This window comes from Ipomoea triloba, chromosome 10, assembly GCF_003576645.1.
Source record: "Ipomoea triloba cultivar NCNSP0323 chromosome 10, ASM357664v1".
In the NCBI taxonomy this organism is placed as follows: domain Eukaryota; kingdom Viridiplantae; phylum Streptophyta; class Magnoliopsida; order Solanales; family Convolvulaceae; genus Ipomoea; species Ipomoea triloba.
Genome location: NC_044925.1, coordinates 22,333,405 through 22,399,014, shown reverse-complemented (window position 1 = coordinate 22,399,014; position 65,610 = coordinate 22,333,405). Strand labels below are relative to the sequence as shown.

The 65,610-nt window shown below is 34.7% G+C and overlaps 6 protein-coding genes across 7 annotated transcripts in view; 2 read left to right on the top strand and 4 right to left on the bottom strand.

Annotated features, from left to right (window-relative positions):
* Positions 1-6,209: 6,209 nt before the first annotated feature.
* Positions 6,210-9,668, bottom strand: LOC116031365 (50S ribosomal protein HLP, mitochondrial-like). Of its 2 annotated transcripts, none has more exons than XM_031273542.1 (4): positions 9,430-9,668; positions 7,926-8,003; positions 7,603-7,694; positions 6,210-6,848 (listed from the first exon to the last, which is right to left on the bottom strand). In XM_031273542.1, the coding sequence occupies exons 2-4, from the start codon at positions 7,954-7,956 to the stop codon at positions 6,474-6,476; spliced, it is 498 nt and encodes a 165-aa protein (XP_031129402.1). In that variant the 5' UTR covers positions 7,957-8,003; positions 9,430-9,668; the 3' UTR covers positions 6,210-6,473. The 2 variants fall into 2 exon arrangements, with proteins under 2 accessions (XP_031129402.1, XP_031129403.1); XM_031273543.1 differs by having other exon boundaries at positions 7,603-7,691.
* A 6,791-nt stretch (positions 9,669-16,459) lies between these two features.
* Positions 16,460-17,179, bottom strand: LOC116033315 (high mobility group B protein 13-like). The gene is made up of 2 exons (XM_031276067.1): positions 16,775-17,179; positions 16,460-16,672 (listed from the first exon to the last, which is right to left on the bottom strand). The coding sequence occupies exons 1-2, from the start codon at positions 17,177-17,179 to the stop codon at positions 16,460-16,462; spliced, it is 618 nt and encodes a 205-aa protein (XP_031131927.1).
* Positions 17,180-20,740: 3,561 nt separating this feature from the next.
* Positions 20,741-22,067, bottom strand: LOC116033314. Its single transcript, XM_031276066.1, has 2 exons — positions 21,858-22,067; positions 20,741-21,142 (listed from the first exon to the last, which is right to left on the bottom strand). Exon 2 carries the CDS (start codon positions 21,125-21,127, stop codon positions 20,741-20,743), a length of 387 nt encoding a protein of 128 aa, XP_031131926.1. The 5' UTR covers positions 21,128-21,142; positions 21,858-22,067.
* A 12,147-nt stretch (positions 22,068-34,214) lies between these two features.
* Positions 34,215-38,580, bottom strand: LOC116033588 (mitochondrial adenine nucleotide transporter ADNT1-like). Its single transcript, XM_031276338.1, has 8 exons — positions 38,237-38,580; positions 37,818-37,866; positions 37,562-37,725; positions 36,952-36,989; positions 35,825-35,937; positions 35,581-35,694; positions 35,070-35,414; positions 34,215-34,613 (listed from the first exon to the last, which is right to left on the bottom strand). The coding sequence occupies exons 1-8, from the start codon at positions 38,401-38,403 to the stop codon at positions 34,530-34,532; spliced, it is 1,074 nt and encodes a 357-aa protein (XP_031132198.1). The 5' UTR covers positions 38,404-38,580; the 3' UTR covers positions 34,215-34,529.
* A 12,435-nt stretch (positions 38,581-51,015) lies between these two features.
* LOC116033066 lies at positions 51,016-51,567 on the top strand. The gene has a single exon (XM_031275821.1). It carries the CDS (start codon positions 51,072-51,074, stop codon positions 51,426-51,428), a length of 357 nt encoding a protein of 118 aa, XP_031131681.1. The 5' UTR covers positions 51,016-51,071; the 3' UTR covers positions 51,429-51,567.
* Positions 51,568-65,459: 13,892 nt separating this feature from the next.
* LOC116032407 overlaps positions 65,460-65,610 on the top strand; it is a 3,967-nt gene continuing 3,816 nt past the window's right edge. Inside the window, exon 1 of the mRNA XM_031274939.1 lies at positions 65,460-65,610. This exon is cut by the window's right edge and continues 248 nt beyond it. The gene's annotated coding sequence lies outside the window, so the exon portion shown is untranslated.

Genomic DNA, 65,610 nt, shown 5'->3' with positions numbered 1-65,610 from the left:
AAAAAAAAAAAAAAAAAAAAAAGAAAAAGAAAAAAAAGTCATATATTTACTAGCTAGGTAACCTTAAATGAATTGAACCAAATGTTAAAAAAAAAAAAAGAAAAAAAAAAGGTCATATACCTTAACCAAATGTCTTTTACAGATTAGATGTCAACAGTTGACTCCACTTAGGCTAGAACTCACTCCCATTATCCATGTGGGAGTGTTAACCAGGACACCAGGTGCTACTAAACCACAAGATCTTTGGCAATAATTGACTTTTAGTCTTCTTTATATTAGAACATTCTCATTTGGTTTTAGTTTTACTGCGGTAGGATCATTTTTTGTCCTTCGTCAACAAAATCGTTGAAATGGCATTAAATACAAGAACATTTATAATATATCATTTTTTTATAGACCATGTATAATTTCATAGATTCTTTCTACATTTGTATAGATGTGGTAAGGATCTATAATTAAAAAAATCTCATATCACAAATATATATTTATAAAATTTTATTCACTTTTAAAAACACTTTTATTCTAAAAAATTTATAAAAGTCATTAAAATTCTTAATAACTCTTACAAAATTTCACTAACTTATATTAATGCTTATTGCTTTTAATTTTCTTACAGGAACATTTATAATATATCATATATTTTTTATAGATCATAAATTTATGTGACAAATTGGTTACAGATCGAATGACGGATTTTAATTTTTAAAAATAAAATAATTTATAATACAATGTTTCAAGTATCAAAAATCAAAATCACAAATTTTCAAGCATCTAATTTTTATTTTTTCTTAATGTTCTAATTGCACATATTTTACTTGTTTGATAGTTGGATTGCATATTTTTAAGTTCAATGACTTAATTACACAAAAGCGATAAGTTCAGTGACATATTTGACACTTTTTCCTATAGATTATTATTTTATTAATCACAAGATCGATGGTTCTATTCATTTTAAGCATACTTGTTATTGTTATATTTTTGAATTTATCTAAGATATTAGAATCCATAAAAAACAGCATTTTCAAAAAATTAAAACTACCTGGACAATATATGGACGAAAAAATGAACCAGAATCTATGCTAGCAAGTACGAAATTGCAACCCTCCAAGCATCAAAATATTGGGGGCAAAAAGTCTTTTATTTTCCACATTGTACCCCGGGCAGGGCGGATGAAAGAAAGTTTATCACAAAATTAAAACACAATTTAACATGAAGATCGTGCAATGGAGGTGCAACATATGCACAGCCTGCATCTTTGGAAGCTAAACTTATAGATTCTTCATCATCAACTTTAGATATTTCTGACATAGCCCTATTGGTATCGCCAAGCAACACGTGAAATAGTGACATTGAGCGGTCTCAGAATCACCCAAACAAAATATTATGATGGATTTGATGAGCGATTAGTTCATAAAACGTCAGACTTCGTAATTCGTATGATTATGCTAACATGATCATCTATTTAAAACACTGTTAGATTTTAATAAAATATTATCTTTTAAAAGATAATATAGAATTTTAAGATTTTAAAAATATCTTATGTTTGATTTGGTGGGTAGAATATAATAATAACTTGTTTGGTTAAATGTTAAAAGTAAAAGTGAGGGATAATCTAATTCATCCATTTAAGAAAAATGTGACAACTATTGAGGATTAGTAAACACTAATGAAAAAAAGAAGAAGGGGGAATTACTATTGTGTATTAAAAAAAAAAGTGTATTCAATCACGACTTATAAAATGATTCATTTTAAGGCCGGCAGTTGGTTTACAAGATATGAAATTATATATTTCATTATGATTATTTTAATACTATCTTTTGAAAGATAATGTCGAATTTTAATATTTTAAAATTATCTTATGTGTGTTTATTTTGGAGGGTAGAATATAATATTAGCTTGTTCGTTAAATCAATTCCATCATGGTTTACATTTATAATGATGGATTTGATGGGTAATTGGTTCATTAAACGTCAAGATAATCTTATTAGGATTATTTTAATATAATTTTAATATAATTATATATTTAAAGGTTATCTTTTCAAAGATAACATCGAATTGTAAGATTTTAAAATTATATATCTTATGTATTTAGTTTGGTGGGTAGAATATAATAATTTGTTTGGCTAAATGTTATAAGTAGACTAATTCATCTATTTGCGAAGATCAACGATTGAGGACACGTAAACACTAATGAATAAAAAAAAGGTTATTACTTTAGTGAGTGTATTCAATTGTGACTTACTTTTAAAATGGTTAATTTTAAGGGCGATAGGTTCCTAAAACATGAGATTATCTTATTATGATTGTTCTAATATGATAATCTTTTTAAAGGTAACGACAGGTTTTATTTTTTTTTATTTTTTTTTGAGGAGTAACGACAGGTTTTTAAAAAATATTATCTTTTGAAAGATAACGTCAAATTTTAAGTTTTGAAATTATTTTATGTGTTTAGTTTGTAGGGTAACATAATATTAACTTGTTTGGTTAAATGTTATAATAAAAGTGATGATTAATCTAACTCATCCATTTCAGAAGATAAACTACAGTTGACGATTGTTAAAAAATAATGAAAGGTAAAGGCGGTGTTAACTTAGTGAGTGCATGTATTCAATCATGACTTAAAATGATGAATTTTAAAGGCTGTTGGTTTACAAAACTTGATATTGGTATCTTATTATGGTTATCTTTTTAAAGGTTACGTGAGCTTTTAATAAGTTTGGAGGATAGAAAATTAAGCAGATTAGAAGTGCCAAAGCTTTTGATATTGGCACTATCGTTCCTTGAAAACTGGAGGGTGGCGTGCGATTCAGAGAGAATAAATCATGCTGGTCGTGGTATTGAACAGAGATGGAAGAGGCCACAAGTTGGTAGGATTAAATTAAATACAGATATTACTATTGACGAAGCGAACAATATGTTGGGGCTAGGATGGGTCCTCCGTGATGATGAAGGCCGGTTCTTAGCCTGCAAAGGGGAGCGACGTCTGGGGAATTATGATGTAAAGGTGGCGGAAGCAATCTGTATTCGGGAGGCACTCAGCTGGTTAATTGGAACAGGTATGGGGGATGTTGATGTCGAAACTGATTCACAACTAGTTTATTTTGCTTTACGCTAGACTCTTTTATTTCTAGTTTTGGATTTATTATTGATGATATTAAAGAGGTAGCATTCATGATTAGTGATGTTGACTTCTATTTTGCTAAGCGATCTGCGAATCGGGCTGCCCATGTTGTTGCTAGGGAGGCCGTTTCTGAGTCAGGTTGCGGGGAATGGCTTGATTGTCCACCCCCTTTTCTTGTCGATTCTCTTCTCTGCTGATTTAATGAATTAATTTGTTCCCTTAAAAAAAAAAAAGTGCCAAAGCTTTTTGTTTACCCGTAGAAGATGATACCAAAATTGCAACCAGGGGCTGGACACAATCAGCTAAAACTCTACCTTTCTTGAGGATTACCATGGAGACTTAGCCATTTGTTCAAAAGTTGAGCTGCAGTTTTGAAGATGAGCCTCGAGATGTTCTTTCTCAAATTGGAGTGAGTTTACTTTTCTTCAGTTCTACAAGTCTAGTTTAAAGAGATGTTATTTCTTTATTCAGGCGTTTTCTTTTTTCATAATTTCATAATGTCGTTGCTATGTTGTACTCCTGAAATTGATTTGAAAACTTTTAAAGCTAATTAATTTATTCGCTCTTCAAGAAAACGAACCTCCATACTCAAGTACTTAAACCTTTTAATCTTTTATCTCATAGTTTAAGTTTAGTCTAAAAGGTGAAAAGATTGCAAGCTTGGATTTCATCAGCAATGCTAATTGTTCCTAAAATGATCCCAGCAGCCAGCTCATAGTTAATGGTCCCAAGAAGTCCATTATGTAGACATGATTTCTGTACACAACACAACTTGTAGTATTTGACACATTTCAAGTAGATTTCTAGATTTAAAAGACACCCATTTATTTTAATAGTAAAATTCTTCAAGTCAAATGTAAAAACTGCAATTTTCACCATATAATACATAATCTATTGAAAGACATTGCAGTAGAAATAAATATTTGAGATTGAATTAAAAAAACTATTGCACAATTGTTGCACATTTATTGCACGTATAAAGCACGATAGTCACTTATCTGAAATACACAATTAAAAACAAATTGGGCATATATACATAGGCCAAAAGCAAACCCACCATTCTTAGCTGCAAGTCTTGCAGCAGCATAAGAACCATTCTCTTCCATGCGAGCCACCCTCTTGTCCAACTCCATTTTCCAATTTTCAAATTCTCATTTTCTCGGTCCGTCAATATTTTCTGGTCCACGTTTAAGTCCATTAGTCAAGAAGACATCCTTAAAAACTCAACCACCTCTGAAGCCGACGAGCTTGCAGTGATACAACTCGAAAGCAAACGTCCCTGCTCCGCCATCCCTTTACTCGGTATCGACTTGGAACTCATCGGAACGTTCAAACGGAAACCTTACTAGGAAAAGGATCAAAAAAGGATGAGGGCCAAGTGAAAATTTTGAGGAAGAGGACATGAGGTAATCACATTATCTTTCACATCATTTTTTAGATAATATATATGAAATTACTAAGACAATTTTATAACTTGTTAAGGTAATTTTATAACTTGAAATTGAGCAAGCTAAGGTGATATAATATATTAGATTATTAGGGTTAATGACAAAAATATGACTCTTTTTCCAATGATAGACAAAAATAGAAACGTTTTAAAATTGTGGCAAAAATAAGAAAAGAGCATTTGGGACTTGCGTTTGAGGTCAGTTTCGCATGTCCTAGAAATGGTCGCCCTCGCCGGGAAGGCAACTAGAAACAACTGGTCGCCCTCGCCGGAAATGGCGACCGGCGACGACTCCTCGATTGCCGGAAATGGTCGCCTGTGCCGGAAATTGTTACCGAAAATCTTAAAAATGAGTTAATTGTTCTTTTTTTTTTTTTCCGATTTTAATGGCTTAATTGCTTTGTTTTTTCGAGTTCAATTATTTAAAGGTTATTTGAGTTCGATGACCTAATTACTTGTTCCCAAATAGTACGGTGACTTATTTGTAATTTATCTTGTTCCGAAATAGTACGGTGACTTATTTGTAGTTTATCCCTATAATATTTCGTCACTGTCATTTGTAGTTTATCCCTATAATATTTTATGTTTTCGTCACTGTCGCGGCGGTCGACCTGCCACTGCTTCATTTGCATGTCGTCGTCATTGCCTCTTTTTTTTTTGGTCTCTGAAACCTTTCTATACAACCACATAGACATATAACATACTGAAGGCATATATTTGTTGAAGTAAACTTTTGAATCAAACTTTACATTTTGATCTTGTTGACTTTTGGATAGTCAACGACTAACAAACACAACCTTAAAATAATACGTATATAGAAAAAATATTGAAAAACATATCTAAAAACATAATAAGTCTCAATCAGGGTTATATCCTTGATTTATGTCCCTCTTTTTGGATACTAATAAATGTGTACATTTTACTTTAAATGTTGTACACTTCAATGTTATTAGACAAAATTGTCCTTACTACATTCTTGTTATACAAAACTACCCTTACACCGTTATAACACCGTTACTTTTAACTCCATCATTATTACCATACACCTATATCTATCATATCTTTTTCCTATTCTTTAATTGTCATTTTATTAAAATTATTATATAATTAATTTAATGGTTGATTATATTTTAATTAAATTTCTATTAATGGTAAATCATATATGTGTGTATAAAATACATATATTATTTGTGTATATATAATTTGAATTATACATTGTAATTATTTGTATTTATTAATATTTTAATATTGGGCATAAGTTTTCGCGCGTATAAAATACTAGTAGAGTTAATAAATATGTTGTATTGTCCCATATTTTGGACTAGAAGCCTATAAGGTCCTAAAAGAATTTGGAAAAAAAAAAAAAAAAAACCCTTTCACCACTAAAGGTGCTCTTAATGGTCAGTGGCTACCAAACGACCTTTTAGTAAATTTCATAAATCGAGTAGTTTTAATTGGTCACACAAGTCTCAAGTCATTTACCCTTTAAAATAATATTTCCACAAAATAAGAATATTGTATAAAACACTTTGGTATTCAATATCTAAAGTGGTTCCTGGGGCTTAAAATTTATCTTACTTAAAGCTCGGAAACCTAATGTATAAAAAACAAAAACAAAATTTTTTTAAAAAAAAAAAAACAAAACAAAACAAAAGTAAAACCATGCAGTATTGCAGCAGTTACTCCGTACAATTTGTAAAGCTTGTTTGTGAAAAAGGCAACAATTTTGATTTGGAAACCGAAAATACCCAAACTGGTAACATGGGTAAAATAGTGTACCTATTCAACCCCAGACCCTAGCAAAAAGTAGACTAGCTTGTACTAAGACCTATTCCAAAGTAGCACAGCACAGCACAGGATATGAACATATCATCTCTGAGATGGCAGCCAGAGTATCTATGTACCTCAGGCAATGTGCTCTGCGAGGCTGAGAATCTTGATGTGCTTCTTTTTCCTAAGCTCGTGGGGAACGGGACCGAAAACTCTGGTACCGATTGGCTCTCCGTGCTTGTTGATAAGCACCACAGCGTTGTCGTCAAACTTCACTTCGCTCCCATCACAGCGGCCCCTTGGCATTGCAGCACGAACAACTACGCCGTAGTGAACCTCTCCTTTCTTCACTTTCCCACCTGGCTGCGCTTCCTTTACTGAGCAAACTATTGTATCCCCCAGCCTTGCTCCTTTCTTGCCCTTCAATGCTTGTATGCACATAACTCTTTTCGCACCCGAATTGTCTACCACTTTGAGGTTGGTCCTCATTTGTATAAAAGTTCTTAGTTGCTGAAAGGGGAAAAAGAATCATATAGCTTTACTCACAGCTTAAATAAAGGTGTGTAGTTGCCTTTTCTTGATGAAAAATAGGCAATCAAATTAATTTAACTATCTAATTTTAAACACTCGTCATTACATCCGTTAATAACAAACACTACAATGGTAATGCAGCTTCAAGTAAGCAAAAAATTCTTGATTAAAGAAAGTGAAGCAATAAGAACTCACTACTATCAGCAAGATGCATGAAACAAGTGTCATGATATGAAGACTCACTGTTATTAGTCTGATGGAAGTATGGAACAAATGATGTTCTAACTATTGACACATTTGCTTTTCAGAAGTTTGAAATTCTTATTAATATCATTAAAATGAAGATATATATAGGCATACAATTTATTATTGACTGATTTACTGTTATTTTGTGAGGTTGGTTGAGTAATTGTAACAGCTCAGTCCAGAGAGTCCATCTTGCAGTATCAGGGCAAACTATAAACTATTAAGGCAGCCGAGCATGTATCCTTTTTTTTTTCTTAATAATCTTTTTTGTTTCAGACATGAGATTCTTAAAGTATGTATTACTATGTAGTTCTAAATTTCTAACAATCATCCATTAAAAGATCAAATGCTTTAGCCTTTGGGATAGTGTATCATACTGACATTTGTAATAAATACATATACTAACAATGACTATTCAGAACCCAACAATCATGATATATCACAGATAAAGTTGGAAAAGATAAAAAGGACAATAGAGCAGAGGAACCTGTGTGAATAAATCATTGGATATAATCTTAGGTGATGCTCTCGTGAACAAGGCAGAGTTGTTACAAAGGCCACCCAATAAAGAACAACCTGCTAAGAAACCATAAGTAGTGCACATGCACAGTCAGCACAGAATTAGCAGGAAGTAAATAAAGCAGAAAAAGAGGTTATGTCTTGAAGGCCGTCAGTTTAGTTGGTAGAATCTACTTTAGATGAAAATATTATGAATCATACAGATCAACTTAAACAAGTTCTAAAGTTTTGTAACTAATTGCAAGCACACGGACTGGGGAACTGGTAGTCAAAAGCAGCAAGCTCTCTTACCACGGCGCAACCGAGAAGAAGATGCAGCCATCACTAGTTACAGATTCACACAACAAATTTATGAAGTCCTTATCTTTCCTGTCAACATAGATTCATTGATAATAACATCAGTCCACTAATACCAAATAAACACAGCAGAGCAGAAAAAGCAACTCTTCAAATGCAAAAGATTATTAATTCATGTCTATATATAACAAGTCCATCCTTCTATTAGCCCACCAAGATTTTAACTACTTGAACCAAGGAAATTTTGCACAGACCAACCCTCAGTTGATAGGAAACATTTTTGTTTTCACCCTCTCATTTCATCCCATTCAACACCAGATTTCTCCATGAATAAAGACAGCTAGGGAACATTATAAAATGAAACAAACCAAATGTTGCAAAGATTTGAGTCATGTTATGAGTCTCTGTCTTAGTATGCCTGTGACTCTCTTCCTATATATACATCTGTAACCTGCACAATTTTATATTAGGCACATTGTGTTTAAGGTTCAAAGGAATCATTGATAGGTTTGTAAAACTATGAACTACAAAGGTGAGTCCAAGTCAGAGAAGTGTTAATTATAAACTAGTTCGTGGAAGTCTACATTTTAGGAAAGTTTTGTTCTAGTGAGATGCTTTCAAAATAAAATTGACAAGTTTAGTGGGATGAGTGGGAATGTTAAGAGAAAATATCTATTCTCTGTACAAGTTGGAAACAGCAGAGCACCACAAGATCTTATAAGGTTTTAACCCTCCTAATTGTATTTTAATGCTTATAATTTCTTTTACTTTTAATAGTATTTAACTAGTGAGATGAGTGTACTCCCTTGCTTTACTCTTTTTTCAGTTTTCTAAGTAGAGAGTATTCAATTCAACAGATAAAAGTTTCAAACTCTGCTCTTATCAGTGCCTTTATGACTGAATTGGAGCCAGATACACCCGTAACCCAGGTAAATCAAATTTATATCACATTTAAGTCTCTTTGACTTGATATCTATCTTAACAAATGGTCACTTGAAACTTAATTACTTTGTTGTAGTGTGATTTTGATCGGCTACAATTATCAACTAATCCATATTTGGGGAGAAATGTGGAATTTTTGATTGAATGTGTGGATGACTTGTCAATGGAGTAACAGAAGGTTAGCCATTCCCATTCTTTCTTGGATCTATATTACACTTCAGTTTGAGACTACTATCTAGCTCAACAATCACTTAACAAGATAATGTGAATACAGCAATAATGACACCAAATTTCAGAATGGCAGAATGAATACGGTAACAACAACAGAGTTTCTCATAATTTCAGAATGGGAATACGACAACAACAATGGCAGAATGAATCCCCAAATTAGAGAGAAGAGAACCGTAGCAATCCATATTTTTTTGAGAAATCACCAGAAGCTGAAGCAATCCTAATTTTGACAAACAATATTTGATTTCAAGCTGAAGCAATCCTAATTTTGACAAACAATATTTGATTTCAAGCTGTAGCAATAAACAAACAATAGCCGGCGTACCTTTTAGCGAAGCAGTCGGCGGGCAGCGAGGAGGCAGCGACAAGCGGGCAGCGAAGCAGTCAGCGACGGCCGGCGAAGCTGGCAGCGGCGGTCGGCGGTCGGCGTCGGGGGCAGCGTAACGGGAGAGAACCGTAGATGGCAGTCAGCGTAATCGGCAGTCTGTCGGCTTAGGGTTAGGGTTATGAGTAATGATTTTTTTTTTCCAGCGAGGGATCAAAATCCGTCGCAAAGTTTTTTGAAAAAAATTACCGATCCCGTATTAAAAATAATAAAATATAAACGAGAGTTAGAAACCTAGCTACGGATAGGAGAATCCGTCGCTCCACGGATTCTACAATCTGTCGCTAGGTTATGTACTCAAAACATTTTGTGTATTCAACCTAGCGATTCTAAAATTTGTCACTAGGTTATGTACTCAAAACATTTCGTGTATTCATCATAGCGACGGATAGGAGAATCTGTCGCTAGATTATGTACTCAAAACATTTCGTGTTTTCATCCTAGCGACGGACAATATTATCCGTCGCTATCTAGCAACGGACAATAATGACCGTTGCTATAGTGTAAAAACAATTAGCTCACATACAAGACATAGCGACGGATTTGGTGATCCCTCGCTAGGCGACGGACAACCAAATCCGTCGTTATGATGTACATAAAAATAAATACGCATGAAAATCTAGCGACGGATGTTGATTTCCGTCGCTAATCTGTAGCAATTTAAAATAATGGAATCCGCCCGCAAAAATTCCGTCGCAAACTTGTCTCAAATTTTTGCGCGGAAGTTTACCGCTAATATTAGCCACGTATTTAACGACAAAACTTATCTCTCGCAAATTTTGTCGCTAATTTTCAATCAAACACCAAAAAATTAAATATATCGTTAATTAACAAGAGATCCATGGTGATAGAAGAATCCACCATGTAGTGTTTGCTGCAGTCGTTCGATTGAGCACTCTGTCCATTCAGAATGCGCTAGACCAGCATGGTTAGTTCACTCGCAGTTAGGACCTGGAGCTCCCGCCCGGTCGGTGTTGGATCGGTTGGGCAGTTGAGCCGATCGTTGCTCACCTAATTGACTAGGAGGGGAGCTGGGGAATGTACGAAGGCACGAAGCCTACAGGCGCAAACAAGAGGTTGTTGCAATCAACTTAGAGAGTAGCTGGGAATCACTAGCCAAACGGGCGCGATACTGCCTAGCATGGCTGACTTGGTAGAGGAAATCAAAGACCTGCGATAGAAACTAGAAGGAAGGGAAAAAATGATTGCTGACTACTAAGAATGCTAACTTGCTTGCCTTTCTCGTCTGAGATCTTAGACTTGCGATAGAAACTAGAAGGAAGGGAAGGGAAAAAATGACTGCTAAGAATGTTGACTTCCTCGCATTTCTCGTATGAGATCTTAGACTATAAGGCCCTATCGGATTTTAAACTGCCTGAGTACCCTATGTTTCAAAGCAAAGATGCAGGTGGTTGGGGTTGAATGCCCTATGTTTTATCGAGCTTTTTTCCCTACGTTTTCCGACTCTGCACAATGACAATTCTTATCCATGCTTTTGAAGTCAGTCACGAGTTTCGAAGCCTTGGCTGACCGCGTTTTGACGCACTTTGCTGGGAGTAGAGAGAGCATGTGCTCAGATTTGGCCTGGGTATGACAGAAGGAAGGAGAGTGTCTGTGCAACTACATCGTGCATTGGCAAAAAGACGAGTAGGCAATCGAGGGGTTGGACGACAAGATGGCCTTAACCTTATTTAAAGAATCCTTGCGTGTAGACAAGCAATATAGCAAGCTGCGAGAGAAAAACCCCAAGACTACTCAAGCTATCCAGTGGGCTAATCAGCTCGTCGACATTGAGGAGGTAGTCAAGCAAAAAAAAGGCAGCAGGAAGGGTCGTCGATTAGGAGATTCCGGCCAAACGATTCTTGCAGTAACTAGTTGGAGGCAATCGTCGCTACCTGGACATATATGATTGACTATAGGATCGACTAGGTGCGCCTGTGTACAAGTCAACCATGCAGCCTGTACACGAAATTCACGACTTGTTTCCTTTGCCATTACTGGTTAGACTAGGGGATAACTTGCAAGTTATATATCCAAACGCGCTACTGTCGGTATCACTACACGAGCACACACATAACAGAGGAGTGCGTTGCCATGAAGACTAAAATTGAGAATGCCTATCCAACATGGTCGGCCAATTCCCCCCAATCAATGGCGCCAACCAGGGTTGCTCTAGCACTCTGCTTACGACACCACGATTGGCTGGCAAGCCAATAAATAAGATGATCAAAACCGGAAGCATAAGCCGGTCATTAATATGATTCTGGGTGATCCGGAAGGTGGTTGCCCTTAATCTTGACCGCCTCAAGAGACGAGTGAGAATTGGGGTCGAGTTGACAAACGCAGTTAAGCAGTCGGTTATCCAAGTACTAAGGGAGTATAAGGAAGTCTTCACGTGGGGACGCGAAGATATGCCTGGGTAGATCATTACTCATCATTGGTTGCTCATGAAATGCGCTACTTGTTAAATGATCAGAGAATCTTTATTAAGAAGGAGGTGTTGACATTATTGGCAACTGGTCATATCCGCGAAATAAAATACCCCGGTTGGCTGGCCAACATGGTGTTGGTGGTCACCGGCTTGGCGAATGTGTGTGGACTACATCGACTTGAATAAAGCTTTCTCGAAAGACATGTTCCCACTGCCCGCCCTTATTGTAGCATAATTTGACAAACAAATACTCGGAGTATTCGTGGTTATCGATCCACAAGGAAGCAGGGTGTATCAAGCACTAATTACTAATCTATTCATGAGAAGCTAATCCTAGAGAAAATGATGGATAATTGATTTCGAAAGCATAACTAATTAAAAAGAACCTAATGCCAACCTAAAGTGAAATGCTTAATTTGAGTCAAACAAGTGTGTAAAATGCATACAAGATGGAATTATTCCATAACTCCAACAATACAAGAACAAGAACAAGCATCTTAAAATCTCTTAACCAAATGTTTTAGTCAAGTGTAATAGTTTCATATTAGAACCATTATCATAACTTTATCCCTCACATTTTTAGAACCATTATTCTAAAAGGTACTCCTTTATTTTTATATTATTATTAGACATATTAGCACACTATACTACTAAACTCATTTGTTCTTGATGACTCACATATCATTATTCTGAAAGGTACTCCTTTATTTTTATATTATTATTATACATATTAACCCATATATTACTAATCTCATTTGTTCTTGATGACTCACATTTGACAGTAGATCAGAGTATATATCAGAACAGTTAGTTGTGATTCTATTAACTGTTCAACTTGTTTTTTTGGGAGTAGTATTCCCAGTTAAGAGCATGTCCCAGCACTTAGATTTGCAGCTTGACCACTTGATCCAAAAGACTGGTGGGACTTAGGGCCCATTTGGTTCGCGGAAAATATTTGAAGGGAAGTGGAAGTGGAAGTGAAATTCCATGGAAAAGTAATTACCATGAAGATAAATTCTATTGTTTGGTTGGTGGAAAAGAAGTTACTGGAATATTGATTCCACTGTTTGATTGGATTTAGAATGGTAAGGAATAATATGCAAAAAGACCTATATGCCCTTATTATTATTTATATGTATGTATTAAGAGAGAAGTACAGGGTAAGTTTGTTTTACCATTTGGTTTTTTCTTCCCAACTGCAATGGAAAAAGAAATCCCACCCCTCACCTAAGATTTTGTTTTCCATGAAAATGAGGAATTACACTTCCTTTGGAAAATAACTTCCAAATTTCCAATAAACCAAACCCAAGAAAACTCCACTTCCCATGGTTTCTAGGAAAATGCTTTCCATTGAAAAAAAGTTCCAGCCAACCAAACATGCCCTTAGACTCAAGCATGTGTATAAGCATAGGTAGCCATCGGCCATGCATGGCCAACCGACATAGGGAGTAGAAGGGTAGCAATCGGCCATGCATGGCCAACCGACATAGGGAGTAGAAGGGTGTCGAGCGAACTAAGTAACCAGGTTCTTCGTCAGGGTGCTAGGTTTATGCCCACTATCACTCACCCCTTGGTGGGCGGTCGGGGTGGTGCGGAGATTGGGTGCCAAACCAGAGGCAGTAAGAGGAGATTTTCCAGAGATTTCCCTTTTCGACATTAAGAAAAAAATCCATTGATTTAGGAAACTTTGTTAAGATCAAACTTGTTAACTCTTTTCTTTCTTTTCCCAAGACATGTAAATCTTGTATAAATACCTCTAAGGCATATTGGAAGGGTTCTAGAATTAAAGTCCCATCAGGACTTTCATCATCCACAACTATAATTTCAAAATCAACATCCCTACCTAGGAAAAAACAAATTACTATTATAATATACTATATACTAAGTTTGGACCTTATATATATGTAAAAACTAAAAAGCATAATGCAGAATAGAAAATGTCTATCAAAAATTGCACAATATATTATAGATGTCTGAGATATTAAACTAGACTATCAATTCGGTACTACAAGTGTAAATGCGGTATTCGTATCGGGGATGGTAAATCCACTAATATTTTTAATCATCCTTGACTGCCCGATACTACTAACCCTTTTGTTACCACGAATTTTGCAGATTCACAGGTTTTTGACAAAGTCGCGGAACTCATTGATCCTGCCACAAGTGACTGGAACTTTCAGCTAATTAATGAGTACTTCAATTCTCGGGATGTGAGACTTATAAGCCAAATACCTGTGTCTACGAATCACTCCGATCAATGGTTTTGGAGGAAGGATTTAAAGGGATTATACTCCGTGCGCAATGGGTATAGAGAGCTGTATGGAGAAGCTATGCAACCTGACAGCTGCAATTTCAAGTCATGGAACCAGTTATGGAGGCTCAAAATTCCCCCAAAAATTAAGAATTTCATTTGGCGGTGCGCTCGTAACATTCTACCTGTTAAAACAGTCCTCCTGCAAAGAAGAGTCGAAATTCCTCCTGATTGTCCCCTTTGTCACAAAGAAGTGGAGTCCAAGTCACATTTATTTCTGGATTGTGAGTTTTCTAAGCCAGTATGGGGCAATACTATACTTCATTTACATATTCTTGAGGCTAGTTTTGAAAGTTGGCTTTCACAAGTTGTTGATTTAGATGATGAAAATAAAAGCAGGAGTATTATTGCTATTTTATGGACTGTTTGGAAGAACAGGAATGAATATGTTTGGAACAACAAACAGTGGAATGTAAATGTAATAAGAATTTCTATGACTAATTGCATCAAGGATTGGCAGTGCTGGTGTGATCTTCAGAACGCAAATACTTCTTCCATTCCCCTCCAGACTGTTCAAAGAACTCAGGGCATTGATGCAAGTTGGGTCTATTGTGAAGTTGATGCATCGGTCATAGAAAATTCTGCCTCTTTCGGCGATGTAATTCGCACTCATTCTGGTTTGTTCCTCGCTGCTATCTCCGGCCCTTTGAGACCGGTCAATGAAGCCCGTTTAGCCGAAGCTCTTGCCATCAAGGAGGCTCTTTCTTGGCTAAAGAGTAAACAGTGGCAGAAAATATGCATCCTAACCGACTGCCAGCAAGTTTGTCTTAGCTTCAATGATTCTTCTCAAGATTTATCATATGTTAGTACTGTGATTAGAGATAGTCTTTCGATCTCTTCTTTTTTTTTTCAGGCTTTTGGCATTAGCTATATCAATAGATCAGTGAATGTGTGTGCTCACACTTTAGCCCGGGCTGCACGTTCGTACACTGATCTTCATAGTTGGTTTGGTGTCCCTCCTCATTGTATTTCTCAATTGATTAATTGAGTTTGTTTCTTTCAAAAAAAAAACAAAAAAAACAAGACTATCCACAACACAAATTAGTCTAAGTTGACAAACTTTGATTATGCCAAGATTAACTATGCACACAGTTCAACTATGATCGAAGAGCTATAGCAACACTATAAGATGAAATGCCACCAATTTTCACAAGAAAAAAAATAAAAGAAGTTGAAAATTGCAATTGTTATACTAGACTAGAAGCAAAGCTCGACAAAACTGTAATACTTAGAACTTAATCAAGAGCAAGATCGCCATCAGCTTTTCAAGTTAATAATCCAGAATGAGCTTATAAATTACTGTATAAAAAAACAACAAACCGAATTGTATAGCAGGAGAGTCATCAGCCTGTACCACGTTAATAGCCTGCTGCTTCTCCAACTTTGGAAAGTCTCTTTTTATGTACCCAAACTCCTTACACTTGTAGTACCGAATTTTCTTACTATTTCTAGACTTAGACATGGAGTCTCTTCCCAGAGTTATCCTTCCATTGCATCTTTCCACGACCTTGACTCTTAGCATATAAATCCTTAACCCTAAAGTGCCATAACAAGCTAAGCAATAACAATGACAAAAAAAAAAAAATGTAAGATTTACATGGTTCGACAATGTGCTTAAGTCCACAGAAGCAAAACTATGCTTTTATTAATTGTGATGATGATGATCAAACATCTAAGATTACAAGCATTATATTTATATGCAGTACAAGTACACAAATACCCTTGTGATAGAATAATACTAATAATAATAAGGGTCTCACAGATCTTTATTTGTGAGATGGGTCGGTTTAAGATGAAATTATGAAATTTAATATTTATACTAGTAAATGCAATACTAAATTTTTATCCGACCCGTCTCAAGAATAAAGATTCGTGAGACGGTCCAAGTGCGACCCTAATAATAATGTTAACAATTTTATGTTGTAATGGAATGGTTTATATGCTATGTTTTTAAACAAATAATTTAGATATGATCCCGAACAACGTTTGAAATTTGATGGCATGACATTAATATAATAAATCAAGCTATTCTAGTTCAAAGTCTGCTGGGCTGACCTTAGTCAATAAATGACAGATAAATTAACTTTTATTAATCATAAGAAGAGTTAAACTTGAACTAAAGAAAAGGAAATTAAACACTGAAAGTTGGATTAGTTGGGAAGAAATTTTAAGAATTAAACTGCGAAAGAAATCCTGTACAAAGAGAATTATTCTGAGCAAATTCCCATTTATTTATAGACGTAATTTCCACTGATCACCCAATGCACGGGTTTCCTTATTCGCGTAGAGCGTCGCACCTGTTTTGCCTCTTCACCGGAGATTATTGCATGCGTTTCAGCGCTCTTCTGATTCTCCTCTTCCTCACATTTCTCATTTCCAACGTACTGTGTAGCTGCCTTTTTCACCTTCTCCCCTTTCTTCTTCTCTTCATCTTTGTCTCCCTTTATAGTTGGGAAGTTCGGTACAAGCATTCAGTCAATTAGAAAAACCGCTAATGAAGCATACATAGACGAATTAGATTACAATGGAATCTAGAAACGTACGAGATTGGGTTTAAACTCCTTGATTTTCTGCAGTTTCTTGAGTTCCGTTTCTAGCTTCTCTTGTTCTTTCTCCTTCTGTATCAACATTTCTTCCTTGGCCTTCAACAACTCCTCAGACTGCTCCTTTTCAATCTTCAACTGCTGAAGCTTCTCCTGCATTTCTAGGATTTCCTTCTCAAATGACGACTCTTCTGTTTGCTTTTTCTCCTTTGAGGCCCCTTTATTCGAATTCTTCTGGCAGAGGTACTCATGGTTCTCTTTTTCAGCGGACTCTCCCGCTGGAATTGTAGCAACGGGTGCGTCGGAGACTGAGGCGGCCATTATATTGGCCTCACTCGATGAAGCCTTCCGATTCTTCAATGCCTTTCTGGATTTTCCTTTCTTCGCCGGAATAGCGTCGGCCATGGCTTTTAAGGGAGCTCGATCGGAGAAGGAGAGATGGTGAGGGTTGATGGCAGCGATGCTAGATATTATTATTAACTAATATAAACTAAAGAAAATTAAACTTAGAATCACAAGAAACCTGACCTCCTAACAGTCAAAGTTTTAGGATCAACTGGATATCTTCGTTGTTGGAATTGCTAAGGTTAGTTTTTTGTCTACCACTTCTCTCTTGAATACTTAGATGGTGTGTATTCTGAATACAGGAACTTAGAAACTTACATGCCACCAATATAGACAGATATTCAGCTAAAACTAAACTGAATATCTAAATTAATTACCTAACTGACTAATCACTAAATCAGTAATTGACTTAATCATCTACTTGCACCGCAACTACTTAATAATATAATATAATATATTATTATATAATATATATGGGAAAATACTTACAGGCGATGATCTTTAGAAAATAGGGTTCCCCGGCCTCATATACAAAGGGGAAGAGCCAAGTGCGGAGAAGCGTAAGGCTAGCAACCAATTAATGGATAGATGCATTAAGGTCTTCAAGATTACAATGGTAAGGGTAAAAAAACATATTGCAATGTAGATTATTATGTTTGGTATACGCATGAAACATTATATTAGCTAGGCATGAACAATGACAATTAAGGTAGGTAATTATCATTGGAGTATTTTGATGTGGAAAATCAATAAGTGATTAGAAATTCAAATTAATGGAATGAGAAACAATGTTTTAGATGGAACTGTTATAATTGTAATTTATAGCTGATATTTCCTTGTGGTGCACTGACCATAGAAAGATGGAGAGGAATAATTAAGGAAAACTTAGGAAGACATTAATGGATGCACAGTTGATAGTTATGTCTGCAATTGTGATTCATCTACATATATGTGAATTGAAGTTGTATGCATTTATGATATAATACTCCAAGTTTAGCTTTTATAAATTATTCTTTTTTTTGTTTTCCTATTTGTCTACATAGAATAGGCTAGATTTATATATTTCTTTTATTAATCTTGAACATGATAAACATCTTTTTTTTTTTAAGGCAAAAAACAAATTAAAGCTAGAATTACTGTAAAAGAATCAAGGCAAAGTCAGGGGGACAAGTCCTAATACAATGTGAGTCAGGGGGACAAGTCCTAATACAATGTAACTTGCTAGCCTGAGAATAGACAGTGGTAGCTAAACATCGAATGAGCTAAAACATTTGATGAGTGAGGAACAAAAAGTATGAAACCATACGGTCATAGCTTAGAACAGTCCGATTGAAGTCGAACGGAAATCACCCCCTCCCCCCTTTGTCAGTATCTGAGGCTCGAACCCACCACCTCCCGTATAAAGGGAAGGGTTTGATGCCAATGGACTACAAGGCCCTTGGCATCCATAAGCCATGGATGAGCAAGCTTTTGTTCAACAATTGAGGAAGTTTGACATCCAAATTAAATGCCCTTAGCTTGTACTAAAAGGACTACAAAATTTGCATTAAAACTTGAGCATGAAGAGATTTGTTTAGGTTAATTAGTCAATCACCAAATAACATACATGGAATGATGGAAAGTTCATATATAGTTTAGTGAGCATTAATGTGTGGTTTATGCCAAGTTTTCAACAACTTTAATATGTTCTAATCTACTGGGGGAACTCATTAGTAAGAAGGGAAACAAATCTAAAATATAGAATAGAGAACTATATGGGCAATAAAATGTCTAAATTAGCTAAGTATTGTAACAAATATAAATAAGTATAGCACAGATAGCATGTTAGGGTTATGTTTTGTAGTTTACTAACAATATTTGTTTGTCATGTATGATAAGAGAATAAGAGAAACTTAATTAGTAACATTAATGTATGATATGATGCAACTTAGATCAGTATCCAAATGAAATTGCAACCCTTCGAGCATCAAATACTGAAAAAGTCTTTTAAATTTCAAATTGTAACTAGGGCAGATGAAAGAAAGTTTATAATAAAATTTAAACACAATTCAACATAAAGACCAATGGAGGTGCATGCATATGCACAATCTGCATCTTTGGAAGCACACTAGTTAATGCTTGGAACTTATAGAATTGTGACAGAACAGCGGATCCTCACCACTAGAGTATATGCGAAAAAGTTGTTCACTGTACTTGAGAGCTAACCATATAGATTCCTCAGCAACAACTTCAGGTATTTCTGACATAGGCCTATTGAGTTTATTCTCTGGGTGGCCGTTAATGAGATACTTAGCCAATTCAACCCTGAAAAAAAAAGTACATAAATTCTTGATTCAAACATTATGTAACATCCAACTGGTAAATAGGCATTTCATTTGATGAACCCATAATGTCCTCAATGAGTTAAAGTAACAAATTATACATGTGATTTGAAAAGAAGAGTGCATATACAAATTTGTGCCCCACCAGAAAGATATGTATTAGATCAAAATAGAAAATCAGGAGGAAGTTGCACTCTTCATTCCCAAAAACATGTTAATTAAGACAAAAAAGAAGCACATTTCTACTTTGTATATATTCATAAACCAGAATGGAGCATGACCATGTAAAGCCATAGATCATTAAGATACAGATTGTGAACTTTATATTTACATACAAATAGTGAACATTATGTGTACGAATAGTGAATATTGAGTTACTCAAACATTATGTGTACGAATAGTGAATATTGAGTTACTCAATATTAGACTGTTAAATAAAGGGGTATACATGAAGTATGCTGAATAAGTCTAATTATGTTCTACAAATAATGATCCTCATATACAACAAAATGAACGTAGAATTAATGTCTAAATAATCAATCTCCCATCAGTTTGTACATGCTCAAATAATGAACCATATATACCCAAACAGTTAACTTTATGCACATTATGTGTAGAAATATTGAACATTGATTTATTGAATATTAGATTTTCAAGGAAAGGGGAATGGAGTATGCCCAATAAGTCCAGTTATATTCTACAAACAATTATTTTCATGGTACAACAGAAATTTACCTAAAATATGCATACCTAAATAATCAAACTTTAATTAGTTTGTACATGTTCAAATAATGAACCTTATATATACATATAAATAATGAACTCTTAAGTTATTTTCATACTATATATTTTGTATACATTCAAATGATGGTGAAGTATGTAACAGCAGTATGTTTTTTGATATAAATAAAGAAAGCATAGATGGATAAAAAGTAAAGTGGCCGGCTTTGAAATCATACCCGAATTGATCATTTGACAATGGTGCAGAAATTAGGTCTCTATAAAGTGCACAAAGAGCACTCATACAAAGTTGAGGATCATTTATTAATGTCAAACGCATCTCATTTTGATCTACCCATGCTCCGCTCCCATCATTTTGGGGTTTCAAGTTGAGGTCTGAAACTGTAGACTTGCCAACTGCAATGTTATCAACAGACATTTCATCCTCATCAAATCATCAATTTTGACTAACATTATATATAGTTACTTATATGAAACACATACACAATTAATTAACAACAAATAGGGCATATACATACATATATAGGCCAGAACATATAGTTTAAAAATAAAATAAAATCTAAAACACCATACCATTCTCATCAGCTGCAAGTCTTACAGCAGCATAAGAACTATTTTCCTCCATGAGAGCCACCCTCTTGTCCAACAAGACAGATCTTCTCTCAGAGACCTCTAGTCTCTCCTCAACTTCCGCTTTCCTAGTCTCCTTCAACTCTTGGATTTCTCCATTGACCCTCATTTTCCAATTCCCAAATTCTATCACAGACTCCTTGGCTTTTTTGCAATTCTCCATCTCCGTCTTCAGAGCATTTTCTCGATCAGTCAATGCTTTCTGGTCCACGGTTAAGTCCATTAGCCATGCAGACATCCTAAAAAACTCGACCACCTCCGAAGCAGACGAGCTTGCGGTGAGACAAGTGGGAAGTAAACGTCGCTGCTCCGCCATCGGTGAAACACAAACCTTACGGGAAAAAGATCGAATAAGTTGAATTTTAAAAACAAATAAATTATATGTATATTTTTTTTTTAGTTCGGACTAGTTATAATCGATGGCTGATATGTTACATTTGTCTAGAAACAGCTCTTAAGAGATTAAGAGATATCTTACTATATAAAATAGCCACTGATAACTTAATTTTAAAATTTTGTTCTACACAAATCTCTCTATTTTAAAATTTTATTTTTATTAAATTCCATTCCAATTTCCTAGGCACCTCTTCGTCTTTGTGTACAAGAAACTTCCTTCCTGGCAAACCAATGTTGAGTACAACACAAGCCAGCATAGAGTCATTAAGCTTCTATTTAAGTTTAGTGAGAAACAGCCTATAAATAGATGATTTTGTGGTGATGGGTGAAACCCATATTTACACTGTGAGAAGAAAAAACCAAGAAACATAGAGTCATTAAGCTTCTATTCAAATTTTAAAGTACTGTGTTTCTCATTTATTTTGCAGAAAAGGGAGATTATTTATTTCTCATTTATTTTGCAGAAAAAAAAAAAAAACATAGGTCATTAAGTCTCTATTCAAATTTTAGGGTATTCACTCTAGGAAAGGAGATTATTTGTTTCTCATTTGTTTTTTAAAAAATGGAGACTCAGGGAGGCAAAGCTTAGCATGATTAGAAAAAAATCGGCGAACAAAGAAAATGCCAAATAAACGAAGAAATCCAAAAACCTGTGTAGATTTGGTGGAAACAGCAGCAAGCAAGAAGAATCGCAATTTCTATGTGTCTTCCGGGAGGACGAGCGGAGGAGAAGATCAGAGGGCGGTAATCAAAGCCTTTAACCAACCAGATGCCATGGATCTCAACACCTGCACACAACGACCAACAACATCCCAATGATGCAGAAAAAGAAGAAGACGACAAGGAAAACGGCGGCCAATGGAATGTAATGGACTAAAACATAGACGTTTTGAAAACTGGACAAGAATATCGATGTTTCAATAAAAAAAATTATTAAATGTTTACATACATTTTCTCTCTCCTCTGATATATAACGGCTGCCGTATACCATCGTATATATACATTCCTCACCATACCCAACTTAAAATAAATCATCCCATGTGAAGTAAGACTGAAGGCTTTGGACTACTTTTTAGAAAAAAAAAATGACTGTATCGAGAAATGGTGCTTGGAAATTGGATTTTTTTTTTTTTTTTGCAGATTTATTACTTATTAATTCTAAAATCTGTGTGTATTTGAAAAAAAAAACTAGATATATCTACTTTTACTATACTAATAAGAGCCAAAGAGAGTTATGCCTAAAATGGATAAAAAAAATGGCGGTCAAATTATTTAATTAAATGGATGGTTCAGATGAATTATCTACTATACTAATAAGAGCCAAAGTTAGGCCTAAAATGGATAGAAAACATGGCGGTCAAATTATTTAATCAAATGGATGGTTCAGATGAATTATTTAATCAAATAGATGGTTAAGATAATTCAGATTAATATTATTAATAGAAATTACCTAATTTAACCTTACTTTTATGATTATCCGTTAAGTTTTCCGTTAAATATTCTCTTCTCCGTTAATATTCCGTTAACTTTTAACTTACCCATTAATTTATATAAGAAAGGTCTTAGGTTCGAACCTCATCTCAATCAAATTTGACATAACTAAGTTTCTCACTCTATTTTACTCTTATTAAATTAAATAAATTAGTAGCTACAACAAAAAATGATACATATGTATTTCTTTAATTTAGAATTATGTGTCTATAATACCTTTATTTGAAAAAATTATTCATTATCAAAAAATTAAATTAAATAAGAGAAATAATTCCATTAGTTATATTGTCTTTATTTTCTCTCATGCAAAGATTCTTTACATTCAAATTTATCAATTGATATTCATTACATTGTCCATTATCTTATTTTTACAATATCTTGTAATTAAATATAAAAGTTATAGTACAAAATAATGTTATATATTTATTTACCAAGTATTTTATTAATACTATGAAAAAAAAATTTAAATAATTTGAAGCTAATTATATTAACTACTTGGGGATTGGTTGACAAAGAGAATACTCAAATAATAACCCAACAAATTGAAGCGGAATCACTCTATTTTACTCTTATTGAACTAAATAAATTAATAGTTACACCAAAAAATGATACATATCTATTTCTTTAATACCATGAAAAAAGTAAAAAAAAAAAAAAAATAGTTTGAAACCAATCATATTAACTACTTGGGGGATTTGTTTGACAATAAAAGTACTCAAATAACCCATTACCCAGCAAATTGAAGCGAGAAACTACCTTTTTAATATCTTTGGAAGACATAATATTTTAAATTTTCAAATTTTTATTAATTAATTTAATCTTTTTTCTTAAACTATGGATTTCTTTATCCACAATAACTCATTCAACAATAATGGTTGAACCAAATGAACCCCAAGCAGAACACCTAAAGGAAAGTCCATAGCTCATATATCATAATCTCATTTGCATGACGTTGTCATCTATGCTACCAACAATATCCGAATTGCAAATAACACACTACCAACAAAAAAGAAGAGAACAAATAGTAAAGATGAAGATAATGACAATGTTACTCAAAAGAGAATTAAGAACACTTAAAAAAATTCAAATTAAAAGTAGTATTTATTTAGACTATCATTTTTAGACCAAATATTTAGATTATCGATTTTACAAGGTTGCAAACATTTATTTTAGTAATAATTATAATGAATTTTCTATATTATCTTGGATTCATATACTTTGAGTTAGATATTTAAATAAAAAAATTCGACATTCAATTACCCATGTATAAACTTCTCCTATATAATTTTGCATTGATATACTTTCAAATATTTATTTAAATATAAACATTGGCATTAACCCATTCGCACAATGCACGTATAAAACTAGTATATATTTAAGAGCCAAAGAAAGTTAGGCCTATAATGGAGAGAAAAAATGACGGTCAAATTATTAAATCAAATAGATGGTTCAGATTTATATTTTTTCTTGAGATTTCCTAATTGGGAGACTAAACTCGAGAGGGAGAGAATCTGACATGAGACTCCTTCCTTATTAATGTCGGAGAGTGTAATTTGAATCTCAACGTCTAAAAATCTGATAATTTAATGCGCTCCAATAACATAAAAACCATAAACAAATTCAAAATGAAGATGGGATGAATACAGCCAGGAGGGATGAATGTAATTTGTTTATATGTAAGATGAATTGTGTTTTTTTTTTTTTTTGTTTTTTTTTTTGTATTTACTAGTATTTTTGCACATGCGTTGCACGGAATGAATTTGTTATAATATTTTAAGAATATTTGGATTGATATACAATTATATAAATTATAACAATCGAATATTATATAGCGCATGTACATTTATTTGATTATAAGATTAGTGCAAAAGTATCACTCAATTAATTGAATAATATATGATTTGTTTGTTTACAATTATCTTTAAAAGATTGATATTTAATACTCCGTATAACTTAAGTAATTATATTATTACAAAAATAAATATGAAAAAATGATCAATAATTTAACTTTAATTATTACGGAGTATAAAAATAAATTGAACGACAAATATTTAGCTTAATTACAATAATAATTATTAGGCAATTATTATTAGTCGAGTAATAATAACTTATTTGGTTAAATGTTAAAGTAAAAAGTGAGGATAATCTAATTTATTCATTTGAGAAGATCAACGATTGCGGATTTTTAAAAATCAATGAAAAAAAAGTGGTGTTACTTTAGTGAGTGTATTCATTTATGAATTACGTTTAAAAAGATAAATTTTAAGGTAAGGTCGTTTACAAATAATGAGATTATCTTATATAGTTACTTTAATATGATAATCATTTTAAAGGTAACGCCAGATTTTGTTTTTTAATAAAAAATATATTATCTTTTGAAAGACAATGTCGAATTTTAAGATTTTAAAATTTTATTATGTGTTTGGTTTGGAAGATAGAATATAATATTAACTTGTTTTGTTAAATTTTATAGTAAAAAGTAATGATTAATCTAATTCATCCATTTGATAAAATCAATGTTTAAAGATTGTTAAAAAAAAAAAGGTGGGTTACTTTTAATGAGTGTATTCAATTCAATCATAACTTATTTTAAAAATGAATTTTAAAGGCGGTTAGTTCCTAAAACTTGAGATTATCTAATTATAATTTTATTTTGAACGCTAATGTATGAGTTTACTTTCGCGAGTGTATTCAACGTGACTTACTTTTAAAATGATAAATTGTATTTTAAGGGGATTGCTTTACAAAATGCATGAGATTGTCTTATTATGGTTATTTTAATACGATTATATTTTTAAACGTGAGATTATCTTATTATGACTAATGCGCACACCAAAATTATGTACATAATTGACAAATTTATAAACAAAACTTACATAATATATTGATTTATTCGTAATTGTATTTTGTATATATTACACGACAACAATGCAAGATGCCCTTACATCTATCATTCACAAAATATTAACTCCCATATTTAACAAGTTTTAATAGTTTGATATTTGAAATTAAAAAAAAAAACAAATGAAAAATAAACCAATTGAGACATGCCACATTAACCGATAATCTTATAATTAATGATAATCTATTTAAAGGTATTGTCATATTTAATATATCTTTTGAAAGATAATGTTGAATTTTAAGATTTTATTATGTGTTTTGATTATTATAATACACGATTATATTTTAAACATGAGATTATCTTATCATGACTAATGCGCACACCAAAAACGATCTGAGCACAAACGTCAAATGTGCACAAATGTTACACCCACAGTGCACACGACATAAACACACAACACACAATACAATAGACCATTACGACATAACGAGATATGATAAGACGGTGCACACACCTATAAATGTACATTAATGACAAAACAAGTATGCATGTGCATTTGACCCTCATTTTCCAATTCTGAAATTCAATCACCGACTCCTTGGCTTTTTTTAGATTCTCCATCTCTGTCCTCAGAGCATTTTCTCGATCGATCAATGTTTTTTGGTCCACGCTTAAGTCCATTAGCCATGAAGACAACCTTAAAAACTCAACCACCTCCAAAACCAACGAGCTTGCGGTGAGACAAGTCGGAAGTAAACGTCGCTGCTCCGCCATCGGTGAAACACAAACCTTACAGGAAAGATATCAAATAAGTTGAAGGTGAAATGGCGCACAAATCGATTTAAAGAACAGAAAATGGAAGAGGTAATCAGATTTATATATAGAAAATCAGGGCCGGTTCGGAGCGACTGACCCTAAATTTTAGGGGCCCCATATTTTTTTTAAAAAATAAAATTATATGTATATTTTTGTTTAGTTTTGATAAGTTATAATCGATGGCTAATATGGCTGACAAAAAATTATATGTATAATACACGATTATATTTTAAACATGAGATTATATTATTATGACTAATGCGCACACCAAAAACGATGTGAGCACAGCTGCCAAATGTGCACAAACGTTACACCCACAGTGCACACGACATAAACACACAACACACAATACAATAGACCATTACGACATAATGAGAAATGATAAGACGGTGCACACACCTATAAATGTGCATTAATGACAAAACAGAGATATAATTTCATTAGTTGTATTATCTTTATTTTTACCGTTCAAAGATTCCTTACCTTAAAATTCATTAATTAATTATATTCACTATATTGTTCATTGTCTTCTTTTTACACTATCTTGAAATTAAATATCAATGTTATACTCCGTAATACAAAATAATGTTATATATTTATTTACCAAGTATTCTATTAATAACTTAGAAAAAATAAAAATAAAAACAATTTGAAGTCAATAATATTAACTACTTGGGGAGGATTTGTTGACGACGAAGTACACATTCAAATAACCAAATAAATTGAAGCGAGAAACTACCTCGTAATATCTTTGAATTACATCACAGTTGTTTACTTTCAAGGTAAATTGTATTTATTTATTAAATATGATTTAAAATGTAGAAATTTTTATTATCTTATCTAATCTACCATAATGGTTGAACCAAAAGTAACTCGGGCAGAACACCTAAAGGATTGATATGCTTTTATGCTGATAATAATATGTAAATAGTAATTAGATCATTATCTGACTTAGCTATATTCAAAACGCATTATTAAAAATATCAATGTAGGCAATGGAGCATTGTAACACATTCGACTCATTAAAAATATATTGAGACAACTACATTGCTAGAATCAATATTTCAAATCCAGAAAATGAAGAAATTTCAAAAATAGCTACCCTTACAACATTCATTAATCCCGTACGGTACAGGAGGGGCAATATATGTACCGTTTTAAAAATTGAGGGGCAACATTTACACCACTAATAATTCAAGGGTGACAATGATAATTGACATATTATGGAATGGCATAAATTACAACTTTTTCTAAATCATATTTGAAAATAAGTAAATATATAGCATGTGTATGTGTCTTGTATTGTGATTTTTGTGTCTTGTGTTAAGAAATTTTGTACCTTAAGAGTATTGATTATGTACCTAGAATAAATTAAAATTTGTGTTGAAACATGAAAAACTAGAAATTACAAAATCTGTTAAAGCTTAAATATCAAAACGAAGTCGTTTTGATCTAGGATCCACAATGCTATGTGGACCCTAATCCACGATATAAATTGCTTATTACTGGACCTAGGCAGAGCCTAACTACTTGGGCTGAGGTCGTATACTAGGCTGCTTGGGCAAATTTTACTGTTGACCATGGTCTATGTAGCAACGTGGACCATGAAGTATGCTTCATTTTAATTGCACTTCAGTTTCATTTGACAATATTGCTATGTTTTTTAGTTTCATTTTCCTTCCACACTAGTTTCATTATAACAATATTAAAGTATCATTTTAATTCTACTATAGTTTCATTTGATAATATACATTTTTGCTTGAGCTCTATTTTTTTGTTTCATTTTCGACACATTGGTTTAATTATAGTAATGTTAAAGTATTATTTTAATTGCACTTCAGATCAATTATTTGACAATATATGTTATTATATAACTTTGGGTTTTAGTTTTATTTTCCACGCACACTAGTTTCATATAGCAATACTAAAGTACATTTTAATTATATTACCGTTTCATTTGACAATATTGTACTCTATTTTTTAGTTTCATTTTCCACACACTAGTTTCATTATAGTAACACTAAAGTATCATTTTAATTCTATTACAGTTTCATTCGACAATCATAGTCCACAAAGCAATGTGTAGACCATGGCCCACTGTATAACAATTCGGCTTCTTGTATCCATGAACAAAAAGGTATGATAATGAAAAACTAATCTATAATATTTAGGTAAGCTTTGTAGAATTTAAACTGGGAGAAAAAGTAGAGTTCAAGCCGAAAAGGAAAATTTAGAAATATGAGTTTGAAAGATGGGTATGAATGTATGATCTATTTATATTTGATAGGAAAATTTTAACAAAAATTTTAGGAAAGTGTCAAATAAGCCATTGAATTTATTATTTTTATATAAGTATTACATTTTTCAATATAAGTACATTTTACATTTTCATCTTGACTCAACCCATCTAATGAATAAAGATCCATGAGACAAACAACTTGAAATTATACTTCATGAGATCGAGACAGAAAATTCTCAAATTTTTCGAAACGAGGATTTGGAAGAAATGACAAAATAGTTGCTGAAGAATCATGACTCCTGTTAGTTGAGTAATTCACTCTCAGCTTCTCAATTCAAATTTGAATTGAGTGGCTGAGAATCTATTTCCTTATTCCTACTTGTATATAAATAGATAGCTTGTAAATGGTTGGAATGTGAAATATACAGTTCTCCTACGTACATTCGAGTTCCTACTTTAACATGGTATCAGAGTAATGGTGAGAGGGAGTGACCTACTGGGCATTGGTCGGAACAACGGGGCGACCTCACCGGAGAAATCTCGCCGTCATCGGAGTTGTCACGCGCCTCCACGCGCCGCCGCCCCGAAGTCCACGCGCCGGCGCGTGAGACGTTTTCCGGCGTCGTCTCCGGCTGATTTTTGGGTCGCCGGTCTCGTCTTAGTGAGCTGGTTATATCTAGGTATGGCTTATGTGGTGTTATGTTGATAGTGGTGTAGGGGTGGCGTGAGGCTGCGTTGGAAGGGTTTGCTCTGTTTGTTTTTGTTTGGGTTTGTGTTGAAGCCTTTGTTTTAGTTGGATTTGTGTTGAAGTCTTATGGCTGAGGGGAGGACAATAACAGTGGTGTCAACCCCATCTAAATTAATTGATGTGGTGCTTGCACCTGATGGGTCCAACTTTAGTGAATGGGAGTTTTTAATTATGGTTAATCTAAGTGGCATGGGAAAAGATGGACACTTGACAGAAGTATGTCCAACAACGGGATCTGCTGACACAATTAGTCAGTAGAAGAGTGATGATAAAGCTATTTTCTCTCGAATAATTAACTGTATTGACAAGAAAATAATTTTGTCAATGAAGCATTGTACAACTGTGAAAGAATTATGGGATCTAGTACATAAATGGTTTAGTGGGACATGCAACCTAAGGAGGTTGTATCAATTGTCTCAAGATGTCTATCGTCCTTCACGAAAGGGACAAGACATTAGAGATTACTATTATGAGTTTAAGAGTGCAAGTGATGCTTTGTGTGTTGTTATGCCCATCTCAAATAACGTGGCTGAAATGAAGAAACAGCGTGACCAACTACTTGTGTTTAGTTGGATCTCGGGGTTAGGTACGGAATATGATGTTCTGAAGTCGCAATTGTTGGGGGACAAAGAGTTGGAATCACTAGATCAAGTCTTTGTGAGGGTCCAGAATGCATCAGGTAACATTAGTAGTGAGGAAGTGTCAGAAAAACACGCTTTCTTATCGCAGGACAATATGGGTGAAGAGAAAGCACTGCTGTCACAAGGGAGTAGTAGCGATAATCGAGGTGGCCAATTCCGGGGGCGTGGTCGAGGAGGACGTGGTGGAGGACGCGGAGGACCGAGGGTATGTTATAATTGCGGAGACCCGAATCATTTACGTAATCAGTGTCCCAAACCATTTTGTTATGCTTGTGGAGACCCCGGTCACCTGCGCAATCAATGTCCGAAACTGGTTCGACCACAAAGGTTTGCTAATTCTGTTATGAAACCAGAAGGACATACAATAGTGGTGACTGATGAAGAATTAGCTTTGTTCAACCAGCTGAAGGTGCCTTCCTCGCAACCTCCAACTAATCATGATTCTGGGTCATCTCGTTCGGCTACGTTCGTCCAAACAGGTAATCCTGTCGCCTGTGTTTCTTCTTCTTCATCTCGAAAATGGGTCATTGACTCAGGAGCTAGTGACCATATGTCAGGTAATCCAAGTCTCTTTTCCACATATTTTCCTTTTGGTTGTGGTACTACAGTTACCCTAGCAGATGGTTCTTCCACCACTGTCTTGGGTAAAGGTAATGCAATTGCTACTCTGGGGTTATCCCTTTTGTCAGTTTTGTATCTTCCAAAGTTCCCTTTCAATTTACTCTCTATATAAGTCAGATCACTCGAGCTCTAAATTGTTGTGTGTTGTTTTTCCCTGGTTATTGTTTATTTCAGGATCTGTTGACGAAGGAGATTATTGGTAAAGGGAAGGAGACTGGTGGGTTGTATGTGCTGGATCAACTGGTTTCTCGTGGGGTTGCTTCTGTCAGTCTGCTGGGAAATACAACTCCTTTCCAATTACATTGTCGGTATGGTCATCCGTCTCTACCTACGTTGAAGAAGTTGTGTCCAAATTTAGAGTCTTTATCTGTGTTATAGTGTGAGTCTTGCGAACTTGCCAAACACTGTCGGGGGACTTATTTACCTCGGGTCAATAATAGGGTGGAGTCGTTATTTCAATTGGTTCATACGGATGTGTGGGGTCCATGTCGTGTGTCTTCAAAATCCGGGTTTAGGTACTTCGTGACCTTTGTAGATGATTTTTCGAGACATACTTGGTTATATTTAATGAAGTCTAGAGATGAGTTATTTACTATTTTCTGTAACTTCTGTGTTATGATCAGAACTCAGTTTAATAAAAATGTTCAAGTTTTGCGTAGTGATAATGCTCTTGAATCTTTCTCTAGCCCCTTCTCAACTTATATGAGTCAGAATGGCATGATACACCAATCTTCTTGTGTGGGTAGGCCTCAACAGAATGGCGTGGCAGAGCGAAAAAATCGTTATCTGTTGGAGGTCGCTCGAGCCCTGTTGTTTCAGATGAAAGTCCCTAAAATATTTTGGTCAGATGTTGTCCATACAGCTTGCTTTCTGATTAATCGACTACCGTCTAGTGTCCTCCGAGCCTAGGTTCCATGCCATCTTGTGTACCCCTCCAGTCCTTTGTTTCACTTGTCACCTAAAGTGTTTGGTTGCACCTGTTTTGTTCAAGATATTCGCCCCCAGAACGGTAAACTCGATCCAAGATCTCTTAAATGTATATTCTTAGGATACTCTCTTACTCAAAAAGGATATCGTTGTTATTCCCCTGAGCTAAAGAGGTATTTAGTGTCTAGCGATGTTACGTTCTTTGAAAATACCATATTTAGTGGGGCGGTGGTCGACCATCCAGACTATGTCACTGTGTCAACAGAGGATAATGAGTTCCTCACATATACTGTTACTGTTCCTTCCTCCTGGGCTGAGTCTATACCCAAGCCCCCTGTTACTCAAGTATATAACAGGCGGGCGAAGAAGGTTGTGCGAAAGGTGTCGTCTCGCCCACCAGTCAACTCTACCTTACCGCAATCTCCGTCAACTGGTCTTCCTGTTGCTCTTCGAAAAGGTAAACGTCGTTGTGTTCATCCTATTTCCTCATTTGTGTCTTACAATGCTCTGTCACCCTCTTCACGTGTCTTTGTGTCTCAGTTGGACTCTGTAGTTGTTCCTAAGTCTTTGAAAGAGGCCCTGTCTCATGATGGTTGGCGGTGTGCTATGGAAGAGGAGATGGCCGCTCTTGAGGAGAATCAAACTTGGGATCTTGTTGATCTCCCTACTGGTAAAGTTGCTATTGGGTGTAAGTGGGTTTATGTAGTCAAAATGAACCCGGATGGTTCTGTTGCTAGGTTGAAAGCACGCCTAGTTGCTAAAGGGTATGCACAAATGTACGGTGTTGACTATACAGAGACATTTTCCCCCGTAGCCAAATTGACTTCTGTACGAATTTTCATTTCATTAGCTGCCGTTAATCATTGGTCTTTGTATCAGCTAGATGTGAAGAACGCTTTTTTACATGGTGATTTGTCCGAGGAAGTTTATATGGAGCAACCACCTGGGTTCGTTGCTCAGGGGGAATCAAGGAAGGTGTGCAAACTGAAGAAGTCCTTATATGGTTTGAAGCAATCTCCGCGTGCGTGGTTTGGAAGGTTTAGTAGTGCGGTCGTCAAGTTTGGTATGCAAAGGAGTGCTTATGATCATACAGTATTTTATAAGCACACGGATTATGGTTGTGTTTTATTAATTGTATATGTGGATGATATAGTAATCACAGGGAGCGATGCTGGAGGAATTGATGCTCTTAAGTCCTTTCTCAAAGACGAATTTCACACTAAGGATTTGGGTATACTAAAGTACTTTCTGGGTATTGAAGTTTCCCGATCCAAGAAAGGCATTTTTCTTTCACAAAGAAAGTATGTGTTGGACCTGCTTGATGACATGGTATGCTGGGGGCGAAGCCATGTGACACTGCCATGGATCCTGGTGCTAAGCTTGTAGCTGGAGAAGGAGAAGCGTTTGACAATCCAGAGAGGTACAGGAGGTTAGTGGGAAAACTTAATTATCTCACTATCACTCGTCCTGATATTGCATTTCCTGTTAGCGTGGTGAGTCAATTTATGAGTGAACCTACGCAAACTCATTGGGAGGCAGCCGTCTGGATCGTGAAATATTTGAAGGGTGCTCCCGGGAAAGGGGTCTTGTATGCAGACTATGGGCACACTAGTGTTGAGGCGTTTTCTGATGCTGATTGGGCTGGGTCTCCGAATGACAGAAGGTCAACGACAGGTTATTGTGTGTTCGTGGGAGGCAACTTGGTCTCATGGAAGAGCAAGAAACAGAGTGTCGTAGCCCGGTCTAGTGCAGAGTCTGAGTACAGGGCCATGGCCCATGTCACGAGTGAGATTGTTTGGGTACACAGTATTTTGAGGGAGATTGGTGTAGAGGTGCAGCTACCGGTGAGTTTGTGGTGTGATAATCGTGCTACCATACACATTACTAATAATCCTGTCTTTCACGAGCGAACCAAGCATATTGAGGTTGATTGCCATTTCATACGAGAAAATGTGCAACAGGGGTTGATATCAGCGGTGCATGTTCAAAGTGCTGATCAGTTAGCTGATGTATTTACAGAGTCTGGGTAAAAGTCGGGTTGAATATATACGTAACAAGCTGGGCATGGTTGATATTTATGCTCCAGCTTGAGGGGGAGTGTTAGTTGAGTAATTCACTCTCAGCTTCCTTGAGTGGCTGAGAATCTATTTCCTCATTCCTACTTGTATATAAATAGATAGCTTGTAAATGGTTGGAATGTGAAATATACAGTTCTCCTACGTACATTCTAGTTCCTACTTTAACAACTCCAAAGATCAAATAACTTATAAATTGGAAGAGAAAATTGAAGATATATATGATTATATCTGGAAATGAAGGAAGGGGAAATCTGTTCGTTAACCTGATGCTTGCAGTAAAAAGACAATTACTAATTCAAAAAGAAGAGTCAACCTGATGCTTACAGTAAAAGGACAATTACTAACTCAGAAAGAAGAAAAGTTCCAGCAAAATGAAATGACAATGCCAGAAAAGATCGGATTACTATCCGGAAAAATTATTACACAGTGCACATGAAGAATGTGAACACCAGACAAAGACAATTAAACAAGTGAGAATGGAACTTTTCATCATTCAAGAAGCTTTTCATGATTCCCCGTCTAATTTGTCTATCATAGATTCACAGTAGTTGCTTATGCAAGAGCATGAAACCAAAACTTAAGGAGGAAACAAGATCATTTAAAATTGGCATCACAACAAATACACAGATTATATATCAACAACCAGTTGCATAAAATTCTGGGCAAATCTTAACTTCAGTTACAAAAGAAGAGTGTGGGATGACATCCTTTATTGGAAGTATTGGGAGTACTTGTATTTAGAAGTTAAAACAAAAGAAAAGGCTTGCTATGGGATAAGCTATCTCAACATTCTCTAAACTTACCAAATTTCCCATGTATAAAGAAAGAACAACCTCATAGTGAACCCCCATTAACCTAATAAACTCTTACCAAAATTAAAATTCAAGTTCAGACAAAAGACTGAACTTTTTGGATTGTATCAATCAGATATCCTCATTTCCACTCCAAGAATGTCTTTGACCACCTCATATGTCACAAATGCAATTGCTATGGAGGGAACCACCTAAGAAAAAAAAAACATAAGGTCACTTGTTTAGGTGCCACATAATTTTACTTTTTTTAATGAAATGGGATGCAAATCATGCAATAGACCAGTTTCTTTTGCAGTTTTCAAAAGAATTATATGATACAATGCCGCATATAGTAAAGTAAAGTTTATGTTATGGTTCATGATTATGGATTGTGAATAATACATAGTGCAATTATAGTTACACATGTTATTGCCTTAAAAAATTAGTAACCTATCAATGTTATTTATTTTATCTATAATCTTAATGATATATTAAACAAGCTTTACGAAACACCCCCTAAATAAATGTACTAAAATGGAAAAGATCAACACTCTGTACAGGTCAATATTTGATGACACAAACTCCAAACTTAAGAGTTCAACCAAAGTCCATTTCTTTTTAAAACAAGATAAATGCAGGGGAATTTATGCATACTGAATAACACTAACCTTGACTGAATTGGGAACCAATCCCTTGTACAAAGCTCCAAACCCCTCATGACGAACTGTTTTCCTGAAAGCATCCACCATACCAGTATACTGTGGTGGTGCCTTGCTCTTTCCATCACCAGTAACAACAGAAGCAGCACCTTTCCAACCTACCATCTGCATTCTTCGACGAACAACATCAAGAGGATAAGCAACTGTCTGGCCAACAGTTCCGGCAGCAGCCCCACAGGCAAGCTTTGTTGTAACACTCAACTCAGAGTCTTGAACAAGTCCAAATGGTCTAGTTTTGACCAACCAATCTTTTAAAGATTCATATACAGAAAAATTGAGACCTACGTATGGTATCTGCAAGCAATGTGGTTTGTATTAGTCTTTCAAGTTTCAGAGAGATTGAAGAAAATACCAGCATGTTGCCAGTTGAGATAAAATAATATAGGACACACATAGCCATCACAGGAATTGAAAAGAAATGACATCTTTAATTATGTGAGAGATGAAATTCACTGCTTACCACCCCTATTACAGAAGGAACCCATCCTCTATACAGAGCACGAGGCCCTTCTTCAACAAAAACTGTTCTAAGAGCATGAAATATTCCTCTATACTGGGTAGGAGATTTATCTGACTGCAAAATAATCACAGCTTAAAGGTGAATCACCAAAATGCTAAACACAGTTGACAGTAGACACTAACCAAAAAAGTAAGCACATACGTGCAGACTGCATAGTTCACATGTTACAAAACGCATCTTATACCTGGACAGTTAGCCGACCTCGTACCATGTCCATTGGATATGTTGCAGACATGGCAATAATTCCAGCACATGCTCCAGCACCAAGGCGTAAAATTGGAGTTAGTTCAGCCTCCTCTGTAAAAGGTAATAATCAACATGAGCCTCAAGAGATTTACTTGAAATCATGCTACTAATAACTCTCAGACCATCAAGAAAGTATATTGTTTCAAGAAATAATTGAAGAGTTATTGGGTTAACTGCTGGCCAAATTGTACATAGTATTGATTAATTTCCTTGAAGTTATCCTGCAATTGGTATTCCTTTTAACATAGAAAAAGAACATAGCAAGATGAACGTAGATTATGATTGATCAACTGAATTACAGAGAGATAGAGTACCTATATGAGAGTTAGCATAAAACTCTCCTATCCTATAGGTACTGACTATTGACTAATTACTAACCATTATTGTTATAACTATAGATTACAAAAGTATAATATGTCACATGATTCACAAGCAATTTCCACAGTGATAACAAAATGACAATCTGGCAAAGTGGCAAATTTTTCACATAAAGTTCTAGTGCTAAAAACCTCTACCAAACTAGTTTTACTTAATGCCTTTTTTTTCTAGGAATCATGCTAAAGTATCAACGCTCTAAAACGAAGGCAACAAATACCTCTCAGGACCAAAGTTCTTTGATTTCAATTTTCATATTTTCCTCAAAGTAGTAGTAATAATAATTAATAATAATAATAATAGTCATCATCATCATCCCATCATCATAATAATAATAATAATAATAATAATAATTCTACGTAATAATTAATAAATAAACATGCTTTGGGAGGGGAAGGGGTACAGTTGAACATTTGCACTCAACACCACAATTTTTCCATTAACTACAGTCGAACTGGTTAAGATTATACAAGGGGGAAGAATCCAGTGCAGGAATGCAAGATTATTTTGTCACCTACTTCAGAATAGCAATACTGCATTAGATAGGGAAAAGAAATTGAATTCATTAATAACATCAGTGATATTGAATATATTGTCAGTTTGTCTGAGGATGAAAATTCATGATTGGGAGTGTACACAAAGATATTTAGTATACAGTAATATTGAGGCGAATTGTGAAGAAAGACATACCATTTCCAGTTTGCTTGCGATAAAACCATAAAATGCCCCTGTATAATTTCCACAAAACGCAATGGAATATTGAGTACCAGTCAGAATAACCATGTGAATCAAAGAAATAAGTAACTAGCATAGAGCAATGAATCCAATGATAAAAGCAAATTACACAGCATAAAAACCTAGGGAAGGTGAAAACTAAACCAATACTCAACTTCTAAAATAACAGCTGTCTTCCCATAAAATGAAGCAAAAAAAATGCTCTCTTGGCATTAACTTAGCCTTGAGTTGTTAAATTTTAATAGTGAACTTGTATATAAGAAAAATCCTTCCTTTATAACACAGGTGCAAACATTCACAAAACAATCTTTAGCACTGATTCTTTTTCTTTTTTTTTCTATTTGTGGGAAACAAGCCAAAGTGGCACTTAATGAATGTTGGTTTCTCATTCCCTCTACCCATGGAAGGAAAAAAAAAAAAAGCAAAGCCTATTACTTATTCCATCCAGTAAACCATTGAATATGAGTATAGCAGACATTCAAATTATGTAATCAACAAGCAAACCACAGAAAGCACTAAAACATTGTCATGGAATACTTTGTGAAGAGCAAGAAAAATAATTTACTTGGATGCCTGCTCATAGCTAAAAAATTTGACAGCAGAGTTTGGGACAATTCGTGCACAATTGGTCCCATTTCCTTTGAACAATCCCCGAAAACCCTCAGTTCTCCATATGTATTTCAATCCTTGAACTGTGCCACTGTATTTTATGCTATGAGGATTTTGAACCTGGAAAATTTAGAGAATCAAAGGATTAATAAATAAGGTCATTCCAATCTAGAGAATATGTCTTCAAATATGCAGATACTCTCTGGAATTACCTGAAGAAGAATTTTTAGCCTTTCCAGCGGAGCAACTGCAGTGCGTGATCTGCAGCACAACCAAACAGGCTTAATCGTTTAAAGCACAAAAATAGTCATATTAATACATTACAGGCCAACTACTACTTCAAAAAATTCATAGTAACCGAAAATTTTGAACTCCAATATCTACAGAGCAATTGCACTTGTAACTAATTTAGCTGTTTTATAAAGGAGTAAAATACAAAAGCTTAAAAACTTTAATTACTGCTCGTGTAGAAAAATAAAAATCGAATAAAAAACATTTTAAGAAAAATTGGTGAACGCCGAACGCGTCTATTTATATGCATACAGATATACACAGGTACACATTCAATAGCGACTGGGAGAGAGGGAGAGAGAGAGAGAGAGAGAGAGAGAGAGAGAGAGAGAGAACTGACACTCCCCCAGCGATGCCGCCGGCAGCGAGGGACTTGCAAATACTGAGCAGAGCGGCGTGGGTGGGAGCCTTAACTCCTTCGCTAGCAATCTTGGCTTCCTCGGCCAGATTAACGATCGTCGACACGGCACTGTCGCTTCGCTTGCCTACGACATCCTCCGACGCCATTCAACAGCGCCACAAAAATCCTGGGCACCCTCCGGGAGCTGAGCCGCCGCACGAATCGTATTGGCCGTCGGGCGATTGCGAGGGATACAAAGCGATGGAGGGAGAGGACGTTAGTTCCTTTCGTGAGAAAAGTAAACAAAATAAAAATAAATGAAAATGAAAAAACGAACACCAAAAAGTAAAACTGGCTTCTGTATAGGGTTTTTAACTTTATACGCCATAGCCGCATGGGTGTATCCGCTAATAAGGGAGGATTATGGCCTTGTTTGGCAAAGGGTGATTCGTAAAATGATGTTTGGTAAAATTAATTGTTTAAATTTAGCGGTTATCATGTAAAATGACAAAAATATACAATAATAATAAACAAATAAAATAATATAATAATAATAATAGAAATAATATAATAATAATAATAATTAGAAAAAAAAAAAAAAGAGACAAAGGGCAGGTTCCCTCTAATTTTGTCTCACATTACCACAAAACAAAAGAGGGGCATTGAGACTCCTCTATAAACGCCCCTTGTACTATTTTCAATACCCATCCGAGGTATTTAAGGGAAGCCTCAACATTTCTCTACCTTGAGGCTTCCAGTATGAGAAAAAAAATTATTTTTTATAGAAGGGGCAGTTTGGGGAAAAGGCAAACTCAAAAAAAAATAAAAATTGTAGCGTTTAGGGTTTTAGCGGTTTGGAGCCAAACCGCTGATTACCAAACATTATAATCAGCGTTTATGGTCAAATTCATTAAAAGAAATGGCTGATCCGTTGTTATCCAAACATGCCCTATGTCCTTGTTTGACAATCAGTTATTAGCGGTTTGTGTTAGCGAATAAAGGATAGTGGATTGTGTTAGCGGGTTTGTATTAGTGAATCGTTTGATATTGTTAGCAAAGGATTAGGCTTGGTCGTGAATATGCAATGCAATAATGTAAGTGCGAAAATAAAAAGAGAGAGAGATTTTTATAGTGGTTCGACTATTAACGAAGCCTACTTCACTCTTCTTCCCAACTTGTGAAGGATTGCACTAATTTCTCCTTTCTTAGTACAATGCACCACACAATGTGCTCTCTTGATCACAAAGTCGGGCAGTCACGCTTCACAGGTTTTTCAACTTCTTTAAAGTTTACTCCGCCTCCTTCTACTTTCTCCAAATAGAGTTGGTTGTTTGATGAAATAAAACTTGTATCATCCAACTTGAAATCTTGTCTTAATGATCTTGAGTGAACACTTAGTAGCATAAGCTAGATTTCTTTCAAAAGCTAGGTTAAGCTTTGATTGCTTTCTCTCTTTCACCCACTAGCTAGATCGCTTGTAAATATTTGAACTTGTAGTTTGTAATATCAATTATGGACCAACAAACCCTGGTATGTCGACTCATACACCAGAGGATCTGATTGGAACCAACTGCCCTTGTAGTGAGGAGCCTTTCTGACTAGATCTGACCTCGGGTGAGTACCAATCAACTCGACCCGGGGTGTGCGACCTTTAGTGGCTTAAAGAGCCTTAATTTGTTCTTACTCTATTGTACTCGGATCCGACCTGAGAAGTTGACCTCGGCCCCGAGCCCTACACCTAGGGATGAGTGTCAGTCAATTTCGATGGTTTTTTTAATAACCAAAAAATATTATGAGACCCTATAACTGACTGAAACCGATCGATTCATATACATAACCGAAACCAACGTTTATCGGTCGATTTTGTTTAACTGACATAGTTTAACTAAAAGAATAATTAAAGTTTGCTCTGTAGTTTCTACTTTATACACATTAAATGATTTTTAGTCCCTAGATATGTGTTGAATCTTGGTTGGAAGGGTTTCTAGGTGTTGAACATTAGGTGTTGAACATTAATAGTTTTTTCCTGTACCAGATTTTGCAGTAGTTTCCTTCGTCATTACATGATAAAGCTAAAGTCAAATCCACTAATGCAATACTGATATCTAGCCAAGTTGCTATTACATACATCTTACTAAGGCGTGTTTATGTTTTTGATTGAAATTAAAGGAAAATTCACTGTACTGTTTTTTACTTGAGAATTTTAGACATTGACTTTTGATTTGCTAGCCAAATATATGTAGCGGTCCAAAGCTTCATTCATTTTTTTTTATACTAACACTAGAGATATTACTAAGACCAAATAGGAATAACTTACCCATGTAAATTACATGTTCCTGTTGCTTACTACAGTGCTAAACCTAAACATGTCTTTATGTCACAGTCACAGTTACCAACTTCATAAATTTTTTGCCTTAGTTTGGGATTATTTATTAGAATTATTTATTTATTAGACTTAGTTTGGGTACTAAACCTCATTTTTTATATAAATTAAGCCTTAATTTTTCGGTCGGTTATCGATTTTTTTGAACAAAATCGATAACCGACCAAAAAACCGAAATAACCGACTTTTTTGAACTGTATAACCGAAACCAAATCGATAACCGAAAATTTAGTGCGGTCCGGTTATCGGTGATCGATTTTTCGGTCAGTCCGGTTATTTTGCTCACCCCTACCACCTACACCCACGCAACTTCATACCAACCATATTTCAACATTGATTTCTCTAGAGTTTAGGAAATTTGTCGAGCCTTCAAGTATTTTTTTAGTTGGGTGAATCAGATTGATGGTAGTGTGCATCATTGGTTCCCTTTAGCGTAGCCCTCTCCCGGATATAAGTGAAAGAGATACGGCGATGATATGATTTTGACCCTTCTCTATCACTTCTTTTAGTATATTTTCAGCATATTCAAATTGTGCAAGTAATGCATACTCATTCTTATGATGCTATTCATGTTTGCAACTCATACACAAAGCCACCACCTTTAGATCCAATATAATTATTAAATTGAAACACCAATCACCCAAAAATAACAATAATATTGTTGACTTATTTTAGATTCAAATATGATTTTTTTTTTTTTTGTAAACTAGCATCAGTAACTCAATTGCACATAAGACACTACCAACAAAAAGAAGCAGACAGGCAATGAAGACGAAGACAATGACAAATCTATCTAAAAAAATTAACAAAACTTAGAGTAATTACGACCAAAAGTAGTATCTACTACCTATATCCTACCAACTACAATAAGTATTTAGAGTATATAGTTGAAAAAATCACTAGGCGCTCCTCGGACGCTCGGGGAGCGTCTAGCGCCTAGGACGCCTAGGCGGGGATTAATCGGCGCCTAGGTGCTAGTGTATTTTTTATTATTTTTTAAATCTGTTTAAGTATTTTTAATTTTTTAAAGACTAATAATTATAAATTATATAATACTTTAATAGTTAATACTAAAATATTAAATATTAATGTAAAACTATCTAGAGTTTGTACAATTTAGGGTTATTTCGCTCAAAACGATGTTGTTTTGAGTGAAATAACCCATTACAAAAAAAAAAAAACAATACTTAATTAGCCGACTAGGAGGCCTAGGCAGTGCTTAGGCGGCCTAGGCAGAAATTAGGCAGTCAGTCGGCTAGCCGCCTAGACTACCATTTAAGGTGATACGCTAGGCGGTCAATCGGCGCCTAGCACCTAGGCGGGGATTAATCGGCGCCTAGGCGGGATTTTTGCAACACTATTGTAAACTATAATGAACTTCTCCTATAAAATCTATCTTTAATTTATATACTTTGAATTACTTATTTAAATACAAACATTGGACATTAAATTGGTCGCGCAATGCGCGTGCAAAACTTAGTATTTTGATAAAAGGTAGTAATTATTAGAAAAGAATTTTTTTTATTGATTAAAGAAAATAATTTTTTTAAGGTGATGTGAAAGTGAAATTACTTTTCAAAAATGAGAGAATTGCATTGATGGAGAATGAATAGTGATTAATTGTAAATTTTTGATATTTCAATTTGAAAGTAAGAAAAGTTTTTATGGGTACAGATAGCCTTGCAACTAATTAATTTGTTAACAATTAAATCCTAAGGTAGTGCTAAAAGCTAAGACTACATCTCCCTAATGCAACAGTCAGTTAGACCATACGATTGACTCTAGCAGAGCCGATGTGACCCTTATATCCATAGCTACATCAATAACCTAACTGGCTAATATAATTCATATTTGTCTTGAAAAAGGTAGAGGAGTTGATGGATCATGATTTTTATATCTGAAAGTTACAATTTTGGCTTTTATCATATTTTTTCGATCAAACTCATTGCACAATTATGTTTCTAGTTCAATTTGAAAGCCATTACACATAAGCTATAATATGTATCTTACAATCATTTTTCTTTTCTATAAAAAAGGTAAGTAATAATTTATTACATCATTGAATATTTATCACAATTATTATTGATGCTTTTGTCAGGACCGAGTCCACTATAAATCAGGTGTAGGTGTACAAACCGGGGATAGAAAAATAATAGTATTATTGCTCAGGTCGTTAGACCCAAAATAGTACATACAAAGTCCGAGATATTGACTTAAAACGATGGTCCAAATAATAAATAAATAATACAAGTTATAACCCAAATAATGAGCTAAGAATAATAATGTATGCTGGGAGATCGAACCCTGATATAAGTGTTGAAGGTTAGGACCATAAACCCCTAAGCTAGTTAGGATTTAGTGAGCCAAGGGATGATCAATAAAGTGGTGACAAGGGTGCCTTATATAAAGTAAAGAGCATTGCAGATGGTTGACAAATGCATGGCATCGGCTTGCCTCCCCCCCACTACTTAGATGTCAACTATCTCCACACGGGTAAATAGAGTGTTCTACCTTCTTGTAGACAAGATGCATGGTGGTTTGATGCCCTGGAACTTGTGTTGTTATGCTAGAGGTCTTAGGTTTGATAATTCCCCATGGTAGTTCCTCCTTTGTTTATTTTGCTACATGCTCCCTTCTTCCCTTGGCAATAAAAATGTAGCCCCATTGGGCCAAGATCTATCCAACAAATTAAAATAGGTCCCATCCGCATCAATCGACAAATTATTCTGTTGACCCGGGTCCACGGATCTAAAATACACAATTTACATACTGAATGTTCACAATTTATATACTGAATGTTCACAATTCAAATTGTGAACATTCAATACGTAAATGAACATGGGTCCACCTTGTTAGGTGAACTCGGGTCCATAATATAATTATCGCCATCAATCCATCAATATTTCATGAACGGTCCGCACATTTGTGTGAACCATAAATAAAAAGTAAATTTTTAATATACTAAAAGTAGATTATTTGTATATATAAAATACATTATTTAAAAATACATAATTTTTTTATATATTATTAAATAATGTACTTTTAGTATATTAAAAATATATATTGCATTTATGATCCACACAGTTATGTGAACCATGGTTTACACAATAAGTTGCCCCATCAATTATAAATATTCATCACAAGCACATCCAATTTTATTTTTGCGTATATTAATTTATTGGTCGAGTTGACTTTGTATTGATTTTTAGGCTATTAATGAACTATTTTCCTTTTTCTTTTTGGGAAGGATTTTATATGGTTCAGACTTAAAGAGTTTTCTATTGAAGAATATAAGGCACAGCTCTTATCATGTATTCATGTCCAGCAAAATATACCAGCTTTTCAAATTTAACGATTAGGAGGGTGTATTCCATCTGACTTTTATAAATTATTAAAAAGTTTAAATGTATTAAATTCAAACTTGTATAAAGTTTTTAAAAATCAAATACAACCAACTTGGTAATAAAAATAAGATTTGAAAATCAAATACTACTTGAGGTACACGACTGGAAATCTCGTTGTTTCCATCCAACAAAAGTTGGACGAAAAAGATGTTTTCGACCAACATACCGAGTTACCGACCAAATGGAATATCCAAAAAAAATCGGTCGGAATTTCCGTCCAACACTAATTTTTAGTTAGAAATAACATCCAAAATATAAAAATTAGACGGAATTTTCAAAGGGAAACCACCATTCTTTAATTAAAACATGGGAATTTCCATCCCACTACGTGCGTGGGTGGGAAATTCCGACCAATGTTGGAAGGAAAACTCCAGTACTGAATGATGTGAGTTTCCTTCCCACTGTTGGACATAAATTGTGATCAACTGTTGGTAGGAAAATCCAAAATTGTGAAACGTTTTTATTATTTTTTATATTACCATAATTTTATTTCGACCTGTTGTTAATAAATTATATGTCAATGTACACACTAAATTGAAAATATATTTAAACATTAAAATTATTTACAACAAACAAAATGATCATGTCCATAACAACGGACTATTACCATACATTAAAAAAAAAAAAAAAGTCATAAAAACATAAATTACTTAATCTTCATCGGCAGGGACTTGAGTTCATCATTTATCAAAGTGGAGTTGTTGTTTACGTTCAAGGAGGCTAGCCTTTCATAATTTGAACTGAGCTGTTCAAATATACACTTTGTCAAAAATCACACTTTATGTTGTTATCCGTGCTAATTTCAAATGAAGAAGCAAGTTTGAAACAAGGGAAGAAAGTAAAATAGAAAAATGTTAGAAAAAAGTGAGTTGAAATACGTAAGTTTGACCTGAAATATTTTATTTTCCGTCCAACGTTGTTGTTGGATAGAAAATAAATACCTACCATTTTTACTTTTTACCTACCTATCAACTTGGGTTTATCGACCAACACTACAATTTGGACGAAATTTTCTTCTAACACTGGACATTGGACGGAATTTCCTTCCAACATTCATGCGTTGGACGAAAATTCTGACCAACATTCCGTCCATACATCTTTAGTGGCGGAAAGTTGAGATTTTTAATAAAATGCTGACCAATATTATGGTTGGACGAAATGTTAGTCATAAATGACAAAGATTCAAACAGTGGTATATACTTGGTAAACGACAGTCGGACCAACTTAGTTGTGTTACTTCCATTAATATCTAATATATAATACATAATTGTGTATGCTATTACCTACCTATACACACATTGATATATATTCCGGTGAAGTATGCAAATGTGTAATCAACATATATATAGTAGTGATTTCAAGTCAATCGATCCTTACAATCTTGAAATGTCATTTTAATTTGATGGAGGAAGCTAACAACCTAGCCAATGTTTGAGTATGTGGTCCACAATTGTCGGTTTGTCAATTTTGTGTCACCATGTTTCATTTGTTGTACTTAGAATATCAATTTTTGGCCACACAATGGATGGGGATGATCTGTGGTTCACGTTTAATTGTTTATGAAAAATGAAGTAAAACATGCCGAATGGATAAGGGAGTAGATTTCATGTATTACATAATGCCAACGACTTTTGTTTTAGTAGAACAACGTAACCTACATCTTTCTTAGATTTTTTGATATATCACGTCGATCACAAAACACTTAATAAATTGATTTAACAACAACAACAACAACAACAAATAATAATAATAATAATAATAATAATAATAATAATAATAATAATAATAATAATAATAATTTGTGTTTCTCCACTTTCTTGTTTAATCTTTTTGCTTCTTGACATTGATCGAAAATCTCTTATTGAGACTCATGTATGCAATCATCCACATCCTATATATGGCTTGATGTTTAATTATTTTTTTTAAAGACACATGATTTTTATAAGATAGTATCTGTTATATACTTTTGCAATATTTTTCAAACAAAAAAATTAATGTTCCCATCATCGGAATTTGATCATGTGATCGCTCATTTAGAAAGGTAACAAAGGTGTCATCACATGCACTACAAAATAGTTTACTGTTACACTTGATATGCTATAACTTAAAATATAATGTATTATTATTATTATTAAAAATACACTACTCAAAGGTAAATCACCTAAACAAGCCGCATCACATGCCTAGTTAATTAGCAAATTACTTGATGATAACTAAAAGACACAAAGTATTAATTGTAAATTTTTATAGGTTTGACAATATCGTGTGTGTCTAAAAGTTTAGAGTCCAATTCACTATTGATACTTTTTTTTAATCATAAAGAGAAAGAACTCCGAAACAAGAGAGACACACTCTAACACCACAACGCACACTAGGGATGCTCAGGGCGTCTTTCTCTATACGGAGTATTTAATTTCTCACTATTGATATACTAGTTGAATGACTTATTTGACAATTTTTTATTATATTTATGTTGTTTTGAGAAACAAATTTTAATTGTTTATATTAATAACATGATTTAATCTAGAGAGTATATATTATCACCTTAGTAGAGTTTGATTTGTAATTAATTGATATTAGATCCAATTGTTTGAGGTTCATTTATAATTTTTTGCTATTATTTCCAATTTAATTGTTGATTTATAATTGTTTGAGGTTGATTTATATATTACCATTTTGTTTTGTAGTCTTTGATATTAAGCTAAAAAATGCTCAAATAATATTATCTATATATTTTTATCAATTTACAAATATATTTACAAAATTAAAAAGAAATAAATTTTAAGCAAAATTAAATTAGATATGTGGATATCCCACACTGCCAACTTTACTTGAGCATGAAGTTTCTTTATGAAAGGGAATTTCATACTCCATTTGCATATTACCAATTAGACACTGCATTTATTTATGAAAGGGAATTTCATGTTATAAGAGTGTTGAATAAATTATCATTATTTAATAACTAATAAATAGTGTAATAATTAATTTTTTTTAGTAGTATTGACTTTGTGACAATGTAGTATAAACACGGGGCTCAAACCTGAGACCTCTCATTTAAGAAGCCACAACTATACTATTTGACCACAAGGTCTTTGACAAATAGTGTAATTAATTAAGTGGTCAAATTCTTCTAACTTTTTAGTAAAACACTGCTTATCAACCAACTTTTTTATTTTTATATTTACATTTGTTAGTTTTTTTCCTAACATTTCTTTATAGTAAAATACTATCATTCGTATTTATACTATTTTTATTACACAAATCTCTTTCGTATTATAATTATTTTGTAGACACGGGTTTTGAAGGTTCACAATTAATCTTTTAAAAATTCACAATTTGTATACTACAAACACACAATGTGAATATTTACAATTTACGTATTAAATGCTTACAATTTAGTTTTTAAAAATTCACAATTTATATATATACTACGAATACACAATGTTAACATACACAATTTATATTTTTAATTTAGAAAAATAATTTATATTCTAGAAATTCACAATTTCAATACTAAAAATATACAATTTAGGACTAGGGTCCACTTACAAATAGACCCTAATCTATGGTATAACAACTCACAATACAACTACTCCTCCAAATTAACAAACTTTTTAAAATTGTCATGTAATAAGTTAAAAATCAAAATTTGAGAATTATTAAATTATTTTGTGAAACTTTGTATACTACATACCTTTTCAGAAGTTATTTGGTTGTTTCAATTCTTATTTAATTTTATCTTTTTCCAGTTCAATTTGGATAGATAATAACTATTTTAATTAATTTTTATTTTATTAATAGAGGTTAATAGGTACGTCACAAATATATAAATATTAATTTTTTTGATATTAAATTGTCAAATTATAGATGTTTAGATATAATTATCACAATATATAAATATTAATTTTTTTGACTACAATATGCGAATATCAAAATATGCATTGTATCAAATTGAAGGATATATTTCATGTATTTCAACTAAAAATTTAAACTTATTGTTAAATTATTTTGTGTGTGTATATTGGATCATATGAGAACAAGTCCTTAGAAGAAAAACTAAGAATCAATCTCAACTTTACACATGAAAAAATTGAACGCATCAGATCAGATAAAAAAAAAATGCGGTGACATTTTCGTAATTATCACCAACTTTACTATGCAAATTTGAACACCTTAATGTGCAATTTCTAGATTTTTCCAGATTTGCACTTATAAGTTATAATATTAACATTTTGCATATTTAGTATTAAAATATTGTACTTGCAAAAATGTGAAAGTGCATTGCACTTAGGGTTTCGATTTTAGAGTTTATGACTAAGTTTTTGATTTTATTTAGTTTAGACGTTTACTTTTTACTACTTAGGGTCTAGCATATACGGTTTATATTTAAAATTTAGTCTTTTCATTGATTTTATAAAATTTACTAGGTTTGCATATTTGGTTGTTAAAGATTGCATATTTAATTGTTAAAGTTTGCATGGTGAAGTTTATGATAATTACAAAAATGCCATTGCTTCTTCTTCTTCTTCTTCTTCTTCTTCTTCTTCTTCTTCTTCTTCTTCTTCTTCTAAAAATGTAAAACTAAGATTTGTTCTTACTTTTATCCTAAGGGTGTATTCTCATGGAATCCTAAGCGGCATATATATATATACTATTATTTTAGACACTTTTAGTCATTGTCATGACTTTTTCTATTTTTAATAAGGGCATTTTTATCTTTTTATATTTTTCTTTTGTTATTTTGCTGGTTTCAATCAATTTAAGCACAAAGAGTCAACATCGTCTCCACTGAGACTCGAACTCATCCCCTAGATGCCACTAAACCACAAGGTGTCAAGGTCTTGACCTACTATATATTGGCTATGTTTGGCAAACCTAGCTGAAACGGTAGCTGAAAGCTGAAAAGCTATAAGCTTGAAGCTGAAATCTGAAGAGTTGTTAAGCTCGCTGTTATGCTTAAAAGTGTTTGGTAAAATTAGCTTTTTCATAAGTTGATAAATGTAAAAAGACTAAAAGGACATCTTTATAAAAGTTAAATAGTTTTAAATTTAAATATGTTTGTTTACATATTAAAATATAAAATAATGAAATCAATATAATTTAATAAAATATAAAGTAAGAACATATATTTGAAAATATATAAAGTAAAACAAGATGTTTATAATTCATAAAATTAGTTCATACAAAAATTATTGTTCAAACACAAATATCAAATTAAAATTACAACGAAACATATTGAAGAAAAAAAGGCTAAAAGAGTTTTAATTGAGAGGATAAATGATGTCATTTATATAAAATAATAAGGATCAATATGGAAAAAAGTTAAGAAGCTACTAGCTTATTTTTGAAAAGCTACCTGAAGTAGCGTTTCAAAATAAGCTCTTATTTTAAGCTACTAGCTTATTTTGAGAACATTACCAAACAAAGCTTATAGCTTATTAGTAGCTTAAAATAAACTATAAGCTCCTAAATAAGCTCTGCCAAGAACAGCCATTTTGTTAAAACTTACTGTTAATATTTTAGAAATGTTAGTTAATCATGGCTATAATGAAATTTTACTTCCTCTTTCTTTTCTTTTCCACAAATCGTACTCCAACTCCAATATAATGGGGGCCATGGTTTATATTTTTTGGCTATTAAGTCAAGGAAATTAAATTAAAAAATTCAATATGATAAGTATTTTTTTGCCACTAAATCATAGAATTGAAATACAGTTTAAGCAGTACAAATTTCATCACTAATTTTGAAAGAGCAATAATAAATTTTGACAAATCGAATACCAACAACACAAAAATGTCACATTATTGACAACTCGAGATATTAAAAACGTAACATTCATAATATATACATATAAACTGAATCTATATATTATTATTATTTAACTTATGATACAAAAGTGTAAATTTTCAATATATATATATATATATATATATATATATATATATATATATATATATATATTTTACATTGAGAAAGGGATTGGAGTGTCCCAAACGAAAGTTATCGTCAATATTAGATAAAGATAGGCGGTGGCAATGATATAAGAAGAAAAGTAATCAGTAACACAAAGTTTGGGAATTGGTACCACTATAGAGTAAGATATATACAAACAAGCCACGTTAGCAAACTAATTTAGGAAACTTTTGGAACAAACAACTCTTTACCTGCAACTATACTAATATGCTATATTCCTTCAAAATTTAAAAAAAAAAAAAAAAAAAGAATACTAATATGCTATATATATCATTATGTTATTAATCATTGAACCCACGTTAGGGGTATCTAACCACCCAACCACTTACAACTACAATAATGAGAATAGGTGCAAGAAAACGTACAGAAATATGTCTACAGCTGCATGAGACAAGATTAGCTAGCTAATTATCACGCATAAAAAGCCAATCCGATGCTGAATTCTAAACAAACACCTTATTTAATTTTTTTAATCACCATAAGATTAATTCAGATTTAACTTCATGTGCACAAAATTTAGAGCTGAACCTCCAACTTTGTGTTTGCACTAGCTGTCTAACTGTTTCAAACTATTGAGTTTCAGTATCTCTCTACTATGTAGTGTGACTTTTATGAATTTTGACCTGGATCTCACGGTAGTAAAATTTAACTTTTAATTGACTCTTTATCTTACAAATAATTAGGCTTTTGACTATGCAATTACATACTTACATTATTATAACTTAGGTGATCTCAGCATCGTCAGAGTAATATAATCCTAAGTTCACCAGATCCAATTCTCTAGCAACACTGTAGAGTGAATCATAAATCGCACAATAATCAGCCTACCGATCAGATCCTAATCTTCATGTGCACATAATGATCCAATTTAGATCTTCCATCATCATGGGGCCTTTTCTCCATATATACTTACATGATTAGTCCACTTAACAATGGACTCAATCATCTAGGTTAAGTTTTTAAATTACTTAATTATTATTTAAAAAATCACTTACGTATAAAAAAGAGGTGGAGTTGGGTTAGCTAGCTAGAGTACAATCATTCATTCACCACAAGATTCCATCGTTTTGCAGACATGAAGAAAAGAGAAGACGAAGAAGAAGAAGGAGATCATGATCGTGAAGAAAGTGACGGCGGCGATCGGACGGCGGCGGGTGTGATTAATGTGTGGGACTGCGGGAGCCCCTTGTATGATTCTTTCGAGCTTGTTTCGGTTGCGCATCTCATCGAGCGGAACATGAGGGCCCTACCGCCGCCGCCGCCGTCCGGCAGATCGTCGGCGGCGGAAATGGATATGAGGTATAGGGGATTGTTGGCGAGAAGATCCTCCGGTCACCGGAAAAGGAAGAGTGAAGAGAGTACGCCTAAGGTGCGGAAGCTTAAGAGTGGGTTTTATAGCTTTTTTGCTACTGTTGGGTTGATCAAGAAATAATTAGAGAATTATTATGAAAGATTTGTAATGGATAAATTCAAGATCGATCTACTTCATAATTTTTAAATTTCAATGCCTTTAATTTAGTATTGTATTTTCATAATTAATTATTATAATTATAATTGCATATCCAGTTTCAGCTCTACTGTTTAATAAGATGTTCTTATATGCAAATGATTAAATTCATCATGAGATCAGGGACAGAACTATGGACTGGATGCATATGGCCCAGCCCCCAAACTTTTTTGAATATTTTATTTGTTATACTGTTCTCGTTCATTAACGGAATTAATCATACAAATCGCTCCATCAACTAAAAACAGTCATGCATCACCACCCATAAAATCTAGAAAAGCTATCACCGTCTTATCCATTTAGATTTTAGGCCAAGGCATAACACATTATAATGCCCATCGCAGGCACCGTCATCATCCATTTAGGCGCGTAATTGAATCTCGTTAATCCATTTATGCGCGCCACTAATTTAAAGAATAATTTAATATTGAATTATTAAAATTAAATCATTAAATTTTAAAAAAAAAATTACATGTACATCAAACAATTTAAATTATATAAATTTGGTCCAAAACTATATAAATAATGTTGTTCTTTGTTAATTACATATCATTCCAATTCTAAATTACATTTTCGTTATCGACCTACATAATACATATAGATTTATTACAATTTCGGCTGCTACAAATTAGGTGTTACGAGCTTTATAGAACAGGTTACAGAGTAATTCCGTCAAACGAAGCATTAGGTGCCATTCAAAGCTACAAATTAGAGGTCACGAGCAACTTATCAGACTTGATCAAGGCTAGTTCTGCCTATTAATGAAATTTTTTGGTTCCACAAGATGGTTTTTAGTTGGATTTAAAAAAAAAAAATCATATATAATGCTATGATTAGGGCAAATTATTATGTGGTCCACATAGTGTTTTGTGGACCATATTAAAAAGTACATTTTTAATATATTAAATGTACATTATTTGTATATCGAATGTACAATATATAATATAATGTACATTCAATACACAAATAATGTATATTTTTAATATACTAAAAATACATTATTTTATGTACATAATTTGATAGTATCCACAATAATGATTTCTGATTAGTATAGTTGTTATGTCTGTTTTCTTTTTCACGCGTGTTTGTAATGGGTTTGGACTTCAGCTCAATGAAATGTTAATGCAGATCAAGCCCAGTATTGGTGATGGGTCTAGAGAATTTAAGCCCAAATCTGCTTTGTCCAATAGTTATATCATGGACCAATGTGGATGTAGTCAATTGTTATATAGTTGACCAATGTCTAATATGGACATATGGTGCTATATTTTAAAAAAGAAACGGGAGTTGTTACTGTGAACTTATGGCGTATCACGTTACAAATATGTACATTGTCAAATTAACTTATAGTACAATTAAAATGATAGTCTAGTGGTGCTACAATTAACCGATTGTATATATAAAATGAAATTAAATACCAAAGCTTATACATATATGTATATTATCATATGGACCTATAGTAGAATTAAAATAATATTTTAATGTTGCTATAATCAATCAACTTATTGTGTACATAAAATGTAACTGGATAACAAAGAAATGAAGTGTAATTAAAATGATACTTTAACGTTACTATAATGAAACTAATATTTGTGAAAAATAAAACTACAAAACAAAGCTCATACAATGATAACATTTTTTTTTTTCTAAAATTAGAATCAAACACCGTCGTTTTACTCCATGGTCCATGATGCTACATAGACCATATTCCATATATTAAAATTTGCCGCATGTAGCAATATGCACCCAATTTATCTCTATTTTTTCAAACTTAAATTCATATTGTTTTTTTATATACAAATAAAATTAATGTATAAAAAATTATAATCATATAGAACAAATATGATTAATATTATTAAACATCGTCTGTAGTGCATGCAATGTTTATATACATTAAACTTTTTTTTTTATGAACATACAGAAACAACATTATGAACCTATTATAGAGGAAATAAAAGTACATATGATATACATGTAATTTAATGTTTATATATACATTAAAATTTAAGTTTACGAACATATATAACAAATATTATAAATATAGTACAATATTATTAAACATAATGCTCTAATTGACACTTAATATAAAATGACGTCATTTTAAATCATGATTCATTATAGAAGTACTTATATAATTTAGGTGATATGACAAACCAACTATTTAACTGAGTCATGATGACAACAAGTTGCTATATTCAATTGGTTTAGTTTGTAGTCTATACGTAGATCCGGTCAACCATAAAGCCCTTAAATGATAGATTAATGGTCAAACAATTCTTAGGAAAATGATTTTACAAGTAGCATTAAAATCGCCGGCAATAATAAGTGGTTGGCATTTGGCAAGCTCCAAACACTACATTTTACGTAACTACTTCGAAATAGTCAATGAGGGTGACACCATTCATCATCCTTTCTCAACCTTGAAACGTCATCGGGTAACTCAATGTATGTGGTCATGCTCACACGAGTATATATACACTTCCACATGAGAATTGTGAAAAAATCTTAATTATAAAAATTAAGTGATTAATAGATATGATTAAAAATCATCGTCTTAAATTCATTCACCTAAACAACAATTCAAATTATCCAGAAATATCAATTAAGGGAAAATTATGTCTAAACAAAATTTGAATATTCTATCAAAATAGGTAAGATAGTGATAAAATAAGAGTTTCTATATCATCAAACCATTTCATTTAAATAATAAATTATTATTATTAAATATAGGAAAAGCATAAGGGTGTTGGCGACTATGTGCACTTATGCACAATATCATGTGCACCATTGAATACCACCAGAATCATGTGCACACTACTATATTGTACTAGACGTGCACACGTATACGTTGCACTGTGTATATTCTAACATTTCATTGTGCACACGTTCACATTAAAATGGACACATAAACATCATGTACCACTGCCACCACCAAGAAAAACATCTTTACAAAAATCACAATTGATTCACATACTTAACTAGTGCACAAACACATCATTATATGCAAATTACACCGTAAACAAATACATAGGCATATGTACTATAGTGCACACTTGTCACACCTATACATTGCACTATATATGCACACTCTAATATTACATTGTATACATGTTCACATTGAAATGTAGACATACACATCATGCATGCACCACCACTAGTCCACTACCACTACTACCAAGGATTAAAAGCTCAGTTGATACACATACTTGACTAGCGTACAAAGTACACATACATCATTAGATGCAAATCACACAACAAACAAATGCACACGCATATGTACTATAGTGCACACATGCCACTCTTATATATTGCATTTGCACACTCTAAATAAAGATACTACTAGCAAGAATCAAACTTCCAACCTCCTCATTGCCACGCGTGATGTCTTTGATTCTAAACTATTATTCACTCCCTATTTTAGTTGTTTTTTATATTAACTGCCTAATTCTTAATTAATAGGAAATTGATACTATTTTATATATTTGATGTCTACAGGTGCAACTGCCTAAAACGAGTAGCAAAGGAAAGATTTTGGAATATTTTGGATCAATTTTGGAAGCTGCCTCATGGCCCAAGACCCATCTGTCTGCTATATATTCTGCATATTTTCTACAATTTAGGTGGTTCCCATCCCTAATTAGTTTTAGGTTATTTTTCCTTTTCTTTTTAGATTTTCCCTAGCATAGTTTATATTAGTTTTACATTAGATTATTTAATTTCAAGGTTTGAAATCACGGATTGGAGTTGAACTTCTTCTTCATTATCAGTAAAGTTTTCTCTTCCCTTTATATTTCTTGCAATGTTTATGGTTATTTATTATAGTTTTGCTTTGTTTACTTTTATGATGTGTGAGTAGTTAGTTTTTGGGTTTAGATTAGGGTTCTATTGCTATTCGATCTTGATGTCAAGTTTATGATTATTGCATAAAGTGGATAGCTTATTAACCTAGGGTTTTTATGTTTGAATTGGATTATAAATTCCTCTTATTGATAATTGATGCGCAGCTTTTATTGATTTGCTTTGGAGAGGATTTCATCACAACGAAAGTTGGGTGAAAGACTCAAGCCTAACAAATATCAAGCCAATTTTTCCTACTATGAGAATATGAGTAATTTGGGGGCTTATAATGTTTTTGTGTTTAAGGTTATGATTGATGCATCACGAAAGTGGGGCAATCTTAGCCTAATTCTAGTTTATTGATTACGAAAGTAGCTGAACTGAATTCTTGAGTGCATTGCCAATAAATCCCTTGATTAATTGTCTTTCACCGAATTCTAAGTTTGTTACCTAATTCTATGTTTGTTAGAGCATCAAGATTGCAATACCCCTAATATGAACCATTCATTTATAATATAGTTTACCCCTCATTTAAATTTGCATCTTTTTATTTCCATTCCTTAATCATAATTTACTTGGATTCTAGTGAATTCCAAATATTTTAGTGCCTAGAATTTTACAAATTATACAAGTACGTGTCATAGTCCCAATCCTCAGCGGAACGACATTTACACCCTCATATTTAGTATCACTATTTTACTCATCACAATTTTGGCGTCGTTGCCGGGGATTGGTTTATTTGGTTGTATTGTGTGATTGTTTTATTTCTAGCATTAAAGTTAGTGAATTTTTAGGAGATCAAGTTTTTATTTAATCACCATTTTTTTTTAATTTGTTGCTAATGTGCCTACAAGTCTATATCATTTGATTTGATTGAAAAGGATGTCCCATGATGGATCAAGGAGAATCTTGCAATTCTCAACCCTATGAAGGGTATGGATACTATAATGCCCCATCCATTAGTCATTGTACAATTCAAGCCCCACCTCCAAATAAGTACTACAATCCTCAACAATACCAAAATCCCCAATTTGCTTCATATGACCAATACTCCCAATATTCACATGACTACAATCTACCTCAACATCATTTCCCACCTCAAGATTACTCTCAAATTCCATACCCCTCACCCATTCATTACACACCATACCCCAAGGACACTCAACCCTCATATGATCACTACAACAATTCACCAAGTGTGGGGAATTATGGGATAAACGAGGCGGGAGACTTTGGCGTTGGCTAGGAATTGGGGAGTCACTATTGTACCCGATGATGACATTGAGGATGCTGGATATCCCATGAGACCAAGTGAGGAAGAATATGCCAATAATCAATGGGAACTTCAAGAGCCATTCTATCAAGAACCTCCACAAGCTGGTGTGATGGCGTGGCGATATGCAAGCAGGCAAGCGGTGGCAGGCACCGGAGGGCGCAACTGCTACCCAGGGCCGAGGCGCACCAGGAGCGCCCTACGGCGTGCCATTGTACCCAGAGTGGTGGTGTCGTCTGAGGCATTCGGGCGCATACCAGGGGCGTTGGGCGCGTCTGGCATGTCCGGCCGTTCCCTTCGCGGACGGCCTGTAGCGAGGGGCTCAGGCATGTTACCGCGTGGCGTCTAGCGACTAGGGGATGTAGTTGAGGCGGTTGATGACAGGGGATAACGTGGGACGCGTGTCTGGCTGGAACTGACAGACCGTGGATGGAGTACACGTGGGTGGTCCGAGTTGAGTTACTGGTAGTATAAAAGGGGGAGGGGTTGGTCCGTAGAGGACACACCGCAGAGACACAAATACTCCTATGGTCAAGTGGTCTGGTATTTCCCCCCCTTCTAGCATACCAGGGCTCGAATCTTGTTGGTAACATATTTAACTCTATTTTGTTCACTTGTCCGTTCCTTAGTTTATTTATTTATCTTTTGGACCGCCATTGTGGCCGATCTTTTGAGCTTTGTATATATTTTATTGGGTCTCACGTCCCCTCACAATAAAATTATTATTTTCCTACCCATGTTTTATATTCTTGTACTCAATGTATGGTGGACTCGGTCTTGATAAAACAATTATATATTATTATTTATTGCATATAATAAAATAGTATAGTTTCATATAAGAAAAATAAGTACAAGTTGTGATTATAAATAAAAATGTATTATCCATAAAAAGAATATACTCCGTAATACTGTAATACATATAATTAAATTAAAGCTTATAGTTTTTTTCCTATTTATATATTAAAATATATTACACTATGTAATATACTCATTTAAAAAAATTAAAAATAAAACTAGCTCTCATGGCGCCATCAACCCGCATTAAGTAAGTTAGAAAATGTGTGAAGGCGGCGGAAATTTGGGAAGTATTCCTTCCTTTTGATGCCAAAAATAGTTTCTTTAACTTGGATTTTGATTACTGGCTCACACTTAAATGTAACAGGAAAAATGAACAGGAACACTCATGATAAGTGGGGCGAAACCTTCGCTCTCGTTGCATGGTGGATATGGAAATGGAGATGCAAAAAGGTCTTTAAGATGAGGATTGAATTCACTAAACAATAACGTAAGTGTACAGAGATAATATAACTGAACTATGGAAGTGAGAGGTCTAGTATAACACAACAACTAGAGTCCTAACACTCCCCCTCAAGCTTAGGGTTGTGCAATCACCTTGAGCTTGGTACGCAAAAAAGTAAAATGAGAAGACGAAAGAGGCTTAGTAAAGACATCAACCAACTGATCTTTTGTGGAGATGAAGTGAACCTGCAGCTCCTTTTTGGCCACCTTGTCCCGCACGAAGTGAAAATCAATCTCAACATGCTTCGTGCGAGCATGAAAGACAGGGTTGGCGCACAAGTACGTAGCCCCTAAGTTGTCACACCACAGGCGAGGAACCGAGCGCACAGGTAACCCAATTTCCTTCAGAAGAGACACAAGCCAAGTCACTTCCGCAGTCACATCCGCAAGCGCCTTGTATTCAACTTCAGTCGACGACCGTGCCACCGTGCGCTGCTTGCGACAGGACCAGGAAACCAAATTATCACCAAAATACACTGCAAACCCGCTCGTGAACTTCCGATCATCAGGATTACCAGCCCAATCCGAGTCCGAGAAAGCATGAAGATCAGAAGAGACAGACCTCGTAACATGAAGACCATAATGCATAGTCCCTTTAACATATCGGATTACCCGCTTGAGCATACACCAGTCAGCAGTCGAGGGAGCATGCATATGCTGACACAGCAAATTAACAGCATAAGATAAATCCAGGCGAGTCACCGTAAGATACTGAAGAGCACCTGCTAAACTGCGATACTACGTAGGATCAGCATACGGAACTACCGGAGCATCTGCAGGCTTCACAAGAGAAACCGGGGTAGACACCGGTTTACAATCAACCATGCCGGAGCGTTTAAGAATGTCAGTCATGTACCGACGCTGTGACAGAAACAGACCATCCGGCACCGAGACAGTTTCAATACCAAGGAAAAAAGTCGGAGCACCCATGTCACGCACCTTGAACTCCAGAGCCAACTTAGACACAAGATCAGACACCCGAGCCGAGTCCGATCCCATGACCAAGATATCATCAACATAGACCAGAAAATACAACTGAACGGCATCACGGGAATAGATAAATAAAGAAACATCAGTCTTGGACGGAACAAAACCAACAGAAAGCAGGAAAGTGTGCAACCGAACAAACCAAGCACGGGGAGCCTACTTAAGCCCATACAAGGACCGCTGAAGCAAGCAAACATGAGTCGGCGCAGCCTCGTCTTCATACCCAGGAGGCTGACGCATATAGACCGTCTCAGCAAGATTCCCACTCAGAAAAGCGTTGTGAATATCCAATTGACGAATAGACCAGCCTCTGGAAACAGCCAAGGAGAAAAGTAGACACATAGTCGTTGGTTTAACCACCGGGCTAAAAGTTTCAAAGAAATCCCGACCGGCAATCTGATTAAAACCCTTGGCCACAAGACGAGCCTTGTGACGCTCAATCGTGCCATCTGCCTTCCGCTTGGTACGAAATACCCATTTGCACCCGACAACATTCATACCAAGAGTGTGAGGAACCAGGCGCCATGTGTGGTTCTGAAGCAGTGCATTAAACTCCAAGTCCATGGCCTCACGCCACTCCGAGTAACGCACAGCCTGAGAATAACATGTCGGGTCAGGCGACGCAACGGTAGAAAGAGCAACATGTTGAGTGGGTCCCTGACTACGAGTCGCCATAACATGAGACCGAGGAGGTGGAGGCTGCTTAGGACGCCGGCCCCGGCCTGAACGAGGGGCTACTGTAACAAGGCGATCATCCGTAACAGTGCGGTCGTCGGATTCCAAAGAAGCCGTAGGAGGAACAGCAGTAGAAACAGCCACCGACTCCAACTGAGTAGGTAGAGCAGCCACCCCCCAAGGCAGAGCAGGAGACGGAACCGGAGCCTGCACAGAAACAGAAGCAACAAAAGGAAAAGCAGACTCATCAAAACGCACATGGCGACAGATAAATACCTTATTAGTGTTAATATCTAAACAACGATAGCCTCGGAACAAATCAGGATATCCCAAAAAAACACACGGAGAAGACCGATATTGAAGCTTGTGGCGATTGTAGGGACGAAGAAGAGGGAAACACAAACAACCAAAAACCCGAAGGAACGAATACGAAGGCGGAGAACGATGTAAGCGGAAGTGAGGAGATTCATTATGTAAAACATGAGTAGGCATTTTATTAATAAGATAAACAGCCGTCTCGAATGCATAGTCCCAAAAACGAGAGGGAACGGATGCCTGAGCCATTAAGGCAAGCCAGTTTCAACAACATGCCTATGCCTACGCTCAACTCGACCGTTTTGTTCATGTGTATAGGCACAGGACTGCCTATGCCGTATACCAAGAGAAGCTAAAGTGTTATGCAGCTTTTTGTATTCTCCCCCTAAGTCCGATTGAATAGAAAGGATTTTAGAGGAGAATGACCGTTCAACTAGTGACCGAAACCGCTCAAATATGGAATATAAATAAGACTTCGCACGCATAGGATAAAACCAAATGTAACGCGTAAAGTCATCAACAAATAACACAAAATATTTGTAACCATTAGCAGAAATTAACGGCGCAGGGCCCCAAATATCAATGTACACAAGTTCTAAAACACGAGTAGTAGAAGTAGAAACACGAGATAAGGAAAACCGGGAAGACTTTCCCAACTGACAAGCAGAACAGACACTAGACAAATCACTAGATTTAAATGAACTAGCAGAAGACTCTAAAATCTGACGTAAGACCCGCAAGTGAGGGTGACCAAGCCGCATGTGCCAGGTAGAAGGAGATGCACGAGCAGCGACAAGCGCAACCGGAGACCTCGAACTCGGCCATGTGTATAAGCCCCCAGACGCACCCCCTCTAAAAAGAATCTTCTTGGTGGAACAATCCTTTACAAAGAAACACGAAGAATGGAATTCAAAAAACACGTCATTATCTTTCGCAAATTTTTGCACAGACATTAATGACGAAGACAGACCGGGAACAAGTAAGACATCATTTAATTTAAACAATCTATCAGAAGAGGCTAACGAAGTAGAACCAACACTAATAATAGGCAAACCTGCACCATTGCCGACCCGAAGAGTGTCCGGGCCATCATAACCACTAGTAGATGAAATCACCGAAGAATCAGGTGTGGCGTGGTTAGTAGCCCCGGTGTCTGGAAACCACTGATGCGAGCCAACAGCACTAGCACCATCTGATGACACAGCCATGTGTGCCTGCGGACCCGGGGTGTCACTGTAGCGCCGAAAACAAGAAGCAGCAGAGTGACCAGACCCATTGCAGATTTGGCACCGCACACCTCCATTCCGTGATCGACCACCGCGCCCTCGGTCGCGATTCCAGCGACCACGGCCACCGGAGGATCCAGCGCGATAGCCACCGCACTACTGCTGCTGCTGACCGCCAGTCCGTTCGCCACCACGCCGAACTGCCATAGCCGCCGGAGCACCGAGATCAGCACCTTCGTCCGCACAGATATATTCCTGATGCACCAAGAAATCGGCGATCTCGGCTAGAGGCACCGGATCACCACGCGTCAGAGAAGCCACCAACGGTCGAAACTCAGGCCGCAATCCACGAAACACGTATAAATTTTGGTCGTCCAGGGAGATAGACAGTCCGGCAAGAGCCAAATCCTCAATGAGAACTTGAGCCCGATTGATGTAATCAGTAATGGACTGTCCACCTTGGCGCAAACCCTGAAACTCTCCTAGCAACCTCAGCGTCCGAGACCGGGTAGAAGAACCGAGCGACCGCTCAATGGCTAACCACAACTGACGGGAGGTGGATTGGCCAACAGCAAGATGCATTGTCTCCTCGGACATGACGGAAATCAAGAGGGAGAGCACTGCCTGGTCTTGACGGAGCCAGTGCAAGCGAACCGCCATAATCGCAGCAGTAGAGCCGCTGTATGCCGTCAACGTCTGCGCAGCCGGAACCGACGAAGTCACTGCTGAAACCGGCGCTGCTGGGCAGGGGATTGTACCATCGACGAAACCAAGGAGCTCCTGGCCACGGAGAAACGGAAGCAATTGGGTCCTCCAGAACAGATAATTACGTAGTGTCAATTTAATGGACACATAATGATGCGCCGATGAAAGAGAGGCGGTGACCGGTGGCGGTGCAACGGCGGGGATGGCAGAGACAGTCCGCTCGGAATCACGAGCAGAGCTGTTGTGATTGTCAGAATCTACCATGAGAAGATGAAAAAAACCTAACCTGGAGACTACTGATACCAGATGAGGATTTAATTCACTAAACAATAACGTAAGTGTACAGAGATAATATAACTGAACTATGGAAGTGAGAGGTCTAGTATTACACAACAACTAGAGTCCTAACATTTAATGAGGAAGACTGGGACATCAGGAACAAAATCGGTTGGCTACGACAAGCAATTGAGGAGACTAATAGAGCCTTTAACAGAAAACGTGTGATTGAACAACATCAAACAGAACGTGATGATCTACCTCAAACTCAAGAGGATTGGAGCACGCTACATGTGGACGCCTCTTTCATCACTCCCAATAGGCCCACGGGATGCGGAGGAGTTCTGCGAAACTCAAAGGGAGAGTGGATTCGAGGGTTCAGCTGCACGACAAAGACCGACAATGCGATAGAAGGAGAACTGTGGGCGATCTACACAGGATTATCTTGGGCATGGAGCATGGGAATCAACTTGCCAAAGTCGCTCCTAGAAGGAATTGCGAGTGGATCGAATTCATGCAACCTCCGATTGATGTTTGCGCTTTTATTGAGAATGATTGTGCTAGGAGGGCTTTCATTAGGAAAAACCAATGATTGTACCGGGTATCACCCTTCCCTTTTCCCAAAAAAAAAAAGAAAAAAGAAAAATCTATCTAGTAGAGTCCACATTGATACCTTCAATTAAAATTATAAATAATCATATTGTCTCAAAACTTAAAGTGAAACGATTAAAGAAGTATAACGTAAAAATGTAAGGGAAAAAAAAAACTAAATTAGGACAAATTAAACGTTTATCACAAAACGTGACAACACGAAAGTAGTTGTCAGATACTTAAAAAAAAAATTGTCCTATTTAAGAAGTTAGGTGTAGTTTTGCGGTTGAATGCTCACAACTTGACTAGCTAGTTTTGCAAGTGGCTTGAGATATTGAAACCTTAAAATTTAATATAATTTATTCTTATTTAATATTAAAGTAAATTACTTTAATAACTTTAAAATTAAAATAATAATCACCCCGTATTTGTATTTTTGAGTTAGGCGTCATAGAGCATTCTCATTTATGATTGTTTTTGAGTTTTTTTTTTCTTGCCAAGATAGAAGGGAGAGATCGTGAAATGGAAGAGAGAGAAGGTGTAGGAAAAAAAATTTTAAATTTACAGTAAACTTAATCTTTGTGGGATCCGTGCAAAGAAAGAAAAAGAGAAAACATCACAAATTGTGACGTTGAGTTGAATCTTTGTGGGGTCCGTACAGAGAAAGAAGCAAAAAAAAAAAAATCACAAATCGTGGCGTTGAGTGCACTATGCACCAACTGGGTGCGTAAATGAAGTTTTTTCTTTTTCTTAAAGCAATTGTTTTTTTTTTCCTCCATTTTTTTTTTATTTTTTTATGTGGCCTGAAAATATCAAGAAAAATCTTCTTCTGTTAATGAAGCTCTTATGTTTGACGTTTGAACGGTAAGAAGATGAAATGATGGTCAGTACTCGGAAACGAGTAGTTTAAGCAGACGTTTATGAGAGTCTTCGAAACCGCTGTTGACTAAGCCTTCTATTTCCAGAACCACTTGTTTCGTCTTTTCTCAATGCAACGTAATCAAACCCCCAACATTATAATATTTTTTAAAATAAAACACATACGTGCCGTACAAACAATTTTGTACTGTTGCACCTGCACGTCCGTCCTACACAAACTTTTCTATGTTGCATTTTGTCAAACAATTTTCACTTTAACAACAAGAAGTTCTCCTCTCTTTTCCTTTTTTAATAATCTAAAATTTCAAACTTTTGCCGGACAGTATCATCAACCCCATAAACTATTTTTATTTACCTAACCTTACCCAAAATTTGAAAATTACAAATCTCAGATTGAGTTCAATACGATTAAGAATAAAAAAAACATATTCAAAAGATTTCTTATTTTTGGAATCCTATCAGGATTGTAGCACAAGGTCCTTAAGTTAATTTAATAATCATATTTCATCTATATATGTCTTGCTTAATCTTTATCTAATAAAGCAACTACTTTTTCTTAATTACTTTAACTTTTTTTTAATATAATTTTTAAATTTCTTTTTGTATTTAATAATAATTTTAATATAATATTTATATATACATTAACACTAAATGAAACATTAAAAAATATTATAAATAACTTAAATTTCGTTAAATTATTAACTTAACTTGTTTGTTTCATTTTAATATTTAATTTTTCTTTAAAGTATTTGTAAAATTAAGAACAATATTGGTATGAATTATTATAAATAAAATAAAATACAATAATAATATTTTTTGTGACTACAAAAATTCGCAGTCATTATTTAAGGGTAGAGATGTCAACGAGGCGGGGTGGGGAGTATACAGTATACCCACGTTCCCGTTCCCGTCCCCGTCCTCAAAATCCTACCCCGATCTCCATTCCTATATATCCTCATCCCCATTGGGGATGATAAATCTTTCCTCATCTCCGTTCTTGATCAAACTTTAATTAAATTAATTTGTTTGTTTAAATAATAGTCAAACTAGTAAGTATAATTCACAATATCTACATTAAAAATTTTAAATTTTAAATATTAAAATTTTAATTTAATAGTTAAATCTTCATTAATTCTCAATAACAATCAAAATGTCAAATATATTATTTAAATAGTTTGCATACAAAATATAACACATTCAATATTAATTTAAATACAATACAACTTTGTGCTCATATGACATGTAGTTACTCTCTCATATGGGAGGTCATGAGATCGAGCCTCAGTGAATGCGCTCAAATGGTAATTTAACGGGTTCAACATTCTAGATATACACGAGACTTGATGGCTATTGACTTTTACATATTCTAGTGTTCAACAATAACAATAAGGTCATCCTCAATATTACTATTATTATATTTAAAAAATCAGGGGACGGGTGGGATGGGGCGGAGAGGGGTATCTCCATCTCCATCCCCGTCTTTGTTGGATCGGGGATTAGAAATTTCCCCCCGAGAGCGGGGAAAATTGACATCTCTAAGTGTGTGCCTTGTAACCATAGTCATTAAAGAAATACAGAGTACAAAAAGATAAAACAAAAATTGACATCTCTAAGTGTGTGCCTTATAACCATAGTCATTAAAGAAATACAGAGTAAAAAAGATAAAACAATTTAGATTACGGGTTCAAATCAAGAAGCATATAAATCACTCCAACGGTAGTCGAATGATTATGGTAATTTTGTAGATAAAAAATTGTGACGATTATGGAGTAATAATGATATACTTATAAACGATTATAATTATTGGTACACGTTTCCATGAAAAAAAGTAAGAAATTGTCGGGAAACGACTGAAGAAGTCATACGCCATAGAATTCCTCATTTATTCTTCTTTCAGAATTGGCGAATCCCATCCTTTTTTTCTCGGGACGCGCGTAATGTCAGAGCGCCCTTTTTCTCTGTAAAAAACCCAAAGCCGACAAACTAAAACACGGATTTACTTTTGTATTTAGCCGCGTTCTGTTCTGTCCTGTTCCCAACTATG

Excerpts from the sequence above, each read along its gene's own strand:
- LOC116031365 (XM_031273542.1), bottom strand. The coding sequence starts at position 7,956 with ATGGCTGCATCTTCTTCTCGGTTGCGCCGTG. Across the intron at positions 7,695-7,925 it reads TTCTTCTCGGTTGCGCCGTG|CAGGTTGTTCTTTATTGGGT; the intron begins GTAAGAGAGCTT and ends ATGGTTTCTTAG. Across the intron at positions 6,849-7,602 it reads CCAATGATTTATTCACACAG|CAACTAAGAACTTTTATACA; the intron begins GTTCCTCTGCTC and ends TTCCCCTTTCAG.
- LOC116033315 (XM_031276067.1), bottom strand. The coding sequence starts at position 17,179 with ATGGCCGACGCTATTCCGGCGAAGAAAGGAAAATCCAGAAAGGCATTG. Across the intron at positions 16,673-16,774 it reads AGGAGTTTAAACCCAATCTC|GGAGACAAAGATGAAGAGAA; the intron begins GTACGTTTCTAG and ends CCAACTATAAAG.
- LOC116033314 (XM_031276066.1), bottom strand. The coding sequence starts at position 21,127 with ATGGCGGAGCAGCGACGTTTACTTCCCACTTGTCTCACCGCAAGCTCG.
- LOC116033588 (XM_031276338.1), bottom strand. The coding sequence starts at position 38,403 with ATGGCGTCGGAGGATGTCGTAGGCAAGCGAAGCGACAGTGCCGTGTCG. Across the intron at positions 37,867-38,236 it reads GGCGGCATCGCTGGGGGAGT|ATCACGCACTGCAGTTGCTC; the intron begins GTCAGTTCTCTC and ends GTTGTGCTGCAG. Across the intron at positions 35,938-36,951 it reads TCGCAAGCAAACTGGAAATG|AGGAGGCTGAACTAACTCCA; the intron begins GTATGTCTTTCT and ends TACCTTTTACAG.
- LOC116033066 (XM_031275821.1), top strand. The coding sequence starts at position 51,072 with ATGAAGAAAAGAGAAGACGAAGAAGAAGAAGGAGATCATGATCGTGAA.